The sequence below is a fragment of the Phoenix dactylifera genome, chromosome 4 (assembly GCF_051530095.1).
Source record: "Phoenix dactylifera cultivar Ajwa chromosome 4, Ajwa_hap1_PhDact_Kaust_v1.1, whole genome shotgun sequence".
NCBI classification, from domain to species: Eukaryota; Viridiplantae; Streptophyta; class Magnoliopsida; order Arecales; family Arecaceae; genus Phoenix; species Phoenix dactylifera.
Genome location: NC_143193.1, coordinates 45,178,062 through 45,248,283, shown reverse-complemented (window position 1 = coordinate 45,248,283; position 70,222 = coordinate 45,178,062). Strand labels below are relative to the sequence as shown.

The following is a 70,222-nucleotide window of genomic DNA, read 5'->3' as shown; positions in this document are numbered from 1 at the left end:
CTCAGCGTCCACTGAGCCGATCTCGCCAAATATATGCTGCGGCCTCCAAGTGATCCCGACCTCGCCCGCGGCCGCATCCACGTGCGCACCTATGCGCGTGCCCACGCCCGCACACGTGGCCGTACATTACAACCTCACCGCACGAAGCTTTGTTTGCTGGCCACACCATGACACGTCAACCAAGGACGACGCCATGCTGCCCCAGCCATGCTTGTCAAGGACCATATCCTGCCACATCTGCCAACGCCATGCCATTCCCAAGAACGGCCTACACCGTGTGCCTCAAGCAAGCTCTGGCTGCACGCCAGCTGGCTAAAGCTATCTCCTCCCACGATGAGGACATGACATACCTCCCTAGGGGACTTTTGGACCCACTCAAGATCCACTCTAACTTAAGCATTGAAGGGCCTTTACCGGAATCTCCGGGTGAGGCTTTGTGCAGGGTCCCCGGAGCGCAAGAGGTGTCACCCTTTCTCCGTCCCGGCCGGCGGCGCCTTCGACTCCTCCGGCGTGGTTACCCTCAGGCCAGATTTCAATCACAACAGACATCATCTTCTCAAAAGAATAAAAAAAGGTTACACGGGACTATATCAAAGAGTTTGAGACTCAAAAACTTTCATACATATCATAAAGTGAATCAATTTGCAGACTTTCTAGCATCAAGCATTCAGAAATGAAGGATCATTGTGTTGGTTCAATGACTTCTCTCAATAGTTGATTAATCTAGTAGTATCTTTTCTAGATATCAACAAAAAGTTTTCTTTTATAAGAAAAAAAAATCCCACTCAAACGATCGTAACATGGATGCTGGCAGATTTGAGACGCATCCTAGTTCTTTCAACTATCTATTTTTTGTCGAGGCCTCTGACAAGAATCTGAAGACAATTTTTGTTTCACATACTTGGCCGGTGGGTTTTTAATCTTTTCATACAATGAAACCAATGACCAAGAAGTTATGTTATCCTCACCATCCTTTTGTGAGCACAACAGACCAATAACTGATGCTACTGGAGGGCAACATGGTTTTCCATTAGAAAGAGTTTAGCTTGCTGCAATTTGTGACAGATGAGTGCCATCTCACCATAAGAGAAATCTAACCCTCCAAGTATCCCAGAATTTCTCAGGTTCGCAATATGTGATCAAACTTTATGCAGGAGGATGCAATATGTAATTCTCTAATACTATACTTGCATGTCAGGGCCAATTTGTGCTGGAAATATGTGATCTCAGGTTCAAAAATGATCATTTTCAGGCCTTAGTTTAAGGGTGCTACCCAGAATCCTGGTCGAACTTTTCGCACTTTAAATAGATTGACAAATAGCTGATGCTAATAAGGACCGAGATGCTAATGATGGAGGTTTCAAACAGAGGGAGGGAAGAGAGTCACTCATGCTTATATTCTCCATATGACATTAGAATTTACAGCCTCTCCATATATGAGGGTAAGGTTGTGTACATCCGGTCTCCTCAGAACCGATAATGTTGGGAGCTTTGTGCATTAGGCAATCCTTTTTACTTATTGATAATGATCAGTGCTTAAAATCTTTCCAATCCTCTTCTATACAGCATGCCGATGAATTCAGAATGTAATGCTTCAAGAATCTAAAGATAGCAAGAAAGGCCATAATTTGGGAATGGAATGCAATACTTTGGGGAAACACAATGCTATCGATGCATTTCCATCTTACAAGAATAATCAAATTGATTACAGTGGCACAAACTGTAAGAATTATAACCAAAGAAAACACCTCTTAAGGAAGAGATGAGGGCATGTAATATTAAATACATCACATTGTTTTAACCACAGAGTGATGGCAGCTTGAAGGAGAAAAAGGAAGATGGCAAGCGCCCTGTCCTTCTAATGTAATCTGCTCTCTCTGACGTTTTAGCAGCCCTTTCGTTCAGTTTAGCCTCCGCATTAGCACGCTTCTCCTCTGCTATTCTTCGCGTCGCGGCCAACTTGTTTGCCAGCTTTTCTTGAGCCCGAGATTTCGTCCTCTCAGCCTTCAGCTAGGAGCCACAGAAAGTATGGTTAGCATTAGCTTCTAGTCAAGAAAGGTCATAGCATATGATACCATGCAAAATTGTAAGATGATCTTCTTGTTCACTTAAAAAAGAACAGCTTACCTTATCATTTGATGAAGCAGAGAGGTGAAGGCAATTAAATGCATTCCCCTATTTAGACATCACGCATACCATTTCCCTTATTTGCTTAAGCTTTTAATTTGTTATGTAACTCATAGCAGGAATGACTTCCAAAGGCAAATGAGAAATAGAAAATGATGATCATGTATTTTGCTTGACATGAACTAATTGCCAAATGGTATATTAAGAAAGGGAATAGCAAAACAATAGTTAAAACACTAGAAAAAGATACTCGACTAGCAACACTAAATACCATTGTCATGGTGTGAGATTCCATTCTAATTTTCTGCTCCATGTGCTGGCCAGAAGGCATTCTGCACAAACATCATCTATTATTTCCAGGAGAAAAAGAAGTGTATGTAATAGGAACTTGATGGAGGTAGTGCACAGATCGATGATTTTCTATGATGAGAAACATTACAAAATGCAATATCACTTGAATTATATCGTGTACTACTCATTTGCTAACCAGAGGTTTACTCATTTCATTCTCTCTCTCTCTCTGCTGTCATGATTTACTTGTTCACAATCCAATACATTGTGCAAGAATCTTAAAACTCTGGATAGTCTTCTGAGAATTTGGATGTCTCCCAAGTACTTCGGAACTGCATTATTCTGTAGGAGCTTGCGAATTATGGCCGAATCAATGGATTGGATAAGTCACCATAATCAAGAAAATGAGTTCCTAAGATCAAATTTTGGCTGCCGATATGGTGGCTTTGTTTCTTGTCCTACTTTATTCTTGTTGGCTGAATAGTCTTTTAACTCAATGAAAAGAAAAATATGCTTCTAGTTTGGTGCAGTATATGGGCACCAGGACTGTTTGAAGTCTTCGAACTATGTTCAAGTCACCGCATCGCTGAGCAAATTGCCACATCGAGGTGATTATATGAGATTCTAGTAAAATGGTTAACAATGATTCTTATGACTAGAAGGTGATAATGTAAGACAAGAATGCAGCTAGCAACACTACCCAGTTTGTTTTAGCATCAGACAAGAAGACCACAAATTTTGTTCATTAATTAAGAAGTAAGTTCATGTATTGTTCTTTCAGCTACTTGAAAGGATAGCCTTTTGCAGCTACTTGCAAACAATTGAAATAGTTGTCTGCCTCCAATAGGATATCTTTTGCTAGGAGAAGGCACCTCTGTGATACCATGAACTTCGACAAGTTTATATTACCAGTTTGTAGCTGTCTTTGGAAGTCTGATATACAGTGTTGAATGGAACTTCTATCGGTAGGAGATATTGCAAGATAATAAGAAACTGAATCAATAACAATAATAGACAAAACAGTGCTATTATTTATTACCTCCATCCTCCTCATCTCCATTTCAGCTTTTCTTTTCTCATGATTCTCCCATGCCTGTATCTTCACTTCTTCACGCTTGTATCTGAAAACATATAGCCTCGATGTTTAGTGCAATGGTAGTGCAATTCCGATCACATATTGCAATTCTGTAATTTTGTATCAATTTGGACATCAACTATCAATGTTGTCTATGTTAAAAAATTGATCCAACAGAAAGCAGAAGAGAACAATAGAAATGCTAATTTGGTATAAAGATATGCAGAGAATGGTCCGTTCACCTGCATTCTAACACTGTAACATACAGCATATGTTTCAGCAGTGAAGGTTGAAACATCCTCCAAGGATCATCTGCTTTCTTTAGTGATAATTCAGAGCTCTACAGCTTAACTTCTTTAATAGAACATGGGACACATCAGCAATATCTTCTATTGTGCATTACATCTTACAGATTTTTTAGAATAGCCATTTTAAGTTCTTTCACCCCATTGAATACATCGGATCGAAATATTCTGCTAATTTGTCCATCTCATCTTCGATAATATATATGGCATATGAACATATCATCAAGACCCTGACATGACATAAGCAGGGGAAAGCACCAAAAGGTGCTGCTTCAGACTGAAAAGTTCTAACACCAATATTCAACTTAAATCCAGAGAAGGCCTTGAGTGCTCCAAAGTAAGGAACGACGAACAACTTCTCGGTCGAAAGAAGTGTTGAGCATTCTTCAATTTCCATTCCTAAAGATGCAAATGCTTGATCCGAAAAAGACGCTAATTCTCCTTCCAGAGAAAGCGAATATAGAGTAGATAAAGATGATCAGAGGCACATGGTAATGAGGTTGTTGGCAAGCTAGTCTTATTGAAATGCATTCAGTTCATATATATATATATATATATACACACACACACACACACACCAAAATCATTAGTCATGACAAAGAGCTCATTATAGAAATTGGAGCAATAAAACAAGGCAAATCAGAAAAAAGAAGGCTCTAATAGGAGGAAGAAGACTTATAAAACTACCTCGCCATATACTTGGCGCGCTCAGCTTCGTCCCACGCCGTCGCTCGAGACTCCAGAGAATCAGGGATCCTTACTTGTTCTGCACACTTATTTTCAGATATCTTGCCGGCATCTAATTCACCTTCCCCTCTAGTAGGCCATCCATTCCCACTTGCCTTGCCAAAGAGCACTGAGTCACTGTTCCTCTCCAAATTCCTCATACCTGCTTGGTAGCTCTCATGGGCTTGGGTGCCTTGCCTGCTCCTCCCTGGGGTGGATGATCTAGAGGAAATGGGACTCCTCAACACAGGAGTTGTGGCTCTGAGTGGTGTACCAGTCCTGGAGGGCTCATTGCTAGCTATGGGGGTCATCTCTGTGCCCATATCCCTCACACAAACTGATCTTACTTCCATGGATGACTCCTCGACCGGCTTCCTGATCCTCCAGGATGACTCGCTGCAATCAATTTTCTTTGTTTCTCCTTCATCCTGAGCAGTAACTGCCAGTGCTGCATCATCTTCCAATGCTCCATCTGCACTGCTGCAAGAATCCCTTCCCTTCGGAGGCATCGGACCGAGAAGCCTTCGATCATCGGCATTCGAATTCCGGGGCTTGCTCTTGCTGTGACAGTGATCCCCTCCACCAGATAATCCAACCAGCCACTTCTGGGCATCATCCCATTTTGAAGGAGTTGGCTTGGATCGAGAACCTAAGATCTTGCGATGCTGACGAGCCTTGTTGGTTGCATTTCCATTCTGGAACTCAAAGTTATATGAATTGCTGCTGGGATTGTCCTGAGTTGATCCAGTGCTGTAACACCCCTTATCATCCACAGGCCTCATTCGCTCAGTATGAGAAAAGTAGGCCTTCCTAACCCAATGACAGAACAGAACAAGCTGAAATCTGAGCTATGGAAACCCTTTTCCTGACCATGAACTGATCCAGTGAGCAGTTACTGAAGCTTACAACTGCAGCCAACTCCTAGACCTATTTTAGAAGATTGATGAAATGGCCATCTATTGGCTGAAATGCAGGAAAAGGTAGTAATATAGTATGTCAAACGTAGTGAAATCCAGACCTATAAACCATCACAAAACTGTGGCAAGCTTGTTTCACAAACCAGACCTCAAAGGAAAGAAACCAAGCGAAAATGGCATAATCAAAGAAGTCTTTCCATGCTAGATTCAAACCCCGAAAGGCCTCAAACCGGGAGAAAAATATTTCAAAGGAGAAGTGTTTCTTCCAAATAACTTCAAAGCTAAATGTATCTCCTACCGTTCCCTAGCTTCTCTCCCTCAACCAAGAGGCAGTCTGGTGAAATCCTACAGAAAAGCAGATCTTCCTAATGGTGCAAGTCAACTCGAGCACAGACTCCAAAAACACAGTCATGATCTCACCTTGCTATCTAAAAGACAGCAGCAAGTCATTTGAGGCTAAAGCCAAGGTGTAACACAAAACCCAGCTGGTTTTTTATCTTTTTCTGACTCAAAAGAAAACCCCATGAGCGCCCCTTTGTCCTCAGTAGGGAAAAAAAAGGCAGATAATGCTTAGTCTAAGATCAGCTTCAGCACAAACCCCACATGGTTTCCACAGCAGAAAGCTCAACCCTCAGTGTATTTAGGACCACCAACCCACCAACCCACTGTTTTTTTTTTTTTTAGGAACCTCAGAGCCAAACATGGAGAGAAAAAAAGGAACACAAATGAGAGAGAGAGAGAGAGAGAGAGAGAGAGAGAGTGGTCAAGATCTGGTGGTTTTAAAGAGAACAAAGTACACGCAGAAAAGAGGCATGGTGGCTTCTGTGCGTGAGAGAACACAAGGAATGGAAATGGAGGTGGCTGCAATGGAGTGGTGAATAGATGGAATTACACCACCTTGGAAATGGTAGCCTTTCTCCGCCATAAGAGAGCTGATGATAGAATGCAGCAGCTGCTCATGGGTGACGGAGAATCTCTGGGAATTGAGCTGCAGCGAGACACAGAAAAAAATTATTCCGACTCTGTAAACCATGTACTGGCTCTGGTCCCCATTCATTAGTCAGTACACAATATTGTAGAGAGAGGAGCTTGTTCGTTAAAGTAACTCGCGGAGAATTATAAGCTACTGTGACTGTGCACACAATATAATTAGATAAATTTGTGCAATCATAAGATTCAACGGGGGTAAAGTACTAAAATTTCTTTGTAATTCAAAAATTCTTCGAAACCATAAAAAAATCTAAGTAGGTAAAAAAAATAATGATATATAATATTATTAAATTACTTGTATGCTTATTTAGTCATAGTAAATATTAAATAGCTAAAAAAATAAATAATAGCAAAATAAAACAAGCTGGTTTCAAAAAATTGTTCTGAATTTAGTTATCAAGATTAATTTGATATCATCTAATCAAAAAATAAAAATATCAACAAAAATGAAAAGACTTAAGATCGTTAAAATATTTATATATTAGTTGATTTGAAAAAAATAAAATAAATATTATAGCATCAATAGTTTGCAATGCACAATGATTATTTTGAATTAATCTGAATAATTTATGAATGGTCATGAAGTTTATAAACATATCGTAAATATTTTAATAATTCTGGATTAATTTGTTTATAAAGACTAATTTGAAATCATTCGGAGAACAATAAACCCGGCTGTTAGGAAAATTTCCAATAATTCAGGGAATTATTGCTGCTTGCCATCTCTCTCTCTCTCTCTCTCTCTCTCTCTCTCTCTCTCTCTCTCTATATATATATATATATATATATATATATATATATATATATATATATATATATATATATATATATATATATATATATATATATATATAGAGGATAGGATAGGCCAACTTTGCGTTAGGTTTACCGCGAGTGAGTGCAGTGGTGGTAATATTTTTAAATTATGGTTGGATCTTTTAACGGCTACTGCCATTTTCAGTAACTTTTTAGCGGAAGGCGTTGAGCCAGTGCACGTGGAAGCATGCAATTGGCGGTTCTGGCCTGATATGATGACAGGTGTCGTCACGTGAGGGTGAGTGGTGAAGACAGCCTCGTCAGTGGATCACGTGGGGATTATGGGTTTTGGCTAGTGGGGTGGTTCTGGGAATCTGAGGTGGTGAATGCCATGGAATCATTCACCATCTTATCATTCAAAATTATGATATCACTAAAATAATAATAACATCATCAAGTTCTATTTTATTTCAAAAGCTATCCCCCTCCCCCTTTGTATTTCTTTTTAAGCCTTGTTTTGATTGCAAAATAATTATTTCAAAATAAGACCAGAGTAGGGAACAAGATAGGATAGAAAATGAAAAAATCACTAGAAATAAATTTTACTGCTATTTTTAGTAATGTTTTATTTTAATTTAGAGGGATGAGTGATAAAAAAACAGGAATAGAAAAATGATGTTCCATGTCATTTTTCTATTCCTGTTTTTTTTTATAGAGTTGGACTGAATAGGTCCAGAAAATAATTTAATTTTTTTATTTATGTCAATTTATCTTACAACCAAACAAGATCTAAAGCTTTTTTTTTTTTCTTTTCCTTGTAAGCTTGAGAAGTTTCTTAAAAAGTTTGCATGGGATTGGTAATGCTTCAGACCAAATTGGATGGTCACTAAAAAGTTATTGGGGGAAAGTCCAGAGGGGCCATGCTGCATTCTTTGACCAAGTCTGCCTTTAAGAAGTGCTATATTCTCAGTGACTTAATTTAGTTACTGAGTTTATTCTGCACTGTTTAAGGTTATGCTTTCCTTTTCTTTTTTTTTTTTTTTTTTTTTTTTTTGCTAAAACGGAGTATCATACCTGACGGGAACGGATACACCCAATAAGGTCAAAAAATAGGATACCTCGAAGTGCCAAAGGCAACTCCCCATCATCAATCCACAAGGTGCCTCCGGAATGACAAGCTACATACGCAGCTACCCAATCCGCGGCGCCGTTACCTTCACGGTAAATATGCTTGGCCTGAAAGGCCCATCCATCCCTCGCCATAGCCCAAATGTCACGAAGCAAAGGATGATCACTGCCGCCACCCCTTGGACCCCTCTGGATCCAACTGATGACAGTGGCTGAGTCACCCTCCAGTATGATGGACCTAGCCTGTAAGACACACCGGGCATGGCGAATACCCGCCCAGGCTGCTCTCAGCTCCGCATACGGAACCGAAGTGTCAAATAACTGACTGCCACCGGCAGCCACCATCCTGGCAGACGAGTCCCGAATAACAAAACCCGCGCCACCCCGTGTGCCACCATCCAGAACAGACCCATCAAAGTTGACCTTGAGGAAACTCGGGGGTAATGGAGCAGACGAATTAATGGAGCAGAATTCGTAATGGAGGAATGTAATGGAGCAGACGATCGATGCTCGCTGCTTCAGTCAAGAGCCTACATGCGAACATATATCGTGTTTTGGTCGAAGACTCGACAAAATAAAATATATGGACATGCAAATGTTGGCCCGAATCTGAGTACGAATTATAAAGCAAGTCATATTAGCCAAAGCATGACTATAGCTAGTCCTGTTATAACTAGTCCTGCGGCTCCTGCCCCACTGTGATATTTCTCCATGTATATATTTTCCTACATTAGTGAAAGAGCCAAAGGAAGAGAATGAAAGAAAAGAAGTCCACATGATATAGGACTTAATCTCTAGGTAGCAATCTGTATCATTCATGAAGATACGAGCTCAATTGGAGTTGGCTTGCATGTAGTTAATTATGATGCATGGAAAACAGTACATGTTAATTAGGATTTTCACAGGTAATATGGCAATGTCCATGCTCCACACTCTTTTCTTGGCATGGACATGCAGCCCCACCAATATAGTTCCCTAGGCCAACAGAAGTGTGGGTTAGGCTTTATGAAAATAGTAATCAAATGTAAATTCTAACAGGAAAGCACATGCATGCACCATGGGGCCATGCACAATGGGTCCTCATGACACTTTCCATTGACCCACATTATTGCAGTTCATGTTGCTCCTTTTCATATAGTTTCTGTTTCTACATCTACCAATGTTGGATGTCTAATTATTATTATTATCGTAGCCTACTTAAACTGAAAAAAACAGCAATTTCAAGTTTTGATATCCAGACTTCATAAAGGAAAGTCATTTTCCTAAAAGTAACTTAGATTTTTTTTTTTTCACTTTAGGCGAATTACAACAAGTTATAGCATCTTTTAAGTAATTATTAGATGAAATATAAAACCAACAACAAAAGGGTACCACGATAACATGACAATCATTGTTATCGCATGAACTGAAGTTAATCATCATCATTGATCAAATACATCCAAGATGCACTTGCACAAACTATCTCTATCACTAATGGGCCTGACAATATATCCATTTACATAGTTCATGTCCAACAAATGCATGAAGTGGAGCTAATCAACAAAAGGTATCCCAGAAGTTCTAGCAATGAAATGCTCTCAATCAACATTCTAGGGACCAGTGGTCTTTGGATGGTGATGGTTAGAAGAGATATGAAAGCAACACTCCCTTAAGAGAAGTCTATTGCATCCAGCAAGGATGCCCTTTGTTTGTTTGTTTGTTTTTTGTGGTTTAGAGCAAGCCAATTCCACAGAGGTAGCCTGGTGGAATTCAAGTATAAACTAAGTGCTGTGTTGTCTTGCCTATCTGTTTCTGGTTGCCACTATCCAGTCTTGGAATCTGCTTCACTACAAAGACAATTCTTTCCAGGTGGTCCAGGTACTTCCTTGACATAAAAAAAGGACATAATCTGCATGTACAACTCATAATGCATGTATTCCTTTCATGCTTGTGGTCCTTCCAATCTACCCCACTGAGAATGATTTAGGATAATGTACAAGTCTAAGTTTGATTGTCTACTTCATTGGTTTAATTTGATTGAGCAGAGACAGGATACATATTTATTACATGTTCAATGCACTGAAGTACCATAACTGGTTCATGTTTAACTCTCATTACTTTTATGGGGGAACAGCACATTGATGATGGTTAAAAGCGGAGATAGCTAACTCATAGGCTCGCCCTATCCATTTACAACCCATCATCTGATTGGAAAATATGGTAGTTGAAACATAATCAATAGAACTAACAACATGTAATGGAATGCATGTTTGAGAAGCAACAAAGAAAAAAGCAAATTTTCTTCTTTTTCTTTCTTCTGAAATAAGTTTACATAATAATTTTTAGCTGAGGGAATTGGATACACAATCTATAGCATGCGTGCTCCAATTTCCTGATGGCTCGGTAGTCGATCTCGCAATCTAGATTAACCACACACTGGATTACCACATGCTGTGTTCTTACAATTTTAGCTAAAGTCTTCTATAGGTGATGCATTTGACAGTAGTGTGTTTGCTAGTCTCTATGACTTCTATAAAGGTAAATAAAATTTCATCTATATGTCCATTTGTATTTTTTTTTTCTTCTCTTGTTGTAAATATTTTCTAGTATGCAACTAGCAAAGCACTGAAGGGAAATATAGGAAAAAGTTGAATTGTTTAGGATTGTACATGTGATCCTACAGAGTAGGTTTTGGTACTGCATGAGAGGTGTGTGTATTACTTAATACCTACCATCCAGAGTGTCATATATGATAGGAGTGTCATATGACTCTCTCTCTATCTCTATCTCTATCTCTCAAGACAAGGGGTGAAACCCCACCTATGATTCTGCTATCAAGACTTAAAAAATAGATGTAGAACAACACTACTGTTCAAACTTTGTTTTCAAATTCCACTATCCATTGCATGCTTGTAATGTCTCAGGGGGGATGAAAACAATAAACCCTTGGAAAGGATGACGGCTTCCGACAGGTTTCAAGGCATCATTGAGGCTTCATAAGCTTGTTAATTAGATCGAACATCGCCTGCATATACTCTCTTACCGTAGGTAGCTGCTTGCAAAACTTGTTTCTTATAGTTATAGCCAGCTAGTATGACATTCTCATCTGTAATGAACTTAAAATGGTGGCTTTTGTTTGTGGCTTCTGTTATGTGATTACTGATGGATTGGATGGAAAGAAAGGCCCAAGTCTGGATAAAGTAGGCTCCATCATGTTGTGGGAATAAGGAGTTCCGAACTTAGTTCCACATCGACTAGATAGCGGAGTGGTCTGTTCCTTAAATGGAGGGGGGCAACCCCTTTCTCTTCAGAGGGCCCTTTTAAGAAGGACAAAGCCGTGAGGGAAGTAAGCTGCCCACGACACGCGTCGCGCAATACGTACACACTTCTCCAAAGCGGATAATACCTCTGAGAAGAAGCAGTCGCCTCCGCTGTCTGAGGCCGATGGGGATGAGGTCGGAGGGCGGCAGATCCCCCCATAACACTGGATGCGCGGGCCGGAGGCCGACCTCCCTTGATCTCATCAATGGTGAGGTCGGAGTGCGGGAAATCCCCCCGTAGCGCTAGACGCGCGGGCCGGAGCCCGACCTCACCTTGACCTCAACACATCATATTAACTGGAAACTGGAGGAGATAAATATCAAATGGAAGGAGAGATATAGATGGAAAATTCTTTATGTGCAAAGATTTGTATACTGTTATCTAGTCTGATTATTAGACCTAAGCATCTTATTAACCAGAGGGTGCGAGCCAGTGTAGTTGGTAAAGTCTTCAAAGATCAGTATCGACGAACCAGTTCGGGGCCTGCCCATCCTAGTTCTCATGAAAGGAAAACTATGCATCCTAGAATGGATACAAGAAGGCATTCATAAATTCGGTCGGCATCACAGCTTAGCCTAAGTAGTTGCTACCTCCACGGGTTAGAGGAGGCAATGGGTTCAAATCCTTTGGAAGTGATATAGGGTATGAACATAGTGTTGTAGACATGTAGGTGGAGTGAAACAGCGTAGCTAGGATGGAGATTCTTTTGCATCTGACCTCCAAGCTTTATTCCTAAATATAAAAGGCTTTTTTTGCATACATATTTTTCTAAATATTGAAATTTGCGTAAATACTCTCCCAAAATTAATATTTACATGTATACTCTCATCAAACACTTGCTTTTTTAATGCATACCTTTCTTTTTCCTCTTTTTTTTTTTGCGTTTGCACCTATGCCATCTAATGCCGTTAAGAAATCAGTGGTTTAAAATTGAAATAACAAAAATATCATTAATGGATAAAGATGCAAAAAGAAATGTTTATAAAGGTATATATGCGAATAGCAATTTTGGAGGGTATTCATGCAATTTTATATATTTATAAGGGTATACATGCAAAAAAAAATTCTTAGATATTTGCATAAATACTTTTTTAAATATTAGAATTACATAAATATCCTCCAAATTGATATTTACATGCATGCCCTAATACAACACTATTTTTATATGAATACCTTTAATATAGCGATTCAGCTAAAGTAATAACCCAAAAACATATTTATTTAAATTAAAAATTAGTTAAAATTATGAAAGTATCTTTTTATTTTTGAAGTGGGTAATAGATTAACAGATCTCACTAGAAACTAATATTTCTATTTTCTTTAAGAAATTTTTCGATCTCTCTCGACCCTCTTTTTTACTTCTTTGTCTGAATTCAAAACCATTCCCTCAACTCCTTTCTCCACTATAGACAACCCTTCATTGTATCCTTTTTTACATGAAGATGGTCAGTTTCTGCTTTTAGTTTTATGTATTATTTAAAGAAAAGTGTTGTAAGAGATTTGCAAAATTTATTTTTTAGTATATAAGATTTGCAATGTTTTTCTTTTAAAGTTGGAAAATTTTTCATGTACAGACTAGTGGCTAATTTAAAATTACTATGATAAGATGGGCTCCATATACTAGATCTTTGCTTCTTCTAAAAAATTGAAGCTTTAAAAAAAATGTGGCTTAAGGTACACAACGTAAAGGGTGACCTTTTACCACATAGCTGCGGAATTTCCTAATAGGTCTGAAAGGTTCGAAGTCCTTTAATAATTTTGCTTGAGGATGATTGATATTGTTCTTCCAGCCATGAGCAGAGCAGTAGTAAGAAAGTTTGATCATTGTAACCTATCGTATGCCTTTAAGAAATTCTAATCATTTTCTATATTTTAATGAATGCCTTCATATATGCATCTATAATAATAAATATTATAAGCTATGTTTCGATAAAATAAGATATAGTGGTTATTATAAATAAAGAAGAATAAAGTAGAATAATCCCATGATTAGTAAAAGAACTTTCTTAACTCTTTTTGTTATCTAATTATCAAATCAATTTTTTTCTTAAGTAATATTTTTACGAAAAATATTGAGGAGCAGGCACTGGATAAATCCAAGTGTTAAAGCATATTGAAATAGAAAAAAGATAATATTAGAATTTTTTGTGAAATTGCATGAATACTCTCACAAAATGTTATTTGCATATATATACCCTTATCAAATGTTTCTTTTTGCATATCTACCCATTAAGGATATTTGTCAATAAAAATATCATATTTTTTTAAAAATTATAAATCACTTGGCCGATATAATGACAACTAATATAGAAGGAAACATGCCAAAAACTTAGGCATGCACATTACCTTCAAATCACCATAAGAGAATAAAAAATAGTATAATAACAAGTTTTAATAGCTACCATTTGAAAGTTTATATACTTTCAAAAAAAAAAAAAGTTTCTAGAGATATTTCTAGAAAGCTGCCATGATGTCACCTCCCCTGAATGAAGAGGACCCTCACTTTGATACATCCCAGATAAGTGCACAAAACCCCTCCAAAGAGGGCAAAAATTACTACTGCATCGATTTCGCCACCCAACCATAAGCACTGGTGCACCCCAGCCCATGACACAAACTCTCCTCCCTAGGTGAATGGATGAGCAGTGAAGAAAGTTGGCACAAAGTCCAAACTCTAACGTCCTTCCCATGTCGCAAGGAGAAAGTCCTTATCCCCTGCCATCTGACGCACAAAACTCCACCAAACTATTAGCTACAACGTAGCCAAAACTTCCTCCCACCTTCATGATATCACCAACTCTCCATGCATATCCACTTTGTTTCTTTCTCTATATATGTTGTCACACTAGCTGACTACTGCCACTAGAACAAAAAGAAGAGAGTCCCTTTATTCTAACCTCCTCTCTAGAGAGTTAGGCAACTGCTGCTGTGTTGATGGCTAGGAGCATGGGTTCCTATGATGTTCCAGAGGGAGTAGACATTAGAGGGAGATATGATGAGGAGTTTGATAAAATTCTCACAAGGGATGCACTGCAATTTGTTGCTGATTTGCAGAGGGAGTTCCGGGGCCAGATCAGGTACTCATTGGAGTGTCGCCGGGAGGCGAAGAAGAGGTACAATTCTGGGGAACTGCCGGGGTTTGATCCTGCCACAAAGTTCATTAGGGAAGGAGACTGGTTGTGTGCTCCGGTGCCACCGGCGGTCGAGGACCGGACCGTGGAGATCACCGGGCCTGTGGACAGGAAGATGATCATCAACGCGCTCAACTGTGGAGCCAAAGTCTTTATGGTATGGTTGATAGAGATCGTAGTTACTGTAAGGTCTTTCTTTATTATTATTTTGGGGGGGGGGGGGGGGGGGGGGGTAAGATACTAAGATCCATGAAGTATTGAACAAACACTTCAATAGTACTAGTTGTGATTCATGTACAAATATGTTTGGCTGTATAAAAGTTTGGGTGCAGGGAAATTTAACTTTTTTTTTTGATAGGACAAAAATTAAAATCTAAATGTTAAAAATAAAAATTTAAGCCCTATTTGGTATTGTTTTTATTTTTTATTTTTATTTTCAGAAATTAAAGAATAAAATTGAACTAGACTAACCAAATATATGTCATAGAACATTTTTATTTTTTTGAGAAAACTCTCTTATGTTTTAACTTATTGCAAACTCTTAAAAACTTTTTGCAGCAAAAAATTATTGTTTTTTTTAAGAAAGGTAAAAAGTAAAACATCGGCGGCAACAAGAAAAGCACTAAAATAATAATAGTATGAAACATGCTCCCATTGGGTGAGAAAGATCTCAAAATTATTGGATAAGAAGATTGGTGATGATAGATTTATGTAGGACTAGGAAGATCATATTGTGATTAAGAATATGTTAAAAGTGATCTGTGCTGGGAAAAAAGAAAAGAATATGTTACGAGCGGGGAAACCTTTTGGCAACGGATTTAATTACAAAAACTATCAGAATTTAAATATTAAAAAATATTTTCACTTTGATATAATGTTAGAATTCGTTAATATTTTCTTTGTCATAAACAAGTAGCTATGATGTAATCTAAAAAATATATCATCATAATATTTCAAAAAATTTAGCAAGTCATTGTGGAATTACGATAGAAATATATATACATATAATTTTAGAAAGTACACCATATAATTTTTATTTGTGAATGTCCGAGATAAAGAAACTCATAAAGTCAAATCTTTAAAACCTCTCTAGATTTCCTTTTCTTGGCATAAAACATGCGGCGGTCGTCAATGCACCATAACTCTACCTACCTCCTTGACAATAGTTTGATCGAATGCCGTGATAATCATCATATGATTTTATTAATTGTTCATTCAAATGTATCATAACACTTAAGTGGACCGTCCATATCCAAAATGAAACCATGCTGGAGCTCAGAAGGATAACGAGCCGGGCCCACGGGTGAGGAGAGTACAAGTAAAACCGGCTAGTGTGCTCAACACACGGTCATTTCTGCCCGCATCGAATATTCTTCTGGTGGAGTGAGGGCCCAGTGGAGGTTGCTACACGGGGGTGGGCTTGTCCCTTCCTCCCCCCCCCCTTTCCCTTCTTTTTTAGCAAAAAAAAAAAAGAAATGAAGGAGATGATTGACCTACAACCACCCACACTAAGCTATTAAACCCAAGCACACTTTATTCTAAATTGGGCTGGTGTTCTTTTGAAGGCTGACTTTGAGGATGCACTCTCACCAAGCTGGGAAAACCTGATGAGAGGCCAGTTTAACCTTAGAGATGCTGTAAATGGGACCATAAGCTTCCATGACCAAGTCCGGAACAGGGTCTACAAGCTCGGCGGCCAGATCGCCAAGCTCTTTGTCCGGCCGAGGGGCTGGCACTTGCCGGAGGCCCATATCCTCATCGACGGTGAACCGGCGACCGGCTGCCTCGTGGACTTTGGGCTCTACTTCTTCCACAACCATGCCTCCTTCCGGGCCACCCAAGGTGCCGGCTTTGGACCTTTCTTCTATCTCCCCAAGATGGAGCACTCAAGGTAAGCCAAAGCTCACCATCAGTTAAACCTGCCAACAATGTTACAGAACAGCTGGTAACAAAGAGATGCATGGTGACGACAGGGAGGCCAAGATATGGAATTGTGTCTTCGAGAGGGCCGAGAAGTTCGCCGGAATAGGACAGGGGAGCATCAGGGCTACGGTCCTGATCGAGACTCTCCCGGCGGTGTTTCAAATGAATGAGATCCTCTATGAGCTGAGGGGCCACTCCATTGGTCTGAATTGTGGAAGATGGGACTACATCTTCAGCTATGTCAAGACCTTCCAAGCCCACCCAGACCGCCTCCTCCCTGACCGGGTGCAGGTGGGGATGACTCAGCACTTCATGCGGAGCTACTCCGACCTCCTCATCCGCACCTGCCACCGCCGCGGTGTCCACGCCATGGGCGGCATGGTATGCAACGATCGACGACCCTCGATTTCTAAGTTCACTGCACTTCAGCATTGCACCAACTTAGCACGGACATGTCTCAAAATCCTTCTCTTCTTGACAGGCGGCGCAGATTCCGATCAGAGATAATCCGGCAGCCAATGAAGCAGCCCTGGAGCTGGTGAGGAATGACAAGCTGCGAGAAGTCCGAGCAGGACATGATGGCACATGGGCTGCTCACCCAGGCCTCATTCCGGCCATCTTGGAAGTGTTCGCCAGCAACATGGGCAACAAGCCCAACCAGATTCAGACAGCAAAGAGAGAGGATGCAGACGATATCACTGAAGAGGACCTCCTGCGGAGGCCCGGAGGTGTGAGGACGATGGAGGGCCTCCGGCTGAACACCAGGGTTGGAATCCAGTACATCGCAGCCTGGCTTACCGGGACCGGATCGGTGCCGCTCTACAATCTCATGGAGGATGCAGCGACCGCGGAGATCAGCAGGGTTCAGAACTGGCAGTGGCTGAAGTATGGGGTGGTTTTGGATGGAGAAGGAGTGAAGGTGAGGGTGACATTGGATCTGTTTGCAAGAGTCGTGGAAGAAGAGATGGCGAAGATTGAGAGGGAGGTCGGAGCAGAGAAGTTCGGCCGTGGCATGTACAAAGAGGCCTGCGAGATCTTCACCAAGCAATGCACTGCTCCAGAACTGGATGATTTCCTGACCTTGGATGCTTACAACAAGATTGTAGTCCACCACCCCAAGGTATCCTCTAGTCTCTGAGTACAAGCTATCCATGAGTTAATCCTCATGGATTTTGTTGTCATGATCCAGTAGCTGTTGTGCTGTCGTTTATCTGTGTTGTGTTACTGCTACTATGTAATAAGCTCTTTTCATCACTGCATGCCTGTTGGTTTTGTGCTAATAATTTTCAGATGGTCAACCATGGCTATTAAGACTCTGTACTTAATAAATTGACTGCTTCTTGAGCTGTCTAAATGTCATGCTACCTTTGCTCCTATTTGTTTATAACACTAAGGGCCTGTGTGGATATTTCTTCGGGCAAATCCTGCAGAAATTGGACCTATTGGCCCACCTAGCCAACCTCTTCTAAAAGCCTGTTAGACTCGGGCTGGAAGGAGTATTGGGCTGGCATGGCCCATGCTCGAAGAGCTTCCTACTCCAGCAAAATTTCAGCACAAATCTTGCTTGGATTACCCAAGCAGGCCCCAAGACTTCATCAAAAAATTTCCAGCATAATTCACATATCTAACAAGAATATTTATCAACAATTACTAGTAAGAGAGGGTGTCGTGGTCCTGTAGAAAGTTTGTTAAGATGCCCCTGTATGAATATATGTACTGAAATATAGAAGGAAAAAATGATTCCTATCTTCCAGCAACATAGCTGATACAATCGTAGGCAGTAAGGTTGCTCTGGTCTTGACCTCTCAACTGATGATGCATTGAGCTGTTACTATTGTGGGGCCAGAAGGATTCTGGTATATAAAAAGTATAAAGCATATCAAAAGGAACCATACTGGAAACAAAGATTGGTTAATTACTTGGAAGAATGAATGTCTGAGTTCCATACAATACCAATAGGTCAAAAAAATAAGGTTCCTGTCACAGAATGAAGAGTATTGGAAGAGTAGCACTTTCTCAACAAACAGAAATTCCAAATGAGAAGTTTAACTGCCAACAGGATGTCCCATGTCAATCCCCTCATTTTAATATGGTCACATAATTCATACCCAAGAAACTAATTTGCATGAATATTATCTGAAACTTCAAGCAAACCCATAGTTTGACATAGTCCAGTCACAGAAAGAATGGATTATTAAATGGTTACACTACGTCAACGTGAAGCAGCACCAAATGAAAACAAGTCTAATCACAAACCAAATATCTGATGTCATTCACACTACTATAATATGGTTACAATATTTGCATCCCAGAAACTATTTTGGATCTCAAGTCTGGATTAAACTTTCTTATGCTACAATGATCAGCAATGCGAGTTTGAAGCCGTGTTGCATTTGTCATCATGAACATCCAAGTTTAACTGGTAACTTTGTTGATCAAGCACCCAACGATGGCAATAACAAACCCCAAGATGGCACCAGCAACAACCTAACAATTATTTCAGAACATGTAGATGTTGAGATCATCCTATGGAACTTCATAGAATAGCAAAATTGGACAAATGTTAAGCTAGTGTTTAACTATCCTCAACATAGTTTTTAAGATTTTTTTTGGGATAAAAAGTACTGTTTAGATATTTAAACTATGGTATGTCGTACCATACCATACCGAATGGTACCGAACGTACCATACCATACCAGTTCGGTATCAGTACCGGTGGCGTACTGACCCTCGGTATGCCAAAAAAATTTCATACCGTACCGCACCGATACTATGCTAGTGTAGTATCGGTACAGGATCCGGTATTGGTATGGCGAACCTTTGTTTAAACTATTGTTTTAATCATCACGTCCTGTCCTAACAATTTGCAATCAGCCTTTAGGATGCTTCACACCAAAGGAGGGAAAAAAATTAAACTGCCAATTAATGATTCAGATTTAGATCAATATCAAAGATATAAGCTAGACATACTCTAGACTCAAGTCCACCAAAATATGACCCGATACAAGTACAGAGTGGCTCATCCATTATCTCATGAATTAGTAATAATACTCTGAAATCCATTAGTTCCAAGAAGAAATTAACCATTTCCATTTGTCAAATGATTGTTATAGGAAATTTTGGTTTGTGGTGGTGGCTGGAGAGTTCACCATGCAGACATCAGCCTCACCATCAAATTTCTTAGGAAGTCAAAAATTGAAAAAACAACCAAACTAGGAACAAGACATCTTACTTTAACCTATCCAAGCAAGCAGAGAGCAAATTAGAGAACTCTTTACCAATCACATGTATTATGTACATTACTTCTAAATAAATCAACCAATACATGAACCAATCTCAGAGACATCTAAAATGGTAAGGGCTCATGCTTCCTGGCAAAATTTGCATTTTTTCCTTGCATGCATTGGAATGTGCCATGTGCAATGTGCACGTCGCATCAGAAGATCAGTTTCCACATGAAACTTAAAGGTGTGTGAACAAACCTGAGCTGGGGTATGGCCAAGAAGCTCACGCAGCGGCCTTGTGTCAGAAAGAGGATGTTCTGCTGGAAGTTCAATTACAATTTGATTCAACACCTGAAAACGAGCCCAGAACGAGAATAATGGATATGAATTTAACAACTTAATTTTAGTAAAATATAATTTGTAGAACTCCAATTTTTTCCAGTACTATGACAATAATCATGACCATTATCTGCCTCATGCAACCTATCATTTAAGCAGAATATGTGAAAGCCATAGAAACTTCCATCTAGCCTAATACGAGTCGTCTAATATAGAGTTTAGTCAGCTCTGGTCTCAAGAACCTTGAGATGGCTAACGTTAAGATAAATCAATCTACTTATTTGCTCTGATCAAAAATTGAAAAGCTAACGTTGTTAGGAGTTCAAGGTCCGATACTAAGTTCTAACAAGTGATAGATTGTGGTGATTACCTAGAATTTAGCTTTTCCTGTTAAAAGATTCAAAGAGAACTCTCCAAGCTGATTTGTCAGGGCTGAAACCAGTCAAAGTTCTTCTAATCATTTTTATGAAAACTTATGCCCAGTTTTAAAAAGCAGAAGATTGGATTGTCTTAGAAGGCTTAGTTAAGTTTTATATGTTTCCCAAATATGCCAAATTTTCATAAAAAGATTCAGCACATCTATGGATTCATATAGCCAAACCGTGCTAGTTGAGACAAAACTTGATTGTTTGGTTGTCATTATTCTTATTCACTCAAACTAGGGAAACTAGCTGAGTTGACTTATAGTCTTCCATCTGCAGACCCGGGCCAAATATACAAAACAGAAAACCAGAAAACCTCTGTGTTTTTTGAAGACACGGTTGAGAATTTGAAGTTTCCTTTAGTTTTCCAAGTGCATGGTAATTAAGTACATGGAAAATACATAGACATGAACTTTACAAGTAGCAACTACCTAGAGCTGTCATGCAGCAGGTTCAGGCCTGAGTTGAATTTCTTTTGGCCAATAATCCAATTAACTAATAGTTGGACAAGGTGACAATCAGTATAACTAGAATGCGCTTGAAGTTTCCTCTCTAGGCATCATATACACCAGATCATGATAATCGTTTTCCTTTAATGATTCAGAAATTTCTCAGTTAATTCCTTTAATTGAAGAAGCTCTTCGAGTTTATTTCTCAGTTGAAGTGTTCTTTAAGTTCAACGCCTACAAATATTATAGTAATTGTCCTTGAAACATCAAATTTGCCTCTTGATAAGTCCACCATGCTTACATGCTTTTCATAATTCGTAGTGATGGAATAAAATATAGCAGCTTCACCAACAAAATGATTAATATTTTAAATTAAGTCCTCAATTATCCAAAAGAGACTGCTGTACCCTACAAATATCTAATTTTCACAAATATATATATATATATATATAGGTCATTGATTCATGGTCCACTGATTAAAAAAATTCCTTCAAACTCCTTGTTCATAATTGGTTCTAAAACCCCTGCTTCTGTTTGAGTTAGAAACACCTTACAGACCTCAATTTTTGGAACTGTTTTTGTTATATCAAAACTGAATGTTGTCCATCTTCTTGTTGGTAATTCATCATAGTTTTCATGATTTTCAAATCACTTCTTAATAACATTCTGCTGAACTGGTTTCCAAATCTTTGTTTTTGTGTTTTAAATAATTACTTGACATCTACATTTATTAGAGTCAAGCCATGTTGTTTCCGTTGGAACTTGTGCTACATCATTCAAACATGTTACTTTATCACCTGATATGTTGTAGATTACTATGCTTTCTTACAAGTGTAAGAAAATCTCATGTTTATGGATTGAACCATCTTGTTAGTGACTGAACCATTAACCAGTGGGTATAACAGTTGGTTCTTGAGTAGACGGTATTGATTTGATTGTACAAAGTGATTTCAACTGTATTACTGTTGTTCCTAAAACAGACTATGTTTGTTAAAATACCTGTTTGGTAAATGTCATTTGTAATTTTTAAGTTCAAATAGGCTTTAATTCTTATTATTGTTCTATTACACTTGATCCTATTTTCTTGTTCACTATGTTTGGCTCACCCACTTATTATATAATTTATATTTCAGAGTGAAAGGCCTATTGGCTTAAGCTATTAGCAGATCTGAGCTACTCTTGGCGTATATATTGAGGCTGCTTCATCAAAAAAAGGGACTTAAAGCCAATTTGTTTATCTTAAAGTAAGGTTTGTAGCTGTAGAAGTTGTTACATTACTAGTGCAGAGACAGAGTACTGCCCATATCGAAAGATGTAAAACGTGTGCTTACAAATTACAATGAACTATTTTTATGTACTATAAGATAATGGATTGAAGTGAACCTTGTTTTAAATTTGGATAAAATTTAGCTTGCTATGTTTGGTCAATTGCGCATATATTTAATTATTAAATGTTTTGGAAATAAATTTGCAATTAGTTGCTTCCACAACCAAACAGGTATATGCGCAATTGCTACAAATTTCTGGCCATTGATTGATTGTAATTGTGACTACTTTGAACCTGGTAGAGCCGGGTTATGGACTCTGACTCTTAGAACCCAACAGGTAAGAGAAAACTTGTGCTAAATTACAACATAATGCTCTATATAAAGAACTTTATAGGTAGATTGACCCCAGTAAATAAAAATATGACTAGCCTCTTGCTACCATCACTCCAACCTAATTCCTGGCACCTAGGGAGCAGCCATAAAATCCAACAACCCAGAAGCAATTCCAAAGCTTCCTCTAAGATTTCCTTCACCTTGAAATTTCTTGTAAAATATTCTACATTGTGTTCTCTCCAAATTATCCAGCTCAAAAGTTTAACAGTATGAATTTAATTCATATCACTTTATGGAAATGCCCCACTTATTGACATTGCCAAAGGAATTAGGCAGTTCAATCATACAAGATCTATAATCCATTCAAAAGACTCAATCACAAGGAATGTGAAAAAGGAGTGTTCCACTGCGTCACTAAGAAGCAACCCGGACATATAAGAAATTACTTGTTTCTTCTTTGCCTCAAACATCCAGATTCTATTCTTACTTTTGAAAGCTGAAACACGACTTTCTGCACTTTATGCAGCAACTCCTGAACCATATGATGTGTAAACTCTAAGAAGCAGCCACTGTATCTTTGAATAGTCCTCATCCCAAGGATCTCTTCCAAAAAGAGATGTCCAATCAGTACAAGCTCCCTCAACCCTTCCTAAAGCCAAATAATTGACAGCTTTTGCACACTAGGGAGCAATAACCAAACTATACCAGGGAAAGGATCAGCAAGAGGGATTTAGCTGCAGCATCTATTGAACCCAAAGAACAGGACATCAGAACACCTCAGTCAACCTCAAATCCAGCCTCCATCTCCAGGCTATTCTTACATTTGTGTTGCCTGTCAAACCTGATACTATTAAGATCAGATACCAAATTCAGTTCCCACCTGCAATGATTTCTGAACTACTTATTTTAGACAAAGATGAATCACAAATTCACAAAGTCTATGTTTCCTTAAGGTTCCGCACCATTTACCTGATAGTTTGGAGTTAGTATCTAAAGCTGTCGATCCAAATTCAGCCTTTTTCAACTACAACACCTCTGATTTAAAATTAGTCATAGATCTACTATCAGTTTTGATTGCATAATACAAATTGGCAACCTTTTCATTCAAAAACATTTGTCACATCCACTGGAATTTCAAAAACGGAGAGGAAATAGAGTGTCGATAGATAAGACAGGCTTAGTAGAATGCCAATGGCAAAAACTCATGCTTTAACACTCTCTTAATAGTCCAATGCTCGATATAAACTAACAACAACCCTGAGATGCATCAGCCACAGGCAGCAAAATAAATCCTCTACCATCCCCCATACTGATTCCAGTGTACACGAAATTTTTTGAGAATGATTCACTGACCTAATAGCATTTCAGAACTGTCGTAACAAAAACTTTAATTTTCTTTTTTCTTAGCTCCTTCATTCTACCAATATATGGCATGTGATGTGTGCAAAAAAACAGAAGTTGGACCAACTCTAATTACTGTTCCACATTGTCTAGTGATAAGACAACCCACCTGAAGGAGTAGTTGACAACAAAACAGCAATTTAAAAGAGACAAAACTGCTATATTCCTTCACATTTAGAGCTTTTCAACCCTTTCTTCCATAAACACATTATAGATCCAAAGATGTACAACTAACTTGGTGTAGAAATAAAATTCTAGCTACCAGCCTAGCAATGCAGTCCCCCTATACAATTGAGAGGTCAAATGCCTTGACAACTTGGCATCCTAGACTATGACCATCCTCATATATGAAACACAAGCAAAACTACAGATAATATCATCAACCAAGTGCCAATATATTTCCTGCTGAAGTTGGAAATGCATGATGTACATTCCACCCATCTGGAAAATCCTAGTTGGCCCTACAAATGATTGTTAATATTTTCCTAAGCTTCTATCTTCACATCTCAAGGTTCGCCGAACCAATATCAAGATCCGTACCGGTCGGGTTCGCCGAACCGGTATCGAGACCCGTACTGGTCGGCAACCAGTACACTTTGGTAGCGGTTCAGACCAAACCGAACCGAACCGAACCGTCCAGTTCCATCAAATTCTGGCCGGTTCCGGCTAGATCCAATCATAACCATTTTCCACTGCCGAACCAACCTGGTCGGAAACCGGGTCAGCTCGGTTCGGACCGAGCCGACCAGTACGGCTCGGTTCGGGGTGAACCGACCAGTACGGCTCGGTTCGGGGTGAACCGACCAGTACGGCTCGGTTCGGGGTGAACCGACCAGTACGGCTCGGTTCAGTATTCCTTGTCACATCTACACATTCACCATTCTTGGTATTATCACAAATTCAATAACTCTGCTCTAGAGGAAGTAAAGTTTCGACCTCTTATTACCTTCCAAAGACATAATTTTAACTATGACGAACTGACAATAATTTTAAATAATCATATGGGGAAAGTTTTAAAAATTAAAAGCCACAAGATAAAACAATACCTCTGCCTGCCTTCCGGCATGTAATCGAACACCAAAAGCATCATACATTACCTGCGAATCAGTGTTGCACATGAAAAGTCTTCAATGAGGAATGCAACATAGCCAGGAAAAAGTAACTAACAAGAAATTAACCCCAAAATCCCATAGCTTAAAAGCGAAATCATATTAATGCTCTTGCTACATATACACAAAGTACATTTAATTATCTTATCCATCAAAAGAAAACTTAAAGATATAGATCTAGGGCAAGTTGCCATTGTTATTGATGAGAAGTCAAATTGCCTTTATGAAGATACTTAAAAGACTCCTCTGTGTAGCACCATGAAGAAAAATGCACTATCACCTAAAAGGATTCAAAGTTCAGTTGGTTTAAAAGAATATTATGCATATTTAGGATTACAGACTCAGCAACAAACATAAATTAACCATAAAAATGAACATATATTCTCATTTCTAAAAGTGGTCGAAAATTTATAAAATCAATGAAAGCATTGTCGTCAAATGTTCATATTCTTTACATTGGTTGAATGATTCCTTGAGTTAATTCCAATTGATAGAACTAATCAGAAACTCGTCACAACTCATGGATCAAGAATTTTAAAAAAAATTAACAAATTATTCATAAGATGTTTCTACAATATTTAATGTAAAGTGTTATGGTTCATACTACCACTGTGGTTGTATGTGTCGAGAAAATTACATTGCTTTTCCCCCTTTCTTTAAAGACATAGAATCCTCAGATTCTCCTCAAGTTCTAAGGAAAGAAGAGCAGGATCCCAATTAAGGAATCTTCTTGGATCTCCTTTGCGATGGGTCACTGTGTGAGGAAGATAGAAAGATGATGCATTCTTTATCTCTCTTTTGTGTTACTCAATCTCCTGCCTCAACAAAGAAGATGAGAAGAAAAAGAAAAAGGAATATATGACAACAAAGAAAACAAGGATGAGGTAGAAGTGAGAAAAAGCAACATATACCGGAATCATCTCCAGGGTATTTCTTGTGGCATCTTTTTGGATATGTTGCTTGGGTTGCTTGGTAGGAGGCATCTCTTCTAATTTCTCCTTTATGACCGTATTTTGAGTATTCTTTTTTTTTTTAATGCTAGAGATCTCATAATATAATACCAAGTGTAGTGTACATAAACAATGGATTTTCCGGAGACTCTTCGTGACAGATTTGCCACATGGTATGGCTAGGGGTGCAAATGACCCGAGCAACTCGCAAGCTGCTTGAGCTCGACTCGGGTCCAAGCTCGACTCAACTCGAACAGTTTTTTGAGTCAAGCTCAAGTAACAAAATACTTGGCTCAAAGGCTCACGAGCCTAGTTGAGTAAATATATTTTTAATAATATTATATTTAATTTATATTATATATATATATTTAATATTTTATTATGTTATGTTTTATTTTAACCATATTTTTTAATTATGACCAAGGCTTGAATGCAAGCTCGAATTTGAGCTCGAGTATGGCTCGGTTGAAAGTCCAGTCGAGTTGATCTCGAGTATTGTTTTTTTTTCTATCGAGTTAAGTTAGAGCTTGGATATTAAGGCTTGATCAATCTCGAGTTGAGTTTCAAACCAAGTATTTTGAATCAAGTCAAGATCAAGCCTCTGGCTACTCAACTCAGCTCGGTTCGATTGCACCCCTTGGTATGGCTAACAAGCAAGAGCTAGATTGGTGCTTAAGAAATGCTAGGCCTTTGAAGATGCATAAGTTTGTCAGTTGTCAATAAATGAGGATGGATATGGTTGTGTGGTTGCAATAATGTTCTAAATGAAGCAGAGCACGGGTTAACGAGCACCAAGCAAAGAATACTGACAAATGATCAAAGCTTAGGCATAAGGCGAGGCAACATTTTGCTTCATTTACATGTGAGAGCAGTAACTGTAAGATCTCGTAATCCCTATCTAGTGAGTGCCCATCCTTCACAAAACATGTTGACTGGTCAACGTCAAGTATTTGTGAAAAACATCATCCCATCTTTATATCTTCGTCAATAGATCTCTTCAATTAACTCACTAGTGGAGTGGGATAAGTAGATCCAGTTTCTAGTCCTTTGGTTGCTTTTCTCCTCCTTTCCTAGTTTTATGCATGTCTGTATGAAATTATAAGGTTCTAAAATCCCTGAAAATCCAAGTAGCATGAAAAACGTTAGGCAGTAAAGGCTAAGATAGAAAATAATTAGTTCGAGGTGAAATTAGCAACTATAGAATTCTTGCTATGGCAACAAGGACTAAACAAGCAATTATCGGTTCAGCAAGAGACAAAAGATAGATGGTTTTAAAGGTTGTGTATATATAGCAATAGAAGAAGTCAATGTCCCAGGGTAAAAGGATTAACTGCTTGGAAGTGTTAGATGGATTTCAATATGTTAACATCAATGAAAGGAAATTTCATGAAGCAGGTTCAAAGAATGAAGAATTCAGAGGGAACCACTGACATCTTCTGGCCCCCCACCATATATTTTCTTGCAGGAAGATCTCTCTCTACTAAATTCCTGTACTTCAATATTACACCTTAGCCAAACATGGCAGCAAACATCCTGAGCCATCATCAAAATGATATCAAACTCATGAAGAAATGAAAAGAGCCTATACATAAGATCATCCACATTAAACAAGGGTAAAGGAAACCAATCTCCCGAACTCAAAATAATGAAAGGGTACAGCTGATGAGATACCAAGCCAGGTGATATGTTGTTCTGGGAGTACCAACCGTCAACTTTATATATTGGACATTTGGCATCACCTCCTCAGACCACTTTCTGCAAGACAATTCTAGTTACAAGTTGGTCTGGATAGAGGTTATATATATTAACGTTTAAACCACAAATGGCTTCCTAGGTTCCTAATGTGAAAAGGTGTGGAGACTTTCATCCATCTCTTAGTCTTTTATTGTCAATATCTTCTAAATTGAGTCCGACTTCTGCAACGCTATGAAGAAGCCAATTAAGCTAAAGATTTTTGTCAACACTTATGCTTCTCCTATCCCTGTAATCAATAAAAAACCACCTTGAGCCCCATCATAACTTTTAGGTACCAGAAGCTCATACTAAATAACAAATTCAACAAGTTGAGAATCCAAAAAACGAAAACGGAAGCTCTTCCAACTGCTCATTTGGACTGATTCATCTTCAGTCTTAAAGATAAGACCAAAGTTGCTTCACCCATTGTTAAAATGCCCTTCAAACTATAGGATGTACTATTTATAGTTCGACATGTAACAAGCATTATTATACACCTTCAGTCAAAATATTTGAAAACTTCTCTTGGAATTCTACTAAACATAAGCGCTCTAAAAATATCCTAACTTATATTAGTGATACTTTTGTAACTCTATTCTCATTGAACTATGATCTTGACCATTGGCACATTCACAGAATGATTTCCTTGCCATGTTCTTTATAAAAATGAGTGATGAATAAAATATGCACATGTATTTGTGTCCTCCGTACACTAAGCCCATAATGCCAAAATTTGGTTTGCGAATCTTCTTTCATTTCAAACTTTTAAACAATTCTTGTTATTTCTCTACATAGGTCCCTCTACAATGAGAGTCTAAAAGTTCGATGAAATTCTACTTCTCCAATTCCTTATTTTCCTAGTATTTAATTGTGTGCAGTTGTTTGCTTCATTTCTTTGACTTCCAAGTATTAAGACTATCACTTTCGATAATTTTCCTATTCAAAGTAGTATCTTCTCCACCAATGGGTGGGGCTAGTTGACAAGTTCTCCTTGTACCAGCACAAAATAAAATTGATATGAGTGAAACAAAACTTAGCTATTGCACTCATAAGACAATGTAAACCTTCTCTATAGGCCCTAGAAGATAAGAGCAAAAGGAAGAAGTTTCTTATAGAATACCTACATGATGCCAACATCAACAGTATGTAGCATGATTCAAACTTCATACTTTAATGATCCTCATAAGATACATGATATTTCATGTTGATGCATAGGTTTTAGAATAAATGTCAGTGTAGATTTATACGTTCTTTGACACTGAAACAGCAAAAAACAGATATTCACTTATTCCGTATTAAAAAAAGATACAAAGGCTTTTACCATGAATTTAAATAGATTAACTTAGTAGGTGAAAATCATAAATTATCAATATGATGATTTGGAAAGGAGAGGCATCAGACTGTTCAACAGAAGGGACTTTGGATTTTGGAATGGCACTATAGAAATAAATAAATAAATATCCTAAACTATCCTTGTAAAAATCTGCAAAATCTCATGGTGAAGAGAAAACAAGGTGGCTTACCACAATTGCAAATATTGCTGCTACAGCAAATGTGGAACTACCAAAGCCATCTTTAATTCCAATAGCAACAGCAAGTGCTGTCACTGTAGCAGAATGAGATGATGGCATGCCACCAGATCCAATAAGTTGCTTTGCATCCCAACGTTTTTCCTTGTACCTGCAAAACTAAGAAAAATTAAAGCTCTTAGGTAAAAGGTTTCTTACAATACATGCCAAGAGATGATACTAGGAAGCTTCATCAGAGTTGTCTCTGGAATGTACATCGTAGCAGAACAACCAAATGTCACAAATTTTACTGGTCAAACAGAATTTTCCCTTATTATCCAAAGTAGGTAAGTCTAGTGAAACATACAATATATGTGGTATTTTGCACTGGCTTGTGAGGCTTGATAGACAATTTCTGTCTTCAGATAGAGGCCTATTGGGGTCATAGAAGAAAGCCCAAATAGAGAGAGTGCTGCCAATAGTGATAGCACATCAAGAAAAAACAATTTTTTGATAACAACCTATGCATTCTAGTAGCAAATATAATACTTAAGTGCTAAGAAATCTTAAAAATATTGTAGTATAATTATACGTTATCAATATAGTGCGAGAAAGATGTATTCAATGGTCTTTTGGCATGTGTCTAACTTGTACGTATAGTGCCACATAACATGATATTTGATTCAACTTGTTTGCCAATATGCTCTTCTAATTTTTTAAGGACAACCTTTTGATGAACGCTGATTTTCTATATTTCCATCTTGTTTTAAGAGTTTTGATGCATTCATAGGAGAGAGGCAAGATGCCAGTTAAACCAGCTACAACATGGTGATCATGTCCTTCAAAAGAATTCTAGTTACCTTCTTCTTTTTTCTTCTCTATTTTACTAATCAAATGTTTCTTTCCTTCACTGAGCCTCTTTTCCATTCTATCAATACAGAAAGCGTTCTTGGGAAGAAATAACTGCGCATTAGATTATCACCATGCTCGTAAAACATTCTCTCCACAAATGAATAGTGGAATATCAAATTCCCTATATCCAATTCTAGCTCCGAGCTACATTAGCTCAAAATTCCAAGATAAAGACAAAGATACAGCTAACAAAACCCTAAACCATCAATGTCGAGTCAAGAACCAAGATCCGAACTTTCTTAACCCTACACATCCACAAATCCCAGATCAAAAGCCGCAATAGTACGAAAATTCTACTTGAATTCCCATAAATCAACGCAAAGATCTCAACATTCGAAGAATCCAAGCAGGATCCCTAGCATCCCCAAGAAATCTTTACGCAAACGACATCAAAACTAATAAAGAAAGACAAACAGAGATGGAAGAGATCGAGGAGACTAACCAGGTGACAAAAAACTTGGTAGACTGGGCGATGGCAAAGGCCAGGAGAGCCGAGATGAGAGGATAGTTCTGAAGAAAGTTTGAATTTGCGGCGGAGGAGGAGGTAGAAGGCGGAGAAAGAGAAATCCTGCCGTCCTCCATCTCCTATCCTCTTCTCCCTTCTTCGTTCCTCTCAGCTAAACTTCCTCGAACTCTTCCGCCCCTCTATTGATCTCTCTTCCGTTCCTCCGAGAAAGATAAACGGGAACGAAGCCGAGAAGACGTAGAGAGGGATCGAGACCGCGAGAGAAGGAAAGGAGAGGGTTTTCCAAGGCGAAACGAAGCGAGAGGGGGGAGAGAGAGAGAGAGAGAGAGAGAGAGAGAGGAATTGGAGCCTTTTCTCTTCCCTTTTTCTAATTAAATGAAGGGAGTCGGCGTTCTTCTCCGCCCTTGCTCTCTAATTATATGAAGGGAGTCGGCGTTCGGGCAGAGACAACGGCCTGCCTTTCTTTGCTTTTGGGAGTTGAGGAAGGGGGAAGGATAGCATATGCTCTAAATCTTCGAAAAGTGGACTGCAGAATATACCGCCAATTGGAATGATTCTTAACAAGGTGATTAGTTCCTTCTCAAATTGTTGCTGATGCTTCCACTCTAACCATGAGAGTTGAGTTGGGACAAAGACTTGGTTTGTGGAACTGAACATATAAATTTGGAAGAAATTTTCCATGAGGGTGTTGGATTTGTCATGACTATAAAATCTAATATTGCTGAATTTTGAGACAAAGAAATTTATCAAGATTTCTATGATTCTATCTGTAATAAAAGTCCCACAGTTTAAAACTTATTTAGATCAAGAATATAAATCTAAAAAGTATGAATTCAATGATTTAAGGGCCCCGGAAGGAATCTTCGAAAAGAAACCCTGTTGGTTGGTCTGGTTGTCCCTCCGGCGGTGGCCGGGCGGGCCTCGATTCAATCTTGCCGATTCCACCTAGTAAAGGATATCTATAAATTGAACAATTCTTGTATTTTAACTCTCTAAAATAACCGTGGAAAACAATTCATTGCCGCCGACAGATAAAAGAAAACATCTCTGTGAACAACTTCATGAAGAAGCAAACTATATTAATGAAAAATTTTAAAAAATGTTTAGATTAAAAATAATATAACATATAGATTTTGAATAATTTATAGAGAAGGCGATTTAAAAATAATATAGAAAATAAATCTTAAAATAATTTTATGGAAAAGGCATGGTAGTATATAATCCGTGCTTAAACTTTTTTAAGACTTACCTTATATTTCAAATGGTTAGCGATCACATGCGTTTATGCGTTCGCTTTTAAAAGTATCTATTTAAACATGATATATTAATGAAAAATGTTTTTTTAAGCATACAACCAATCTAATTGGAAGAAGTTGATTGAAATAGAATGTTTTTTGGGTGAATCTAGTTCAACTTAATCTATTCATTTTGAGATTATACTAGTGAATTAGTTGGTTAAGTAGTTCATGCAATGGGCAAATTAAGTACCCATGTAAATACATATTTATTCATGGATTTCATAATTGGTCTGCTGACATGGAAGAAAATATCATGAAAAATCAGGTTATAGAGAAGGTGGACAAAGAATATCTTTCAAGCCCACTAGATCTGGAAACAAAGTCCTATTTGCTATGTATGGATTGTAGTTGGATATCACTTTGCCAGACCACCATGAGTGCTAAGTGGAAGCTTTCAACTAGACTGTGCCCACATAACCATTTCTATATAAGCCTTGTCATCCAAAAATAGGAACATGATAGTACGGCAGCAGAGCTTTAAGATAAAGTGCATCACAATAGAAGGAAGGACTCTTTAATTCAAGGCTCCATGGTCCCTAATTTTATTTGCAAGGAACATATAAAGAATGGTCATAGGCCTATAAAGAATGGTCATAGGTCTTATGGACCACTAAAATGATAGTCTTCGGATCTTCGTTGGCTGATGAAGCATGCCTTTTTCTCTATTGAGATTTCCCATATCTACATGGAGGCTAATAGTATTGTAGATTGGATAGCGACTGACGTGGCTAACAATACTGAGCCAGTACTATAAAATTCTTCTCCATGTCTTCCACAGCAGTTTTTGAATATTTTATTTTTTTTGACTTTTATGGATGCATTTATGCTCATTTCAAGTAATTAATTCATCTGTCTTTAAAAAAAAAAAAAATCCTACATATCAACCACGCGTCTCTTCCATGGAGGTGCAATTTGCGTGCAAGCATTCTTTTTAAAGTATATCTTACTCTGTCATCTTGCATAGTCTCCTTCTACACGTTTTCCGCAGCAATTTTTGAATATTCTAATTTTTTAATTTTTATGGATGTATTTATACTCATTTTAAATACTTAATTCATCCGTCTCACCAAAAAAAAAATACATATTTTTTTTTATAGCAAAATAGGAGAAAGGAGAGGAGAACCTTAACGGCGTAGCAGCCTCAATTGGGCCCCTCTTCCACTAGAAAATGTTCGATACAGGCCATAAATTTTTGCGTATCTTCCCTAACCCGTGGGTACCTCCCACTAGGATTAACCCCCACGTATGAGTACGTCATCCTAGTACTACCTCAATACCAGCGAACCAGTAGCGCTCCTACCGGCAGTCTAGGCATAGGACATCCGATTTTCAAATTTAATCGACGGCCATACGTTTCGAACCTAAACCACCTGGTGAAAGCAAATGTTCCGTTCCATCTGTGCTACCACCTTAGTGACAAAATCTTACATATCAGCCGCACGTCTCCTCCATATAGGTGCAAATTGCGTGCAAACATCCTTTTTATAGTATATCTTACTCCGTTATCTTGCAGAGTCTCCTATCTTTCGCAACACCAGATTAAATATAATAGCTCAGCTCTCCAGTAAACTATATAAATGAGACACGGAAGGCTCCTTGGTTTAGCCGCAGGGTATAAATGGAGGTGACATCTTGATAGCTAATAACAGAAGATAGAATAGTAGCTTTTGTTTTCTTCCCAAATATTATACTTTGATACAGGACTATGGATATCTCACATATTCAAATGATAATTTAATTTTCAGGTGTTATTATCTGCATATATAATAGATATATTAACATATTTCTGACCAGCTCTAGATGAGATTGCCTGATAGCAGGCTCCTGAGATTCGAGGTTAAATATTCAGATCTCCAATGGAATCCAATGAATTCTCTACGATGATTTGTACATGTATGTATTTAATCTCATATCGGCTATACATCGAGTAGATATTAGATATTTGTATAGAGCCAAAAAATTCTAATAATATTTTCAGGTTAGCTTTTTTGAAATGAAATTCTAAATTGTGAGAAATAGTATCAGAGTAGACAGGCCCATGGCCTATGTGGAGTAGAGGATAATGCAGCACGAGTTTATAAGGATTGACTGCAGGCCAATCGTAGTGCTTATGATTAGATTTGTATGAATTTAAATTTTTAACCCGGCAAAGACGCTAGGGTTTAAACGAAAAGAATACGTGAAGATCCAGGTAGATATGTGTTTAATCCTATATCAGTTATACACTAAGTAGATCTTGGGTACTTGTACAGTACCAAGAAATCTAAATAACACCTTTCGAGTAGTTTTTTTGACATAAGATCTTAGGTTGTAACCCTTTCAAATACTATTACGGGACTTAGTGTCAAAATTCTATATGGTTTTTGATGTATTAAAGAAACAACTAAGCATAGTATAGCAAAAATTTAGGAAAATACTGAGATGCACAACCTCGGATAGTATATACCTAGCCATGCCATTGGTTTGCATCATGAAAAGTGGAGAAGATTGTCCTGATTTTGGGGAGGCCTAGCCCCCATCTTTGTGCTCTGTCAAGAAAGAGTACAAATGTAATGGTTGAAACAGTTCAATGAAATACTTTGAGAAAAGCTACAATAGAAGTATAATAGTTTTAAACTAAATTAAGGTTCGCCATAAACAAACATCAATAAACAATTAACGTCAGGATAACCTCCTAGTTTTAAAAGAACCAAGGTTCACCATAAACTAAAGATTCCAACCATTTTTTGGTGAGAAAAGATTCCAACCTTTTAAATATTAAACCCCTTCAGGGTAATCACTAGCAGCACATACTTAAAATCTATAAAAACAGAAATCAAACTGGGTAATGACATCATATCAACTAAAAGAAAACAAAATGAGATGTCTGATATTTCAAAAATATTGGAAATCGACCAAAAACTTGAATGCTATAATCTCAATGATCGTATTGTAATGAAAAATCATTAAAAAAAAAATATGATTTTGTCTGCCAGCCTTCCACTATTCTAAGCCCTGCCAATAGCCCTACGGATAATCAACAACATGAATATAATGGGATTATGGGATTTTCTCTTCTTTTGCTTCACTTTGTTTTCTTTCCTTGCTTCTTCTTTACAACATCATCAATAAGCATTATACCCATTTCTTTGTAAACTTCAGGTACAGCTATGAATAGCACTTAGAAAACAAATACAGCAGAAGGAACAGAGAATTCCACCTCATGACTGTAATCTAGTTTTCGAAACAATTAGCGGCCTTCTTTCTATTAATTGCTTACTTTTAGGGATAAAAGTGGATCCAATAATATCCATTTTCGTATCTGAATATATTTAGATATGAATAAAAATTTGAGCATCTGACTATTATCTTTATCTGTATCCATGTTCATCAAAGAAAAATATATATGGATATCTATAGGCAACTACTCGATTTAAATCTGAATATTCAATTCTATTTATAATTATATTTAATTTTATATAGTATTTATGAATTTTTAAAAGAAATATATGACCACATTAATATATTATTAACTTGATGTATCATTCACTTAGTAATATCTTTAATTTTATAGTCATAAAATTTAATTATCCGACTTATATCTATATTTATATCCATATTTATAATATCCGATTTGTATCTGTATCTATTTAAAATAATTATGGATATGAATTTTGCATCTAACTAATATCTGTATCCATATTATGGATATAGATATACTGATACCTGATCCAGTTTCAACTTACTTTAAACCTAACTCCCGGAATCCTAAGAAACCGTAAGAATTTTGCTTCTGTTTACAATTCCTCAGAAAATTTATCTCCTAACAAGGTAAAACTCAATGGTTGCAAAGAAAATCAAAAAAAAATATTTGCTAAGATCATGTTAAGCCTGCAAAAGAGGCTTCAATAATTTGCAGTGCTCTAACAGGGAAGAAGAGATTCCATCTGAGAAAATGACAACGAGAACGGGGTTATTTTCATCACTCCAAAGATTAGTCACAAACACACTCCTCTCTCTCCAACAGGATGTCAGCAACTACTTTTGAGAGCCCAAATTGTCACCATTATCTCATAAGTTACTCAGAACATAACAGCAGATAAAATTCATTAGGAAGGTCAAATTGAATCCACCATTCCTAAAAGACCTTGGAACTAAAAAACCAAAAAAGACCCGGCAACTTCCTGTTACTCTATCAGCGTGGTTTTTGTAATGTCCGGGCCCAGAACCTACTAGGCCCAATAAGAAATGGGCCCAGTTAAGGGTTGGGCCCAAATTCCACTGTGGGCAGTGCTGTATAAGGATTGAAATAAAAAATAATAAAAACGAAGGGATAAGACCGACAGGGAGGGGTGACCCTCACCCCTGCTGACAGCCGCTGCCGGCGCGCCGGAGACAAGGGGGGCGGCGGCCAGTCCCGAGGTATGGAGGAATGGAGAGGGAAGGGACCTCTCAGAGGGGGTCTCATCCTTAAACAGTCCTTTAAGCCTATGCCGGCAACCCCAAAATGACAGACCCCCTAAACACCGAACGAGAGAAAGAGAGAGAGCCCGGAAGCTCCAAGAGGAAGGAGGAACCCCTAAGTCGGCAGAGGTGTTGGAGAGGAGGCACCGCAGGTCATCCCCGGAAATGGTAAGCTCCTGTTACCAAAATAAAAATAGAGGAGGGACTCCATGGACCTCAGTTGCAGTCACTGCCGGCTCTCGGTAGGGGGCTGCAGTCGGCCGGAGTCCATTCCCCTTCTTCTTCTTCAGTGGGATAGGGGGTCTCAGTGAAGAAGAAGAAGGGAGGAAAGAAAAGAAAATGAAAGAAAGAAGAAAAAGGAGAGAGGGAAGAGGGGACTCACCCGTGTGTGGCCGCGGGCATCGGCCGCAGGCGCGGCCGTGGGCTCAGCCGCAGGCGCGGCTGTGGACGCCGCGAGCTCGGCGGTGGCACTGCCGACTGTGGCTCGGCCCTCCCAAACCCCCCTTCTTCCTTCACAGGGGAAAATGGAGAGAGGAAGAGAGAGGGTTTGGGAGTAAGAGAGAGAGAGAATATGGGGTGGTGCCGGAGGGGAAGGACCAAAGAAAAGAAAGAAAGAAAGAAAGAGAGAGGAGGAAGAGGCCGTAGATCCGGCCGGAGGAGAAGAAGAAGACCGGAGGACCGGCCGAAATGGCTAGGGCTTCCGATCGGAACCAAGGAGAGAGAGAGAAAGGAGAGGAGGAGGGGACTTGCCGTGTACGGCCGTGAGCGTCGCCGGTGCGGGCTCGGCCGGGGAAGCCGAGAGCTCGGCCGCGGGCTCGGCCGGGGAAGCCAAGAGCTCGGCCGCGGGCTCGGCCGGGGATGCCGCGGGGCTTGGCCGCGGACGCCGCCGGTCGTGGGCCGTCTCCCTCCGCTCGCCATCCTCCCCTCCGCTCGCCGTCCTGCCATCGTCGGAGAAGAGAGGAAGGGGGAGATCGGGAGAGAAGGAAGGAAAGAGAGGAGGAGGGGAGGAAGCTTCGGGAAGGAGAAGAAAAGAAAAAGGAGAAGAGAAGAGAAGAAAAGAAAAAGAAAAAAAAAAAAGAAAAGAAAAGAAAAAGAAAAAGAAAAGAAAAGAAAGAAAAAGAGAAGAGAAAAGAAAAGAGTGGGTTAACGGGCCGGAATCGGGTTCGGGTCCGAAACCCGTTAAGCCCAATAATAAGAAATTGATTTAGCCAATTGAACCTGAACCCGAGCCTAATTAAATTGGGCTAAGTCTGGACGAGCCCAAACTGCAAATTGGGTCAAATCCGAACCGAATTAAGCCCAAATTGATTTGGGTCCGAACCCAATTAAATTGAGTTAGTTCCAGCAGACCCAATCTGGTTTTAAATCGAACCCCAAAGGCTTCAAATTGGACTTGGGCTAAATCCTTGGATGGGATCCAAGCAAGTAAATTCATAATATGATGAACTAAGAGATTTTATAATAAATAAATAGGGAATAATGTAATCCCTATTATGTTGTTTTAGGTGATTAAGGATTTGTCACCTGGACTTGAGCAATTTGGAAAGCGAATTGACGTAAGTAATCTATCTTAATCTTATCGTAGATCCTGTATTATGTTTTATAAGATGAACCAGTGTTTTTCATACAATTTGAATTGTATACATGATTTGTGAAGAAAGTAAGTAACCTGTCCTAATCCTGTTATGGATCATGTCATGTTATTAATGTTTTCCTAAGCATTTATTTTAAGTATATATGTTTCATGCATGATATGTTACAATGCATAAGTAACTTGCATGATCCCAGAAGCTATGGCTATGTATGTGACATGATGATACTGATATTTTAATCATGCATGTAAGTTTGTAAAGCCTTAGCTAGCCCAGAGGCACTATAATGGGCTCAAAGATGCTACTGAGAATGACTGAGCCGCCAGTGGCTGAATAGTAACTAAGCTGCCCCGCCAGTGGCTGAATAGTAACTGAGCTGCCCCGCCAGTGGCTGAATAGTAACTGAGCCTGCCCCGCCAGTGGCTGAATTGGAATTGGGCCTGCCCCGCCAGTGGCTGAATAGTAACTGAGCTTGCCCCGCCAGTGGCTGAATAGTAACTGAGCTGGCCCCGCCAGTGGCCGAGTCTGACTTCGCAGTAGCATCCAAGAGTAAAAGGACCACGGCATGCCGGGGGGCACGGTTTCATATGCATATTGTTGCTGGTGGTCCAAACCGAGAACGATTGGCACTGCGGTGTGAACGGGGTTCCGTCTGAGTTGTCTTGGTTGGTGTTGGTCGCGCTCCACCTTCCGCCAAGAAACCTGCAAACAAGCCTTTCACCACCACCAGGGTGGTGATGGCCCTCCGACGGTCAAGTCAGAGGAGATTGGAGGAGGAGGAGAGGTGATAATCGCAAGTAAGAGAGTGCTCTGGGAGATATTGCTCACCTCCCCCCTTTCTCCCCCCAGCCGCATATATACCTGGCTGGGGGGTCTCTCAGGGGGGGTTCGTTATCGTGGGGCACGATGGTGTGGCCACTGACATGGCCGTTACAGGGCGTCGTGGAGCAGCACCGGGTACGGCCACGTCAGGGCATAGTGGGGCTCCGCTTTGTACGGCTGATGCAGGAGATCGTGGAGCAGCATCGGATACAGCCGTTGCAGGGAGTAGTGGAGCAGGAGGCCGCGGCGTGCCTCTGGGGAATAGCCTGTCGTTATCAAGAGATCTCCGACTCGGGGTCGGAGCGCTGGATCAAGGGGCAGCCGACTCGGGGTCGGGCTGCGGAGCCGAGGACGTCCGACTCGGGGTCGGATTGCTGGATCAAAGGGCAGCCGTAGTCTTCCTGGGCGCGCGTGCCGGTCACGTGGGGCATGGCGGCTTATTTCCCCCGTAACAGTAGCCCCCCGCTTCCGAGCCTGGAACCAGAAGGGGAACAGGTGAAGGGAGTGATGTTTCGGGATTGCCGCCGTTCCTCGGAGAGGCGCGCGCGCTTCGAGCTCCCCGCCCTTTTTATGGCGTATGGCGGTTATTGCCGACCTGGCAGTCTGAGGATTTCGGCGGACATCCTTCCTTAATGGTGTCGATTCGCCTTTGGGGCGCGAGCGACCCTTCGGCAGCCAGGCGTCCTCTGGCGTCATCGAGGCGTCACTTGCCTTTCCGCCTATTTAATCGGGGGCCTCTCCCCGTCCGTCTTCTTCTTTACAGATATTTTCAAGTTTCCCCTTTGCGCAGCTGTTGCTGCCGTCGGACTGTTCACTTGTTTCTCCTTTGGCGCTCTCGGAGCCGTTCTCACCTCTTTTCCGGTGAGTTTTCCCCATTCTTCTACTTAGGGCTCTCCATACTTTCCCCTCTTATACTAGTGTACTCCAGTCGCTTCGGTCTTTCCCCCCTTCCTGTCCCCGTTCTGACCGTAGGTTTATTGGCCATTAGGAATGGGCGAAGTGAGAGCAGACCAAATTAAGTCGGAGCTGGTCGCCACAGACTTAGACAGACTCGTGGCTCGGTACCACCTTCCCGAGGCCTGCAACGCCACGCTCCCGGGGCCTGAGGAGAGGATGTCCCATCCTCCTCCAGGGAAGATCGCCATCAATGAGGGCATTCTCCAGGCCGGGTTCCGCTTTCCCCCTTCGGACTTGGTCATGCAGGTGCTACGGGGTTTAAGAGTGGCACCGACGCAACTGGTGCCGAACTCGTGGCGGGCCCTGACGGTCTTCCAGGTTCTCTGCCGTATGCACGAGATCCCCGCCACCCTGAATGTTTTTTGGGAGTTCTACAGCCTGAGCGGCCACCCCCAGGACAAAGGGTGGTGGTGCTTCGCAGCGCGGCGAGGATGCGGCCTTGTCAAGGAGGCTCCTACCTCCATTCACAAATGGAAGGAGCGCTTCTTTTTTGTTGATGTAGATCCCTCTTGGGAAATCAGGGCGACCTGGGAGACCCCGATGAAGTCTCCGATCGGCCTATCGAGACTGTCAAGGGAGGAGTCCGATGGCTTGGCCGCCTTGAAGGGGTTGGTTGCCGAGGGCCAGCTCCCCCCGGTGGCCCGCCTTATTTCCGAGGATACTTTGGTGAATGTCGGTCTGAGCTCGGTCCCCACCGACCGTGAGTCCGCCACCGATTCTTTCTTGACTTTTTCCCTTCTTTCGTCCCGTTCTTTCCTTTGGTTTCTCCGTCTCCGACTATCCCGTCCTTTTTGCAGAGATCGACGACGTCATGCGGTCGGTGAAGACAAAGGCTGTTGGTAGGGCGTCCCTGCTGGAAGCAGCCCAGAGGAGGAAACGAGCTCTTCCGAGTGGGGCCCCACCGGCGAAGAAGTCCCGTAAGGAGGTGCCTCCGACGCCGACCGACGAGTCCGGGCCCACCGATCAGGGAGACGTCGTGGGCACGGACCGGCAGCTGACGCTGTATCAGCCCTCCGGTGGTAAGATTGCCGCTACTCCGGAGGTATCATCCGAGCCTGCCCGAGACGGACGGGTCGGACGTGATCGATCCCCGACCCGGCCTTCGACTCGGTCGGCTCCTGATGACTCGAGGAGGGACGCGCCGAGGCCCCGACCGAGCGGGACCCTATCAATTCCTGGGGTGACCCCCGCCCCGAGCGCGGTCGGCCGGACTCTTCCCCAGGCGATGGATAGGGGTAAGGCTGCAGAACCACCGTCCGGCTCTGGGGAGAAATCGGGGTCTGCCTTCACTACCGATGGCGCCCGAAATCTCATCGAAACAGTGCTGCTGGAGAAGGACCGTCGGCGGGTCCGGGAGTTGGAGGTCTCTGACGTTGGGGCTGCCAGCTGTGTCTGTCTCATGTCGGTGAGTATTCTTCTGGCCGCTTTTCACCATTTATTGGCTCTGTTGTTCTCCGCCTGACTCCCTTATTTTTCCTATTTCTTAGCTCGCCCAGTACATGATCCGTCTGGAGGAGTGCTACAAGGAACAGGCGGGGCTTCTGGCGAAGGCCGAGGACCGGCTGAAAGCAGTGGAAAAGGGAGGCCAGGCTGTGGCAGGCAGGACGACCGGGGGCTTCGAGGCGAGGCTCCGGGAGGCCGAAGAGCGGGCACTCGGCTTTGCTGCCCTCGAGAAGCAACTGTTGGAGGCTCAGGAGCAGCTCAAGGTTGCCTCGGGTCTCGAGGGCGAGGTCAAGAAGACGGATGAGCGGGCCGAGAAGCAGTCCCGGAAGGCTGCCGACTACCGGGAGAGGTGGGAGAAGGCCCAGCGGTCAGCCGACAACGCCCGCAACCGAATCCGGTCTCTTGAAGCTAAGCTGGGCGAATTGGAGTCGGCCTTGGAGAAGTCCCGTGCGAGCGATCAGGAGCTTCATTCGCGCCTGACGGAGGCTGAGGCTGCTCGCATTGCTGCCGAAGCGAAGCACAAGGAGGCTCGGGCTGAGCTGCTGAGGGTCTCCACCGAGGCGGAAGGCCGGATTGTGGCGAAGGTCTTGGAGGCGAAAGCCCAGATTATGGAGCGGGCGGAGGCGGCGCTGGCCGAGAGGAGTGCGGAAATCGGGCGTCAGGCGGTAGAGGCTTATCGCCAGTCCGCCGAGTTCGCTCATGATATGTCGGAGGCAGTACAGACCTATCGTCAGTCCGACGAGTTTGTCCGTGACGCGTCGGACGCGGGGGCCGAAGCCTTTATCTTAGGCTTCGAGGAGGGCCTGGCAAGGGTGTCGGCTAAGTACCCCGAAGTTGACCTGAGCGAGATTTCCCTTCTCGACTCCTCTCCGGCGCCATTGCCTGCTGGTTCTCCTGCTGCTTCCCTACCTCCTGCGGACGAGCCCGACGTTCCCGACCCGGGAGTTCCTCCAAGCTGACCTCTTGTACCTTTCGTTGTCTTCTCCTTTTTTTTTTGTATACCGGGGTTTTGCCAAATTGTATGGGCCTCGGCCCTGAAACAATAAAAATTAATGCAAGTTGAATGTTTCTTCATCTCGCCTTCGTCCTTCTTTTTCTTTTAACTCTCGGTAGCGTCTTGCTGACTCCTGGCTCCCGAAATTCTTCCGGCGCTAGGCCAGGCATCCGAGGGTTAGGCCTCAGGAAACTCTTCCGGCGCTAAGCCAGGCATCCGAGGGTTGGGCCTCGGGAAATTCTTCTGGCGCTAAGCCAGGCATCCGAGGGTTAGGCCTCGGGAAATTCTTCCGGCGCTAAGCCAGGCATCCGAGGGTTAGGCCTCAGGAAACTCTTCCGGCGCTAAGCCAGGCATCCGAGGGTTAGGCCTCAGGAAATTCTTCCGGCGCTAAGCCAGGCATCCGAGGGTTAGGCCTCAGGAAACTCTTCCGGCGCTAGGCCAGGCATCCGAGGGTTGGGCCTCAGGAAATTCTTCCGGCGCTAAGCCAGGCATCCGAGAGTTAGGCCTCGGAAAATTCTTCCGGCGCTAAGCCAGGCATCCGAGGGTTAGGCCTCAGAAAATTCTTCCGGCGCCAAGCCAGGCATCCGAGGGTTAGGCCTCAGGAAATTCCACTCGTTGGTCGACCAAGGCTGGCGCATGCCGAGGCAACTGGTCGGGGCTTCAGGCTAGTCTGCTCCCGGGATGGTCATCGGGTTAGCCTGGCATCCGAGGGCCGAGCCTCGGGACCTTCCACTCGTTGGTCGGCCAAGGCTGGCGCAAGCCGAGGCGACCGGTCGGGGCTTCCGGCTAGTCTGCTCCCGGGATGATCATCGGGCTAGCCAGGCATCCGAGGGCCGTCAAGCCTCAGGAAATTCCGCTCGTTGGTCGGCCAAGGCTGGCGCAAGCCGAGGCGACCGGTCGGGGCTTCAGGCTAGTCTGCTCCCGGGATGATCGTCGGGTTAGCCTGGCATCCGAGGGTTGTCAAGCCTCAGGAAATTCCGCTCGTTGGTCGGCCAAGGCTGGCGCAAGCCGAGGCGACCGGTCGGGGCTTCAAGCTAGTCTGCTCCCGGGATGATCGTCGGGTTAGCCTGGCATCCGAGGGTTGTCAAGCCTCAGGAAATTCCGCTCGTTGGTCGGCCAAGGCTGGCGCGAGCCGAGGCGACCGGTCGGGGCTTCAGGCTAGTCTGCTCCCGGGATGATCATCGGGTTAGCCTGGCATCCGAGGGTTGTCAAGCCTCAGGAAATTCCGCTCGTTGGTCGGCCAAGGCTGGCGCGAGCCGAGGCGACCGGTCGGGGCTTCAGGCTAGTCTGCTCCCGGGATGATCATCGGGTTAGCCTGGCATCCGAGGGCCGAGCCTCGGGACATTCCGCTCGTTGGTCGGCCAAGGCTGGCGCGAGCCGAGGCGACCGGTCGGGGCTTCAGGCTAGTCTGCTCCCGGGATGATCATCGGGTTAGCCTGGCATCCGAGGGCCGAGCCTCGGGACATTCCGCTCGTTGGTCGGCCAAGGCTGGCGCGAGCCGAGGCGACCGGTCGGGGCTTCAGGCTAGTCTGCTCCCGGGATGATCATCGGGCTAGCCTGGCATCCGAGGGCCGAGCCTCGGGACATTCCACTCGTTGGTCGGCCAAGGCTGGCGCAAGCCGAGGCGACCGGTCGGGGCTTCCGGCTAGTCTGCTCCCGGGATGATCATCGGGCTAGCCAGGCATCCGAGGGCCGAGCCTCGGGACATTCCACTCGTTGGTCGGCCAAGGCTGGCGCAAGCCGAGGCGACCGGTCGGGGCTTCCGGCTAGTCTGCTCCCGGGATGATCATCGGGCTAGCCAGGCATCCGAGGGCCGAGCCTCGGGACATTCCACTCGTTGGTCGGCCAAGGCTGGCGCAAGCCGAGGCGACCGGTCGGGGCTTCCGGCTAGTCTGCTCCCGGGATGATCATCGGGCTAGCCAGGCATCCGAGGGCCGAGCCTCGGAAAATTCCGCTCGCTGGTCGTGCGCTTGTCGCTCGCTGCCCGACGGGGTTTCTCCGTGGCCAGCCGCGATCATGTTTCTCCTTTTCTCTAAGCGTTGCCTGGGGGAACACGAGAAGGGCATTAAACGCTAATTAATGCGTTACCTGGGAAATCGGATCGCCAGCTGCTGCTTGCGAGGAGTGTTAGTTGAGCGGCCGCGATACGCGGGTTCTTCGAGGAGGATACGGCCTGGGCGCGAGCGGAGATATGTGGACCTAGGGGTACATGACACCCGGATTGTCCTGCGCAAAGAATGCGGTTTAAGGAGAATGACGCTTAGGAAATCGCGGGGAGATACGCCTCGGGAGCCGGAACGGCTCCGGTTTCAATGCGCCTGCATTTATTGGAGCCACCCGCATCGGAACGACCAAGGGGCCGCAGTTTGGCTATAAATACAGGTGCAGGTACGATGGAGTTTGCCAAGTCGGAGCTGTTCAGGTTGCCATGGATCGCGGACCTCCTCCTTGGCATATGACTGAGAGACTCCTGTTGAAGGAAAGGGGAGACGCTCCCCTTGCGACTTCAGCCAACTAGCCGTTTCATCTGGGATCAACAAGGAGGGTCTTCCCGGCGGAACTCCGCTCTAGGCGTTTCATCCGGGATCACATCTCCCCTCCTTGAAGTTCAGCCTCCCGATCGAGCTCTGCACCAGACGCTCAGTCCGGGACCGCGCCTCCATATGCTCTTCCCCCTCGTATTCCTTCTCTTTCCTACCACTGGGGAGGATGGGAATATCCTTTGGAGGCGGCGTTCCCCTGGGGGCAGCGGGAGCTTCTTCTGCGGCGGCTCCTCGTCTTTTTGGTGAGGTGCTGGATGGCGCCTCCGGTTAGAAGCACCCACTTCCGGTGGGATTGCAGCTGCTTTGGGTTGAGGGTTTGGGATCCTCGGTCCTCAGCTCCACGGATTCTCCACCTCTTCTTTGCTTTCTTTACTCCCTAATTCCCCTCTGGGAATTCCTTGTAATCACACGAGCACGCCATTGTAACCAGAAATTATTGAAATGAAAAGTGTTGCACCTTTTCAAATTGTCTTTCTGGCCTTGTTGTTCTACTGGTAATACATCCGCAGGTTAGCGGAATTCCAGCCCCTTGGAATTTCTCGGCCATCTAGGGCTTCCAACTGGTAGGAGCCAGGTCGGTTTACCCAACGAACTTTATACGGGCCTTCCCAATTCGGCGCTAGCTTCCCACCTTCCGTAGGTTGAGATGCCTTAGCTCGCCTCAGCACCAGATCTCCAATTCTGAAAAGCTTCGGTCGGACTTTGGAGTTGTAATATCGGGCCACCCTCCGCTGATACATTGCCATCCGAACCTGCGCCATTTCCCTTGCTTCTTCCAAGAGATCCAGGTTCCCTCGGAGTTGCTCCGAGTTGGCCTCGGGTCGGTGTGCGGCTACCCGAGGTGAGGGAAGTCCGAGCTTTACGGGGACAACGGCTTCCGTACCATAGGTTAGGCTGAAAGGCGTCTCCCCGGTAGGAGTCCGATGCGTGGTCCGATACGCCCAAAGGACATTCTCGAGTTCCTCGACCCAAGCTTGCCCCGTCCGTCCGATCCGCGCTTTGATACCTTGGAGGATTGTCCGATTTGTGACCTCGGCCTCGCCGTTGGTTTGGGGATGCGACACGGACGTGAACCGATGTTCGATCCCGAACTCCTCGCAGAAGTCTCGGAAATGCTTGTTATCAAACTGTCGATCGTTATCCGAGATGAGGACCCGAGGTACCCCAAATCGGACAATGATGTTCTTCTTTACGAACTTCCGGACTTGCGCCTCCGTGATGATGGCCAGTGGCTCTGCCTCCACCCACTTGGTGAAGTAGTCGATGGCGACAATCAAAAATTTCCGCTGGGTCGAAGCGATGGGGAATGGTCCGAGGATATCCATTCCCCACTGTGCAAAGGGCCAGGGGGCGGTGATTGGCGCCAAGGGAACAGAGGGGACTCTCTGGATGTTGGCGTGGCGCTGGCAGGCGTCGCATTTCCGTACGTGATCCTTTGAGTCTTCCAATAAGGTCGGCCAATAGTAGCCTTGCCTCATGATCTTATGTGCCAGGGACCTAGCCCCCAGGTGCGATCCGTAGATGCCTTCGTGGACTTCGCCGAGGGCGTAAGCCGCTTCCGAAGGGCGGAGGCACCTTAAGAGGGGGGCGGTGAACGAGGTCCGGTACAGCCTCCCTTCGTAGAGTACGTAGTGGGCGGACTTCATAACAAGTCGCCGAGCTTGATCTTCATCTTCGGGGAGGATCCCTTCGGCGAGGTAAGCTACAAGCGGGTCCATCCAAGATGGTTCCGGATCAATTGCCATTACCGCTTCAGCTTCGCCGATGCTCGGGGCATCTAGGGTCTCCAGGTATATCGCCCTTGACAAGTTGTGTGCCTCAGCGCCCACCAAGCGGGACAACCTGTCGGCCCTAGCATTTTCGCTCCTTGGGACCTGCTGAATGTCAATACTGCCGAGGTCGGGAATGAGTGCTTGCACCTTCCGGACGTAGCTCTGCATGGTCGGGCTCCGTGCCTCGAACTCCCCTCGAACCTGCCCGACCACCAGCTGGGAGTCGGTGAAGACCTTCAGACGCCGGATGCCGAGCTCCTTGGCGAGTTTGAGTCCCGTGACTAGGGCCTCGTACTCCGCCTCATTGTTGGTCACTGGAAATCCGAACCTCAAGGCATACTCGGCTATCACTCCATCGGGATTGGTAAGGACCAGCCCAGCCCCTCCACCTTCAGGGTTCGACGACCCGTCAATGTGGAGCGTCCAGATCGGGAGATCGAGGCTGGGTGTTTCCGGCGGCCTAGGTTCCGCCTCCTGCACAGTGCACTCAGCGAGAAAGTCCGCGAGCACCTGGGCCTTGATGGCGGGCCGGGGCTGGTAGCGGATGTCGAACTCACCAAGTTCTACTGCCCACTTCACCAGCCGTCCCGCATTCTCAGGATTGCTGAGGATCTGCCGCAGTGGTTGATCGGTCAAAAGGGTGACAGAATGAGCCTGGAAATAGGGGCGAAGCCTCCTGGTCGCAGTCAGCAGCGCGAAGGCGATCTTTTCAGCCTTCGTGTACCGCGTCTCGGCATCCCGGAGGACTCGGCTGGTGTAGTACACGGGCTTCTGAAGTTTTGCCTCTTCCCGAACCAGTACTGCGCTGACTGCGGTTGGGGAGACCGCCAGGTAAAGGTAGAGCATCTCCCCCTCTTGCGGCTTGGACAGCAGGGGAGGAGACGCCATGTACTCCTTGAGCTGGTCGAACGCCACTTGACATTCAGCCGTCCAGAGGAAGTCTTTCGGGCGCTTTAACACCTTGAAGAACGGTTGGCAGCGTTCGGCCGATTTTGCCACAAATCGTCCGAGCGCGGCGGCCCTCCCAGCGAGCTCCTGAACCTCCTTCACTTTGGTCGGAGGGGACATATCTTGGATGGCCTTGATTTTGTCCGGGTTGGCCTCGATCCCCCGCTGGTTGACAATGAAGCCGAGGAACCTCCCGGCCGAAGCACCAAAGGCGCACTTCGCTGGGTTTAGCTTCATACGAAACTTCCGCAAGGTGGCGAAGGTCTCCTCCAGATCCGCAATGTGCTGATCCGCATGGCGGCTCTTTACCAGCATATCGTCCACGTACACCTCCATGTTCCGGCCGATCTGCTCCTTGAAGATTTTATTGACGAGGCGCTGGTAAGTAGCGCCAGCGTTCTTCAGACCGAAGGGCATTACCTTGTAACAGTACAGCCCCCTGTCTATTATGAAGGCCGTTTTCTCCTCGTCCTGTGGAGCCATCATTATTTGGTTGTAGCCGGAGAAGGCGTCCATGAAAGACAGCAGCTGATATCCGGAAGTCGCGTCGACCAGTTGGTCTATTCGCGGAAGCGGAAAGCTATCCTTGGGGCACGCCTTGTTCAGGTCGGTGTAGTCGACGCACATCCTCCACTTTCCGCTCGCCTTCCGGACAAGTACGACGTTTGCCAGCCACTCGGGGTAGCTCACTTCCCTTATGAAACCTGCCTCCAAGAGTTTGTCTACCTCCTGGTCGACCACCCGGATCCGATCCGGGGCACAGTGTCTCTTCTTTTGCTTTACTGGTCGGTGGGTCGGGTCGACGTTGAGGGCGTGAGAAATGACCTCCGGGTCGATCCCAGGTACATCGGCCGCCGACCAGGCAAACACATCAGCATTGGCTCGGAGGAATTCCACTAATCGGAGCCGAGCTTCCAAGTCGAGGTTGGCACCGACCCGGACCGTGCGGTCCGGGCGGCCTTCTTCGAGGGGAACTTCGATTACGCCCTCGGCCGGCTCCCCGTGCCGCAAGGCCACTTCGTCTCTGGCGTCAAGGGACTCGACGCTTAGGGCCTCTATGGGCTTCTTCCCTTTGAGAGTTGCTAGGAAACACTGCCGTGCGGTTGGTTGGTCACCTCGGACCTCTCCAATCCCGGCCGCCGTGGGGAACCGCATGAGCAAATGGTAGGTAGAAACCACCGCGCGAAGGGCGTTCAGTCCGGGTCGTCCGAGGATAGCGTTGTAGGCCGAGGGGACACGGACGACCAAGAACCCGAGTCGCACCGTGGCTTCTGCGGGTGCAACGCCCGCAGTCACAGGCAGCTCAATGACACCTTCGGCCGAGATAGCGTCTCCAGTGAATCCTATGAGGGGGGTGGATGTTTTGTGCAACAATTGTCGGGACAAGCTCATCTTTTGGAAGGCCTCGTAATACAAAATATCAGCTGAGCTTCCACTATCCACAAGAACACGCCTTACATCATAGTTCGCCATAGTGAGAGAGATCACCATGGCGTCATCGTGGGGAGTCTGAACCCCCTTTACATCTTCATCACAAAAAGTGATTACATTTCCGACCCGCTGCCTCTTCGCGACGGCCACTCCTGATGCTTCCGCCGAGCCCCCTGCGTTCCTCACGGGCCGAGAGCAGCCCCCAGTGATGGTGTGGATCACTCCCGCAACGGGTCGATTCTGCTCCCGAGGCTCCTGAGGGGCCGGGTCGACCGGACGCGGGTCTGCCGGGGGACGTCGGTCGTTTACATATCGACCGAGACGCCCTCGGCGAATGAGAGCCTCGATCTCGTCCCGAAGCTGGAAGCAGTCTTCGGTATCGTGGCCGTGGTCTCGGTGGTACTCACAGTACGCCCGAGAAGGCCTCCTCCCAGGGATCTTCTTCATCTGCCTCGGGACCGGGAGGTCCTCCCGCCCCTTGACCTCCATGAGGATCTGGGCCCGGGGGGCCAGGAGTGGGGTGTATCGGTTGAAGCGTCGGTGCGGAGAACGAGGGCGTGTGGCGCCGTGGTTCCTTGCTGGTGACGGGCTTCTGCGCCGGCGTTGAGGCGTCGGGCTCCTCCTCTGGGGTGCCTCTTTTCGCCTTTTCTTCCCGGGCTTTAGAGGGGCCTCGGCGGCCTCCTTGTTCCGGTGGGAGGCTGCCTCCTCGGCGTCTGCATACTGGTTTGCCCGAGATAACAGCTCCGGGAAGCTCCGCGGCAGGCGTTTGTCCAGGGAGAAGGTGAGTCTGCCCTTCCGGAAGCCACGCTTCAGGGCTGAGAGAGCCACTTCCTGGCTCAGGTTCCGGACCTCCAGTGTAGCCTTGTTGAAGCGGGTGAGATAATCCCGCAGGCTTTCTCCCTCGTTTTGCCGGACATCAAAGAGGGAGTCGGAGACCAGTCGCCGCCTGCTACTGACGGCGAAATGGCTGATGAAGAAGCGGGTGAACTGGTCGAAGGACTGGATGGAGTTAGCCTCCAGGCCGGCGAACCATGCCCTTGCCGGGCCACGGAGGGTCGCCGGGAAGGCCTTGCAGAGGAGCGGATCCGATGCTCCATGGAGGAGCATAAGAGTCCTGAAACTCTCCACGTGGTCCCGCGGGTCCGCCGCCCCGTCGTAGGGTTCGATCGCCGGCATTTTGAACCCCGGCGGGTTCGGGGTCCGCAGGATCCTCGAGGCAAGCGCCGGCTGGGAGGAGATCTCCAAGTCAGCGAAGGGATCTTTGGAGTGGCCCTTCAGGACCTGGAGTTGTCTGTGGAGATCGTCCACCCGCCGGTCCAGGGAGCGCGACCGGTGGGTGGGGGACAAGGAGCGGCGCGAGGGGGACCGACTGGAGTGCGGGCCCCTCGAGGACTGGGGTGTCTGAGAACGCGCCCGGGTCCGCCTCTCGTACCCCGCACAGCTCCGATGAGAAGGTCCTGGCAGAATGGACCGCACTCGAGAATCCTCCTCGCGCCGGCGCTCCTCTCCATGGGAGAGGAAGGAGCGCGGGTTGTGAGGAAGAGGCGAGTGCTCGGGGGGCAGCGGCTCCTGAGCCCGTTGCGGCACCCGAGAGATCACGCCCTGCAGATTCTGCACTGCCTCCGCGAGGGTGCGAACCTGCTGGGCTAGCTGGTCGAACTGGGCAGCTTCGACCGTCTGAATGGGAGAAGGGGCGGTGGAGTGCTGCTGAGAGTGCGTTGGGGACGCAGCAGCCTCTCGGCCGGAGGCGCGAGAGGCTCCGCGACCGGAAGCATTGGAAGCTCCACGACCACCTCGCCGTGCCATTACGATCGTTCTAAGATTCGGCCCTTCCTCTAGCGCCAACTGTTGCTGGTGGTCCAAACCGAGAACGATTGGCACTGCGGTGTGAACGGGGTTCCGTCTGAGTTGTCTTGGTTGGTGTTGGTCGCGCTCCACCTTCCGCCAAGAAACCTGCAAACAAGCCTTTCACCACCACCAGGGTGGTGATGGCCCTCCGACGGTCAAGTCAGAGGAGATTGGAGGAGGAGGAGAGGTGATAATCGCAAGTAAGAGAGTGCTCTGGGAGATATTGCTCACCTCCCCCCTTTCTCCCCCCAGCCGCATATATACCTGGCTGGGGGGTCTCTCAGGGGGGGTTCGTTATCGTGGGGCACGATGGTGTGGCCACTGACATGGCCGTTACAGGGCGTCGTGGAGCAGCACCGGGTACGGCCACGTCAGGGCATAGTGGGGCTCCGCTTTGTACGGCTGATGCAGGAGATCGTGGAGCAGCATCGGATACAGCCGTTGCAGGGAGTAGTGGAGCAGGAGGCCGCGGCGTGCCTCTGGGGAATAGCCTGTCGTTATCAAGAGATCTCCGACTCGGGGTCGGAGCGCTGGATCAAGGGGCAGCCGACTCGGGGTCGGGCTGCGGAGCCGAGGACGTCCGACTCGGGGTCGGATTGCTGGATCAAAGGGCAGCCGTAGTCTTCCTGGGCGCGCGTGCCGGTCACGTGGGGCATGGCGGCTTATTTCCCCCGTAACACATATAATATGAAAATTTTGTGATTTGCACTACTGCTTTGTTTAAATTGCATACTTATTATGCCAGGATGATTATTAGATAAACATGCATGTCAGCTTCTCAAAACCCTGATTTACATGTTTAGTCTACTGGTTGATCCGGTAGGATTATGCAGGATTACTTACTGAGCCGTGTAGCTCATATCCGTTTATTTACTTTTTTCTTTCAGATCCTCACCACTGATAGCTGCCAGAGACACGTTAATTTGGTATTAGCGCTTCTTTCTTTTGGGGTAAAGCAAGTATATACTTTTGTGTATATAAACTACGTAGAAGCTCTGTATTTGGGTACTGACCAGCATGTTGTACTAAGAATGCTTTCATATGAAAAGATTTGGTTGGTTTGACTACCCTATTTCCCAGGTATGAGGCTGCGTGCTATTGTGGGCGGTAGTCGGCAATAGCACGGCCGTGTCACGGATCCGGATCCGGGGCGTGACATTCTAGTGGTATCAGAGCAATAGGTTAACCATGAGTAAAAATTTTAAGCTTTAATAAGGAAATGGGTAGTTAAGTCTCATTTAGTGAGATTCCGCATAACCGGAAAGGAAAGAAAAGATTTTATTGGTCGTATCATCGGTCAGTCACGAAAATTGCTTGACACAAATATTTTGATAGGTGACAATGAGCAACAAAAAGAAAGAAGTTAGGACTAATACAAAATCATTCGAGGGGCATGATTATGACAGGGATGGTATCAGAATTCAAGATTCAAGACTACAAAAAATTTTTGATGTTTTCAAACAGAATGGTAGCGAGCCATGCCAAAATAAGAATAAGCTAGTTTGGAGATTTCTCGATGGAGTAATTTGTATTTTGGATTATGATTAAAGTATATTTTGACTGATATTAAGTGGAGTACTAGCTATGGAATATTAAGGTACATGGTGATTATTGGTGTATCAGTATATAGGTGATTTTGGAAGTTTAACTTGATACCGGATACTGTGGATAATACTTCTAGTTTGAAGTTAATTATTTTGATGGCAAGATAGGGTTCATTCATAAGTTGTTTAAGGCTTGGACAAGGAAAGCTTTTATATTCTTCGAGGTTAAAATCGGTATGACAATTATGCATGAAACTATTGTATAGAAAGAAAATATATCTGAGAATGACATTTAAGAGTTTCTCCTTTGTTTACTTGGAATGTGACATATTAGATCTTTTCAAATTACAATGTAAGATTGGTATTTTGATTGAAAGTCATTTAGTAAATTCTGGGATAATTTCCAATCTTGAAGAATATTTTTGGCTCATTTTATATGAATGAAGTTGCTGAAAATGTAAAATTTATTTAAAGCATCGTTACTTATTTAAGGGGATCTTATGTTGGGATACCCTTTCTGTACTCGTTCATGAAAAGGTAAAAGGAAGTTCTAGCTAAGTAACATATGATCTAGATGGAGGAAAGATTTGAAGTGCAAATACATATGAAGGATTAAATAGTTCTGTTGGTAGACAAATAGTATGGCGATCAAAAGTTATTAATGAATTCAAAAAAAAAAAAAAAAAATTGATGTTTTGAATCAGAGTGCGCAGCGAAAACATAGTGGGCTGAATTAGTTCTCTAAGTTGGTCTGTAGTATTATTCCATTGATTCGGAAAGTTGTAATAATAAAAGATTTGATCTGTTTTCTTCTGTAGTAGGATTTTCCTTGATAAATGAAAAGAAAATGATCGGATTTTTTGGGATATCGCTGTGCTACCTTAAATTCTCCAGTTTTATGTCATGCTAAGAAATTCTTAGCATCTCGAGACTAGAATTAACGGATCATCAATTTTGATCTCAGATCTGGAATATGCTGATATAAACCTCCGTCCTCCTAAACTTGAAGCTTGAGTTTCTTTAATTAATATCAACCCTCCATCTGATTGAAAGAAATTAAGGTTGTCAATTGACTTTGATGAATAACTATCAAGGGTGGATTGAAGTTGTTTATGATCTAATCTTGTGATAGATCGGGTAATCGAGAGCAGTTGATACTTTGACAAAGAAACTTGATCTTCTTATTCAGAATTAAGATGTTGATTCTATGAATAATCTAGAGAGAGAGCTGTATAATCTTCACCCATGAGTTTTACTATTATTGGTAACTCCCGGGAGAATCTTGGCATCTTAAATTTAGTATTAACGGATTGATGGTGCCTTGGTTGGGCTTAGACCTGAAATATTCCCTACTCCTAGCTATGACATCTTTGATCTACCTATCTAAAAGGGGTTTGAAGTTTTGCTAGGATAAAAGTTGATCATAAAATTGTAGGCAAGGTTAAGAGAAGAAAGAAGATTATAGATTATGAAAAGTATGTGATGCTAATGCTCTCACCTATTTCTATTAACCCGATTACGACCGTTGTGTGGACTTAATCGAGAGCAATTAATTTCTTGGGCCAAGAATCATAGCATTTAAAATCTAAGGCAGGAAGATTAGTCCTCTTTTGAAAGAGATCAAAGAACTCCTACGTGTCATAGATGGAAAGGTTCAAGTTTTGAGGTGCCATGATTTTGCCAAAATCTTATCAGCAAGCATTTTAAGAGGGAGACTAACCGAGAACTAGAGGATGACTCAATGGTTGACTACTTTTGAAAACCAGAACCTAGGGTATGTTTAATTTCGAGGACGAAATTTATTTTAAGGGGGGTAGGATGTAATGTCCGGGCCCAGAACCTACTAGGCCCAATAAGAAATGGGCCCAGTTAAGGGTTGGGCCCAAATTCCACTGTGGGCAGTGCTGTATAAGGATTGAAATAAAAAATAATAAAAACGAAGGGATAAGACCGACAGGGAGGGGTGACCCTCACCCCTGCTGACAGCCGCTGCCGGCGCGCCGGAGACAAGGGGGGCGGCGGCCAGTCCCGAGGTATGGAGGAATGGAGAGGGAAGGGACCTCTCAGAGGGGGTCTCATCCTTAAACAGTCCTTTAAGCCTATGCCGGCAACCCCAAAATGACAGACCCCCTAAACACCGAACGAGAGAAAGAGAGAGAGCCCGGAAGCTCCAAGAGGAAGGAGGAACCCCTAAGTCGGCAGAGGTGTTGGAGAGGAGGCACCGCAGGTCATCCCCGGAAATGGTAAGCTCCTGTTACCAAAATAAAAATAGAGGAGGGACTCCATGGACCTCAGTTGCAGTCACTGCCGGCTCTCGGTAGGGGGCTGCAGTCGGCCGGAGTCCATTCCCCTTCTTCTTCTTCAGTGGGATAGGGGGTCTCAGTGAAGAAGAAGAAGGGAGGAAAGAAAAGAAAATGAAAGAAAGAAGAAAAGGAGAGAGGGAAGAGGGGACTCACCCGTGTGTGGCCGCGGGCATCGGCCGCAGGCGCGGCCGTGGGCTCAGCCGCAGGCGCGGCTGTGGACGCCGCGAGCTCGGCGGTGGCACTGCCGACTGTGGCTCGGCCCTCCCAAACCCCCCTTCTTCCTTCACAGGGGAAAATGGAGAGAGGAAGAGAGAGGGTTTGGGAGTAAGAGAGAGAGAGAATATGGGGTGGTGCCGGAGGGGAAGGACCAAAGAAAAGAAAGAAAGAAAGAAAGAGAGAGGAGGAAGAGGCCGTAGATCCGGCCGGAGGAGAAGAAGAAGACCGGAGGACCGGCCGAAATGGCTAGGGCTTCCGATCGGAACCAAGGAGAGAGAGAGAAAGGAGAGGAGGAGGGGACTTGCCGTGTACGGCCGTGAGCGTCGCCGGTGCGGGCTCGGCCGGGGAAGCCGAGAGCTCGGCCGCGGGCTCGGCCGGGGAAGCCGAGAGCTCGGCCGCGGGCTCGGCCGGGGATGCCGCGGGGCTTGGCCGCGGACGCCGCCGGTCGTGGGCCGTCTCCCTCCGCTCGCCATCCTCCCCTCCGCTCGCCGTCCTGCCATCGTCGGAGAAGAGAGGAAGGGGGAGATCGGGAGAGAAGGAAGGAAAGAGAGGAGGAGGGGAGGAAGCTTCGGGAAGGAGAAGAAAAGAAAAAGGAGAAGAGAAGAGAAGAAAAGAAAAAGAAAAAAAAAAAAAGAAAAGAAAAGAAAAAGAAAAAGAAAAGAAAAGAAAGAAAAAGAGAAGAGAAAAGAAAAGAGTGGGTTAACGGGCCGGAATCGGGTTCGGGTCCGAAACCCGTTAAGCCCAATAATAAGAAATTGATTTAGCCAATTGAACCTGAACCCGAGCCTAATTAAATTGGGCTAAGTCTGGACGAGCCCAAACTGCAAATTGGGTCAAATCCGAACCGAATTAAGCCCAAATTGATTTGGGTCCGAACCCAATTAAATTGAGTTAGTTCCAGCAGACCCAATCTGGTTTTAAATCGAACCCCAAAGGCTTCAAATTGGACTTGGGCTAAATCCTTGGATGGGATCCAAGCAAGTAAATTCATAATATGATGAACTAAGAGATTTTATAATAAATAAATAGGGAATAATGTAATCCCTATTATGTTGTTTTAGGTGATTAAGGATTTGTCACCTGGACTTGAGCAATTTGGAAAGCGAATTGACGTAAGTAATCTATCTTAATCTTATCGTAGATCCTGTATTATGTTTTATAAGATGAACCAGTGTTTTTCATACAATTTGAATTGTATACATGATTTGTGAAGAAAGTAAGTAACCTGTCCTAATCCTGTTATGGATCATGTCATGTTATTAATGTTTTCCTAAGCATTTATTTTAAGTATATATGTTTCATGCATGATATGTTACAATGCATAAGTAACTTGCATGATCCCAGAAGCTATGGCTATGTATGTGACATGATGATACTGATATTTTAATCATGCATGTAAGTTTGTAAAGCCTTAGCTAGCCCAGAGGCACTATAATGGGCTCAAAGATGCTACTGAGAATGACTGAGCCGCCAGTGGCTGAATAGTAACTGAGCTGCCCCGCCAGTGGCTGAATAGTAACTGAGCTGCCCCGCCAGTGGCTGAATAGTAACTGAGCCTGCCCCGCCAGTGGCTGAATTGGAATTGGGCCTGCCCCGCCAGTGGCTGAATAGTAACTGAGCTTGCCCCGCCAGTGGCTGAATAGTAACTGAGCTGGCCCCGCCAGTGGCCGAGTCTGACTTCGCAGTAGCATCCAAGAGTAAAAGGACCACGGCATGCCGGGGGGCACGATTTCATATGCATATAATATGAAAATTTTGTGATTTGCACTACTGCTTTGTTTAAATTGCATACTTATTATGCCAGGATGATTATTAGATAAACATGCATGTCAGCTTCTCAAAACCCTGATTTACATGTTTAGTCTACTGGTTGATCCGGTAGGATTATGCAGGATTACTTACTGAGCCGTGTAGCTCATATCCGTTTATTTACTTTTTTCTTTCAGATCCTCACCACTGATAGCTGCCAGAGACACGTTAATTTGGTATTAGCGCTTCTTTCTTTTGGGGTAAAGCAAGTATATACTTTTGTGTATATAAACTACGTAGAAGCTCTGTATTTGGGTACTGACCAGCATGTTGTACTAGATGAATACACATGAAAAGATTTGGTTGGTTTGACTACCCTATTTCCCAGGTATGAGGCTGCGTGCTATTGTGGGCGGTAGTCGGCAATAGCACGGCCGTGTCACGGATCCGGATCCGGGGCGTGACAGTTTTTTGACCAAAAATACATTTCTCATGAAACCAAATGCATTCATGGATGTAGCATTGAAATGTTCATGGACTAATTTTGTCCTACTTTTTCTTTTGTCTTTTCTTTTTTCTTTTTCTTTTTTTTCTTTAGAAGCAAGAAAGGCGGATGTTACCAGGAAATTTTTATGTATTAAAGGAATCAACAGACTTTTAAAGGCTTCTTGAAACTTATGCCATTGTATCTTCAAATGTTATTACAGCAATTCATAGAAGTGATAAATATTCTGAAAATGATAAATATAATAGTTTTATAAACCATTGCATATGTAGCCAAACTAAAGTCTTAAAAATACAAACCATAATAATGCAAAGATCATAAATCTGAAACGACAGAATATCGAAAAGTACTAGGACAACCATTTATCAAGGTAATAGAGACTTAAAAACTGGGAAATTCCCAAAAATTTCAAGAAAACAGATAATCTTTTTTTTTCATTAATGGGAATTGAAAAATCAACCAACTCTCAATGGAAAGGCAGGTCTTCTGTATTCCCCCATTCCTTTTATATTCTTTTTTTTTCTCATTTTTAAATTTTAAAATATATAATTTATTTTATATATCAATTTGTATAAATATGATATTTTGGGCCAGGCCAGGTTAATATGACAGATTGACAGTAGAAACTTTTAGTTTCACGTTTAGACATTTGTTTGATAGGATTTTACAGTCAATTTATGGTTCATAAACCCGTAACATTGGTCTTCCTGTTCCTTTTCCCAACTTTGAGAGAATGATCAATGGTGTTTAGTCCATCAACTCCATTTCAGAGAAATGAAACAAGGAAAAGATTTAGACTCTAAGAACTGCATTAGAGTATCTTTCCCTGGTCACGAAAAAAAAAAAAAACCAAGTGATTCACCACCATGCTGCCCAAGTTGGGAAAAAGAGAAAAAAATATTTAAACCAATATTCTACAGACTACAACTAGCCTATGATAAGTTTTCCACCCTAAACACAAGTGTTCAACAGAGTCTTTGAGAAACAGCCCAGCTAACACAAAAAAGAGAAGATTTCAATTACCTTTCCAAAGAGACCAGCCCATACCAGGTGTCCGGAAGAAATGAATTGGAAGATTAAGTTCCAGAAACTTACCTAGTTAAAATATAATCACATACCACATCATGCAGCTCGATTTAGCAATTAGAAAGTGGTAATTTTTCTGCTAATTGGAGATCAAGTGGGAAATGATATAATCCAAGAATTTGGTCCCACTTTGTCAAGTGCATGCCTGCATACCTTCAAATAACAGTCGCCCTCAAACTAAAGAACATTTCGGATAACCCAAATAAAGAGCTCAGAAAATTATTCCAACCCCAAATAGTTAGAAATTATGATCTATCTTAAGCAACAGAAGAAGATCAAATAAGCCTCATGTTCAATTAGTAGCAAAGAACATACAACCCAACACGTCACTGCAACAAAGATAATGGAAGACTCATGCGATCAATTAAAATTTTGGTGGGCGAGAAGGAATGACATTTCCAACTCAACTGCAACAAGCATATTTATTCTTCTAGGAATTTCCTGAACTTGCAAGTACAACTTGAGAATCAACTGATCAATTGTCTTATTTAAAACATAGTTCATAAAATATCCATTAGTAGCCAAGACAGAAGCCCAGCCAACCTCCTGGCATCTTTCTCAAGATCTAAGCTCCACATAGGACCCAGAAAGCCCAGAAGTGCCAAGAAGTGTAACCTGCAAATCAAAAGAAGTGAATTTTGAGTTGACTGAGTACATACCATATCTATGTCTCAAGAAACAGTGTGGAGACAAACATGCATTCTGATGCTCCTGAATCTTATCTGAACAAGTATATCAACTGAGAGTTTCAGAGCCCGAAACAACTAGACCAATCAAACATACAACTTTGACAAGGTCTGTTCATGACTGAGTGTTTCCTAATAACTAGGTTAAGATCTTACATGATTTGTCATTATTATGTCTTTACAGAGCAAATTCATGATTTGTTGGTTTAGAATTAGATTACAGTATGGCACGTAGGGAGGAAATATGAAATTAAAAGTTCATTACCTAAAAGATCTGAAAGATGCAGAAATTCCAGAGAGCTGACTTGATATGATAGATATGGAAAACTCTAGAATTTATCTGGGGATCCTCGTAAATGCATACACTCTCCACCAAAAAAAAAAATGCATACTGTGAATAATTTTCTTCTTATATGGTTATTGCAGTACCAGTTCTGACATCAAGCAAAGAATCCAACACAAGGCTTAAAGTAAATCCCACATATTACAAGGGCTTGTTTTGCATTAACAGCATATTACAAAATTTTTGAAAATATATTAAAAACTAAATGAAACAAGTCTTGAAAAGGTCAGTGCACTGAGTTCCCCCTGCCCTATGGAAAAGAGAACATATGGTATTGAAAAGCTGCCGAAGGTGTACTAGAAATGATAGGAACTGTAAGTGATATATTTGCAACCTAGAAAACCAACTAGATAGAAATTTCAAGGACAACAGCACTAGGAACATTGGTTTTCTTCACATATGTATAGGAAATCCAAGGCAAGCATACTAGAGTAGTGGCATATAACAGGCATCCACTAGACTGAGGAAAGCATATCACTGAAGATCTGCTAAACAATATAAATAACCAACAATATTTCAGTCACCCTCCCGTTCCCAGGAAGGTTTCTTACAATTATTATCTTCATCCCAGAAGCATGATGTCTGAAGAATTTCCTGTTGGAGTTCAAAGTGGCACTTTGGTGCTTAAAGAGCATTTATATTTAAGGTACATTTCAATAACTTAAGCACAAAGTGCATTACTATATGCTTAAATGCTATCTATCATGCATTACACAAAAAAGTAGCTTTACCTTTCCCCACTCAGAACCAATGCCACTGCATCTCATCTTCAAATGTATCATTTTCGTTCCCAACTCTGTTTCAACTTTTTTCCGCAAATAAGCCTCACTAGGGCCAAAAGAATCCAGATATGCCATGTAGCGCTTATATGCAGCTCTTACGGCATCTTCTATATAATCTGGTAAGCGTCCTACGTTCTGCAAGATAATACTAATCACAAGACAGAAGGGCAAAGCCCAAAAAGCAGCAAGGTGCAAACTGACACTATTAACACTAATAACTTTTTCTTAATACAAAGTGACACAATTGACAGAGACAAAATGCACAGACCTCACCAGTTAAACCGTTTAGATCATCAAGCGCCATTCTGAGAGTAACTAGAATCCCACCAAACTCCACCAAAGCTTCAGCTGCACGAAATACATTTGTCAATGCCTCTTGGCCAGCTTTATCATCAGTAGCTTTAGAGAGTGCCTTCTTTGTCTCATTCACAACAGAATCCGGAATTTCATCCCAGTTCATGGCCATTAAATCCTTGAATGCAGCTTCCATGGCAGGGTCAGTTATGGCAGGCAACTGGCTTACATTTGAAGAGAATGCAAGTCTAAAGTTCAATCTGAAAGAGCAATCTGAGATTGCTTGCACATAAGGAACACAAGTATCAAGTTAAAACCAAAACCTCAGTAGAAAATCAAAAGATTGAGAACAGTATGATGCGGCATGAGTAATGTTTTATAGAATTTTATATGCCATGTGCAAAGTGATAGAGACCAAGTAAAATGGAGGATTGCTTCAGATTTAGTAGATTAAATGGATTTGCACCATCACAATTGCAACTATTAATTACCAAGATAGTAGAAAGATAAACCATTCTGCATTAACTAATTATTTTCAAGAATTAATTATAGTAGAAGGAATAAATAGTGGTTGCTTGTTTTCTTCCATTTGGTGGAAACATTGTAAATTCTTAATTTATTTCTTTTATGGCACTCTACCTAGACCTATCAGCAGGTGTCCCCAGGTTTAGGAGAAAGAAATGGCACTTTAACTCTTCCATTCTCCAATAGACAGCTACAAATGTTTGGCCTTGATTCTCCTAGTTGTTTGACCTGCATTTCATATTCCAGCATAAATGGTAATTGTTTTTACTATAGAGACAAGCACTTCAATTTTCAAAAGTAAGTTCCATTATTTAATTTCACAAGTGGTAGGCATTTGGAAGGAAAGAACTAGTGATGATGTCTAAGTGCAGCATCAAGTTGGCCAGCTTTCTCACACAGAAGAACAGGAAGAATGTCTGGATTTTTGTTCCTGCAAGAGGTATAATCAAAATGTCATACCTTTGATGGGAGCTTAGCTCTTCCTCAAGTCAATCCCCTCCAATAGGATAATTTAATCTTGGATTCCATTGTACCTTGATGCGTAACCTAGTGTCATCTCTTCTTGGCGCAATTATGAGGGAGCACAAATGCAAATTCGCCCAGCCAAATCCAAGCCTACCATGTTATGGACTTAAGGTGAAGCAAAGGACAAAGGCCTAGGCTTGGGAATTTAGCTCTCTCTTGGACAAGCCGTTTTCCAATCATTTGTTTTGGAGTAAAAACATAAGATGCAAAACGTTTTTAGATATTTATTAGACAATCTAAGCTGCATTTGACATCAATTTTATCTTTCCTGTTTTCAAAGAAGGAAAAAAAAAAGAAAGCACCTTGCTCAATTCTATTTTAAATTTTCTAAAACCGTATATATTGTTTGGTGGTCAATCCTATTTGTTTTTGGGGAAAAATTGAAAAATATGTTCTCAAGTGTGCCCTAGCTCATCTACATGATTCTTGGGTGAGTTATTGGTACATAATTGGAAGAGAATGCCGAGCCTGTTGGCTCCTAGGATATAATGATGTAGAGGTGGAGCAGGGCTTCGAGGTTGCAGCGAAGGGCCTGGAGGAGCGCAACCCACTCTGTGTGGTTCAAAGTGATGCCACCGCCAATGTTGACCACCCTATTGACCTCAAGAATTTGGAGGCAAAGAAGTCCAATTGGAGAAAAGAGCAGGAGGTTAAAGAAGTGCAAGTGCATGAGGAAATTTATATATGACCCACACCTTGAATCCCACATTAGATGTTTAAGACAACTTTTCTTTTGCATGAGGATTCCATGCCTACCACAAAACTTGGTAATGCACCTCAACAGATTAACTAGACAAAAATTTCATTGAAACTTGTCTATTGCAATGAAAACCTCATGCACTGATTTAAAATAATCATTGTTTCAAACAAAAAATGTAGAAAACAGAAGACGGTAGCAGACCTTGATCTTCTGTTCTACCAACTTCTGTTCAGAGTTCCTCGTTAAGTACCAAGCATCCAATTGGCCAGAATTTTCTGATGAAAACATGCTGAAGTCATAAACTAGAATATTAACAAGGATTTCTTTGGAAAACCGCTCCTCCCTTTAACTCCAACACAGTCTAAGCCAATTTCCTCAACGGTTGTAATCCATAAACCATCTGTTCATCAGAATAAAATTTAGACCCTTATTTTTTATGACTACCTTCAACAAATAAACAAATATAAATTTGTTCCGAGTCTTTATCATACATGCATCAAAAACACCCATTGGACACAAGCAGTTGGTTCATGTCTAACAAAGTGTAAATATTTAACGGCTTTTAGATTAAAGTGCCACTGCAAATTCTTAACCAGGCTGGTTCGTTATTTTCTTAGGATGTTCTCAGGGAAAAATTTGCCTGTGCAAATTCACCAGTCTCTTTACATATAGTTCATGTCTTTGTTTCATCTGTACAAATTCTAAACGTTGTTAATAAACCCACTTAGTATGACGGAGTCCGGCCATACCACTAAATAAGCTTTCACACAGCTCATCTTTTTCTAGGTGATCAAAGTCAGATGCAGATTTTATTTCTCTGAGCTACATTATCACTGCTTCTACAGTTGAAATTCCCTACATGAAGTAATTCTTTTCCCAACTTCGGTTAATCTTTGAAAGTCCTTAAGCCCAACTCTACCAAAACGTCCAAAACTTCTTTACATGTATATTGGCAACACCATGCTCTCCCTCCATTCATTTGGTATTCTTCTAGCCCTCAAGATCCAGCTGATTAGTTAAACCGGTATCCCATCGGTTCAAATCTCTGACCACTTCTCATCCATGCCAAAAAAGCTTCATCCATTTCTAAAAACCTGACAATGCAAGTCCTACAATGTATTGGTCCTAAAGTGTTAAAAAATACTTATGTCATTGGATAACTCACAAATTTAATCTCCCAAATCCACGACTCCTTCCATCATAGATCCTCTCATTACCTCTGCATCAAAGTTATAGTGAGAACAATCTGAAAAATAGATCATTATAAGCTTCTCCTACAAATGGATAAATTTCTCTTCTACATATATCAAAATTTTTCCTTCGTCCAGAAACTGCACAAACATGAGGCCTCTTGCCATTTTTGTCATCAGAAAAAGAAAAAAAGGAAAGAAAGAAAGAAAGAATTTGTTCAAGATCAACATTTTTAGCAAATCCAAGAAGAAATTCTATGTAATATGGAATGCGAAGAAGTGAGAACCAATTCTTGAAGTTGAAGGGGGAAGGAGGAGGTGGGATCAAAACCTGACATGCGGTTGACGGTGGGGGACGGACGAAAGATGCTGGTGGTGGTGGTGGTGGTGGTAATGCGGGAAGCGGCGGCGGCGGAGAGGGAGGAAAAGGTCGCCGTCGAGAGGGAGCGGAGCCTCCGGCCAGCCGTCGAGGACAGAGACCGGAGAATCGTCGTCGCTGCCATTTTCTTCCTTCGTCCAAAGAGAGATCGAGCGGCGATTGAGACCGAAAAATATACAGAGATCGACAGCAGTAAGGTCCCGTGACTGGGGAGAGATGGAATGCTGCCAACCAGGGGACCCGAGTTCGGGAAACGAGAATCAGGAAACGATGTACAGTAGGATAAGCAAAGGGAAACGACTCCTAAAATGAGATTAATCTCAAAAAGAAAACCTATGAAGATATCAAAACACAACCCTATATCTCTTATCTTAAACATTATGAGCATCATCATTGATTTTTGTGAACCACATTCTTAAATATTGTCTTAAAGTTTAAGATCCTTTAGCCAAGAGAGAGAATATAAAAACTATATATTTAGTCTCACATCTATCGATACTTATACGAGACTAAGAAATCTAAATAATCCATTCTGGTTAGTTTTTGTAGGTCAGATGTTGAGTTGTGACACGGAATGTAAACGAAAAAAAAATCAAGAAAGAAAGAAAAAGACTGCTTAAGATCAACTTTCGAGGAATTTCAACAAAAAAATTTAATGAGAAAATAAAAATTCTTATCCATATTACTGCGCAAAAGAAAAAAGGGTAAAGGAATGAAAAGGGGATGCTAGCTCTCCTTGATAGATTCTCATTGTTGCTGCTACACTAATACTGGAAGCATTAAGGATCCCTCCAAAAATGCTGCATGCAGGGCCTGGTCATTCAACCAAGTCGTACCAAATCCTTGCAATTAGTTCCTTCAAAATCTAGGTGTTCGTTCTCTTTTCCTTTTGCCACCTTTTTAATGCAAGCTGAAGAACCATGCCTGATGGGAGGCAAAATGGATCGTCTTATTCCGGCACGGAGTCACCCAATTCCTGCCAAGCAAACCTTAGAGTTGAGTAGACCGAAGAGGCTCCCTCGACCGCAGGCGACAATCTCAACCAAAGCCAGGCAAACCTCGGCCTCGCCAAGAGCCCGGCTGACCTCGGCTCCGCCAAAGGCCGACCCGACCTCCACTAGAGGTCAGAGTCGACCTCGCCAAGCACACATCACTGCCTCCAAGCCTGCTCGACCTCGCCCGCAGCCATACCTAGCCATGTCATGACACGCCAACCAAGGGCTATACCCTGCCACGCCCGTCAAGGGCCATACACTGCCACATCTGTCAAGGGTCACACCTCGCCGCACCCGCCGACACGCTATCTCTAGCTATTGGCCTGCTGATTACATCTCAGCCCGAGATTTCAGATAACAGCCGTCACCCTCATCCTATAAAAAGGGGTAGGGAAGGCCCTCGGTAAGCTTTACAAGCTTTTACAAGCTACTACAAGCTATTTTAAGCTACAAGAGGCAATGAAAGGCACTTAGAAAGCTCCTCACTCCACAAAAAGGCATGGCTAACTTAGCCATCGGAGGACCTTCACCGGAATCTCCAAGCAAGGCTTTGTGCAGGTACCCTGGAGCGCAGGGAGGTGGCCATCTTTCTCCTTTCCAGCCGGCGTCTTCTCAGAGGTACCCCGGACCACCGAAGGCAACCCTCTTTCTCCATCCCCAGCCGGCGTCTCTTCGGCTCCCTTCTGGCTTGGTTGCCTTCATGCCAAATTTCAACCACAACAATGCCCATTGGTTTGCTTCTAGTTTCAGCCATGGCCGGCCTATGTTCATGCTCAAATTTCACTTGTATTTGGTCAAAATCTAATTAAGTGAAAAATCACTGAAGAAGCATACTTCCACCTAGAAGAAAAGAAAAAGATTCTCCTCATGGGACCTGCATTAGTGGTGATGTTGTTGGAGAATGAAGACTTTGCAATTTTAATCATATATAATAATTTCTTTCTTTTATAAAAAGAAACTATGTTTCTCTCAAACAAAAAGGATCGTCATATTTGTAGCAGCTGATCAGAGGATTCAGACTGCATAACCTGTGCTAATGATGTAGTGAACTCACGATCATTGTTCCTACATGTAAAGAGACATATAAACTTCTACTAAAATTTATTTAATGGTTCCGGTGCTGGGGCACTTAAACCACTTTTGTTTAGGTGCAGCCGGCACAAGATGGCATTAGTTTTGGATTTTGGGCAACACTAGAGTCATCTGCAGGGGATTTAGCTTATGTTTGGATCACCTCCGAGTCTAGATTAATTAAGTATCATGCAGATGCTTACGCCAAAACACAGAGTCTAGTTAAAATATTAGATCTTGATTTAAGCACATATTTTGCATAACAATCTAGATTTGCAGTTGAAATCAAGTCTGGATCTTATATTGGTTAAATATACATCTAATCAGATCAACTTCTAATTATTGAAGACAAAGAATGTTACAACCAAAAAGAAATGAAAAAGATTAGATCTCCAAATAAATCAATTAAAGTGATGATTCTAACTTAACTCGGCGCATCATCCCACTCCACCTGGCTCTTCCTTTCCTCTCTTTTTCTGAATAGCAATCTTGGAAATTTTATATAGAGCAAACAGATCAGAGAAAAAAGGAAAGAAAACAAGGAAACAAAAATAAAATCAAGTTCTTATATTCAGGTGGTGTTCTTACCACCTTTGAGTACAAGAAGACCAGGAGGAAAGAAGTGGGTTGGAGCCATGGTCCTGAAGTTGGGAAATGCAGTGAAATTTAGCCTAATTTTTCTTGCATCGAACCTCAATTCTTCTCCACCTTCACCTCTTTACACTCTCATCCCCATGCTTCTTTCAATCTTAATTTTACAAGCCTATTGGCGACCATAAATTTTTAACCTAATTGTAAAGACTTTACTTGAAACCTTCGACATACTAATAGGCACAGCAGCCAGACAGTCATCAACACAAGCAGGGCTCATGGTATTATTTGTGGCCCCTTTCCTATTCCAATATTATAAATGCATGTGGTTAAACTCAACAATGCTTAGGCCTGCCCAGACCCATTTCCATTCCTAGTCATGAGAAAGAATGTAAGAAATTTTGCCTAGCACTTGGAGAACAATTGCCTATCAAATGATCCATCTCAATCACCAAGGAAATGGTTTATCTCAATCGAAAATGCTAGAGATCGCCCGCTGCTGATCATTGCCCAGTTCATGAGGAATTTGAAAGTCGATTTGCTGAGCGGCAAGCAAGGCACAGCTAACATCAGTGACCAGCCGAGTATGACATCGATCACTGTGAATCGAGCAATGATCATTAGCGGGCGACCGATGGCAGCATTGTAATTCAGTCTAGAGTTGCAAAGCAAAACCTAGAGAGAGAGAGAGAGAGAGAGTCATGATATGCAAACATTAAGTTACTCACCAAAAGGCAATACTAAGAGAATTTACAAAAGAATAGCTCATACCGCACCCTTTTCTCAGATGCAAAACAAAACAGCAGATCATCAGCACAAAGCAAAACTAGTAGGAAAACAGGGAAATGGACTGTCTCACAACTCTGATTCATCTTGTGAACTGATCAAAAAGACAATAATTTTGCAAGATCATGTTACCAGCTCGCAGCATATTCTACACATACATCGGAATGGGGGCATACATGCTGATGTTCCCCTGAAAGTATAGAAATTTCATTCTTCGGAAAGAATACAGAGATCTCTACAAATACTGGACTGAAGGGGAGAGAACGTGGCAAACATTGCAGTTCTTGTCAAAATATATGCACTGAATGAATTAGAACTCTCTACATCACTGTGCAGTTGCATTTTGATTCCAGCTTCGGGGGCTTTACACCATCCACCGTGTTTGAAATCTCAGCATTTGTAGGCGTAGAATCTGATTTTTCCAAACTATTTCCCAATTCTGCAGAAGGTAATGTGGTCAGGGTCTCCAACTTTTTCCGTTTGACCTTCCGTGAATATGGACTACGTTTATTGGAAATCTTGCACAAGTCTTTCTGATCAGAAACAGATTTTCCTAATATTGTAACTGTTGGACGGGGAACCACAGGTGGAACCAACTCCTTTTCCATCCCAATCGTTGCAGCCCTGTGGGCCAGATCATGAATGATAGAACTGCAGAAAAGTATGCTGTCAGTTGCCTCTTCCAGCGTCAAGCTTCTTAGCATTTGTCTCTTTGGACCTTCAACCATTACAGTTGGTTCTTCTGTCAAAGGCAAGTATGAGTCAAAATAAAATCATAATTTTACAAATTCCAGTTGATAAAATAAAATAAACTGATGGTGGACAAGCAACCATGATGTGGGAGATTTGAAACTTGGAATATCAAAATGTGGTTCTTTTTATTTTCAGTAATTAGGGAATGACTGCAAAGTTTTATTAGTGGCCTTCATCCTGTATGTTTTAATGTTTCTAAATTAAGGTCAATGAAATTATAAGAACTACATCATTCAACATCTTTGACAGTACCAGAAGATACCAGACGCTAAAATGTGCAGCAAAGGTTATGTAATAGATTATAGAAAAGCTAATTCCTCCTGTGGTGACATGCACCTCTAGATGGAGATATTTGGATCTATTGCTTATTAATAATACATGTTATAGAGCAACATCAGCAGGTTCACTTGTTGAACCTAAGTACCTTGTAAAACATGATCTTAAAATATTGGTCACAGTAGAACCTCAATAAGAGAAAACAAAAGGATACAGCAAGCAATCAACAATATACCAAGACCCTATTCTCCAAATTTCACTCAAAATTGTCTATATTAATCAGTATTTACTTTCCATCCTGAGAACTGAGATCCTTGCCTAATATGACAAAATAATTCGAAGAAAAAAAAGGCTGCTAATGGTATGATAACAGAATATCATGACAAGGTTGGTAGGCAAGCCACATACCGTGAATACAATGATGATGTTCAGCAATGTTAGATTGAGATGCAGAAACCAATACATCCTTATCTGACGTTGTGGAGATACGACCTTCATGAATATCCTCCACATTGCTTGATATTTGGGAGGGTGTGCACTCAGTTTGCGAGTCTTGAGAATTATGATGATCATTTTGTTCTCCTATGACCACAATAGAAGAGATATGGGTGGCAGCATCAGAAATATCAACTCTACAGCCAGTATCAATTAGCATATGATCTTCTGTACTAATAGAGCAATCTGGAGTAGTAATTATTACTGGGTCTTGGATATTTCTTTCATTATGTTCACAGAGAACTTCATCAACATTGTTTGAAGACGTACATTCCTCATCATTTAGGTTATCGGCCGATGAAGCCTCATGCAAATTAATACTCAACAGGTGACTCAATGATTGCGAGTCAGATGCATTTGATGCCACGTAGCTATCAGCACAGACTGATAAATCTCCACCGACAATGGCTTGCCCAACAGATGAGTGCTCCATGGTATTCAGCTCTGTACCTTTAGAAGAGTTATGTATTTCAGTAGCAGAAAACTTTTGTTGCTGGGCCTTATTCTCCATACCCGCAACAAAGCTATCAAAATCAGCTCCTGTTTCACTTTTGGCAAGAACTGGAGCTTCAGAGGCATTTATTAAAATTTCTGAATGTGAACCAATGCTTCGAGTACCTGAGTTACAATCACTTCTGACATTGTTCATCTCACCCTTCCTGCTGCTTAACTGGCGCTGAACAGAGACTTCCGTGTACCTAGATGATCCCAGATCAACAGAAGATGAAGCTGAGGCACTGTCCCTCCCAATGCTGCGCCTTGTCACACTCATATTATCTCTCGCATATGATGGCTCAGAGCAAAGTATATTTGTAGCAGAGAAAGCTCTGCCCTGTACAACAGGCCATTTGCTGCTGCTTGACCTTTGCAACAGTACTGAAATACCTGTACCTTCAGGACAGTCAAACCACAGGCTCGGTTGGCTAGTGGGCTGTGATTGTTGAGACTTGTTTCTATTATCAGATTCAGGAATACTCACTTCACTCTGGCTGTCCATTTGCTGTTGAGAAAGGTTTAGCTCTTCCTGATCCATTGCCAACTGAAATGGAGAACCGTCCGGCAAGACATCAGGCTCTTGTTCGCTGTTTCTTCCACGTTGACTAACCATAACTTCACCACCGTTCCTTTCTGACATTTCAAGCACTCCTGTTTGTAGCTGCACTTCACCACACAATCTATCTTTTCCAGTCGAAATGCCTGGCTCACCCATTTCATCATGAATTACAAGAACATTAGCCCCAGGTTCTACAGAAGCTAAAAGCCTATATTTTGCAGCACATTCTTCACAAACATCCATGTCACCATCCACTTCCATGACATGGAAGCGTTTTCCACATTCAGAGCAAATGGCAGTAATTCCATGAGAGTCAACCTCAGAATGTTCATTGGCAGCATTTGAAGTTTGAGAAGCAAATGCAATACTCAAAGCATCACCAACATTGCTCATGGAATTTTCTAACTCAGGTGAATCAATTGTGTCAGTCATAGCCTCTTCAAAGTTTTTATTGGCCATACTTTCATCAAAACATTCATTACTGCTTTGGAGCTTACGG

At 43.0% G+C, this 70,222-nt stretch overlaps 5 protein-coding genes across 7 annotated transcripts in view; 1 reads left to right on the top strand and 4 right to left on the bottom strand.

Moving 5' to 3' along the window:
• Positions 1 to 1,630: 1,630 nt before the first annotated feature.
• Positions 1,631 to 6,129, bottom strand: LOC103715866 (uncharacterized). 2 transcript variants are annotated; one of them, XM_008803642.6, is made up of 3 exons: positions 4,486 to 6,129; positions 3,458 to 3,539; positions 1,631 to 2,010 (listed from the first exon to the last, which is right to left on the bottom strand). In XM_008803642.6, the coding sequence occupies exons 1-3, from the start codon at positions 5,304 to 5,306 to the stop codon at positions 1,798 to 1,800; spliced, it is 1,116 nt and encodes a 371-aa protein (XP_008801864.1). In that variant the 5' UTR covers positions 5,307 to 6,129; the 3' UTR covers positions 1,631 to 1,797. The 2 variants fall into 2 exon arrangements, with proteins under 2 accessions (XP_008801864.1, XP_088576189.2); XM_088720063.2 differs by lacking the exon at positions 1,631 to 2,010 and adding an exon at positions 2,283 to 2,459.
• An 8,334-nt stretch (positions 6,130 to 14,463) lies between these two features.
• MLS (malate synthase) lies at positions 14,464 to 22,593 on the top strand. Of its 2 annotated transcripts, XM_039133761.3 has the most exons (5): positions 14,464 to 14,903; positions 16,312 to 16,637; positions 16,720 to 17,050; positions 17,151 to 17,789; positions 22,237 to 22,593. In XM_039133761.3, the coding sequence occupies exons 1-5, from the start codon at positions 14,550 to 14,552 to the stop codon at positions 22,264 to 22,266; spliced, it is 1,680 nt and encodes a 559-aa protein (XP_038989689.1). In that variant the 5' UTR covers positions 14,464 to 14,549; the 3' UTR covers positions 22,267 to 22,593. The 2 variants fall into 2 exon arrangements, with proteins under 2 accessions (XP_038989689.1, XP_088576188.1); XM_088720062.1 differs by lacking the exon at positions 22,237 to 22,593 and having other exon boundaries at positions 14,465 to 14,903; positions 17,151 to 18,023.
• LOC103715868 (uncharacterized) lies at positions 18,771 to 31,839 on the bottom strand. Its single transcript, XM_008803644.5, has 5 exons — positions 30,761 to 31,839; positions 29,422 to 29,578; positions 25,152 to 25,202; positions 20,152 to 20,244; positions 18,771 to 19,156 (listed from the first exon to the last, which is right to left on the bottom strand). Exons 1-5 carry the CDS (start codon positions 30,898 to 30,900, stop codon positions 19,085 to 19,087), a joined length of 513 nt encoding a protein of 170 aa, XP_008801866.1. The 5' UTR covers positions 30,901 to 31,839; the 3' UTR covers positions 18,771 to 19,084.
• A 26,714-nt stretch (positions 31,840 to 58,553) lies between these two features.
• LOC103715869 (succinate dehydrogenase subunit 5, mitochondrial-like) lies at positions 58,554 to 63,892 on the bottom strand. The gene is made up of 4 exons (XM_008803645.6): positions 63,655 to 63,892; positions 60,358 to 60,656; positions 60,039 to 60,224; positions 58,554 to 58,893 (listed from the first exon to the last, which is right to left on the bottom strand). Exons 1-4 carry the CDS (start codon positions 63,824 to 63,826, stop codon positions 58,837 to 58,839), a joined length of 714 nt encoding a protein of 237 aa, XP_008801867.1. The 5' UTR covers positions 63,827 to 63,892; the 3' UTR covers positions 58,554 to 58,836.
• Positions 63,893 to 67,205: 3,313 nt separating this feature from the next.
• The window catches only part of LOC103715870 (uncharacterized), an 11,224-nt gene continuing 8,207 nt past the window's right edge, over positions 67,206 to 70,222 (bottom strand). The window contains exons 6-7 of the mRNA XM_008803646.5: positions 68,583 to 70,222; positions 67,206 to 67,887 (exon numbers count right to left, since the gene is read on the bottom strand). The exon at positions 68,583 to 70,222 is cut by the window's right edge and continues 308 nt beyond it. Of these exons, the coding sequence (XP_008801868.3) occupies positions 67,466 to 67,887; positions 68,583 to 70,222 (2,062 nt within the window). The 3' untranslated portion in view covers positions 67,206 to 67,465. The remainder of the gene's footprint in view (positions 67,888 to 68,582) is intronic.

What these genes read in the sequence shown, in the direction of transcription:
- LOC103715866 (XM_008803642.6), bottom strand. Translation starts at nt 5,306, where the DNA reads ATGAGGCCTGTGGATGATAAGGGGTGTTACAGCACTGGATCAACTCAG. An exon ending in CGCGCCAAGTATATGGCGAG is followed by an intron (nt 3,540 to 4,485) that starts GTAGTTTTATAA and finishes ATATGTTTTCAG; the next exon opens with ATACAAGCGTGAAGAAGTGA. An exon ending in TGGAGATGAGGAGGATGGAG is followed by an intron (nt 2,011 to 3,457) that starts GTAATAAATAAT and finishes TGTGGCTCCTAG; the next exon opens with CTGAAGGCTGAGAGGACGAA.
- MLS (XM_039133761.3), top strand. Translation starts at nt 14,550, where the DNA reads ATGGCTAGGAGCATGGGTTCCTATGATGTTCCAGAGGGAGTAGACATT. An exon ending in GTGGAGCCAAAGTCTTTATG is followed by an intron (nt 14,904 to 16,311) that starts GTATGGTTGATA and finishes GTTCTTTTGAAG; the next exon opens with GCTGACTTTGAGGATGCACT. An exon ending in CCCAAGATGGAGCACTCAAG is followed by an intron (nt 16,638 to 16,719) that starts GTAAGCCAAAGC and finishes TGGTGACGACAG; the next exon opens with GGAGGCCAAGATATGGAATT.
- LOC103715868 (XM_008803644.5), bottom strand. Translation starts at nt 30,900, where the DNA reads ATGGAGGACGGCAGGATTTCTCTTTCTCCGCCTTCTACCTCCTCCTCC. An exon ending in ATGCCGGAAGGCAGGCAGAG is followed by an intron (nt 20,245 to 25,151) that starts GTATTGTTTTAT and finishes GCTCGTTTTCAG; the next exon opens with GTGTTGAATCAAATTGTAAT. An exon ending in TTGGCCATACCCCAGCTCAG is followed by an intron (nt 19,157 to 20,151) that starts GTTTGTTCACAC and finishes AATAATTGTTAG; the next exon opens with GTTGTTGCTGGTGCCATCTT.
- LOC103715869 (XM_008803645.6), bottom strand. Translation starts at nt 63,826, where the DNA reads ATGGCAGCGACGACGATTCTCCGGTCTCTGTCCTCGACGGCTGGCCGG. An exon ending in CACCGTCAACCGCATGTCAG is followed by an intron (nt 60,657 to 63,654) that starts GTTTTGATCCCA and finishes AAGCAATCTCAG; the next exon opens with ATTGCTCTTTCAGATTGAAC. An exon ending in TTGGTTCTGAGTGGGGAAAG is followed by an intron (nt 58,894 to 60,038) that starts GTAAAGCTACTT and finishes TTTGATTTGCAG; the next exon opens with GTTACACTTCTTGGCACTTC.